Here is a 71427-nt window from a genome sequence, read left to right as displayed (position 1 = left end):
TCTCTGTTTCTCTTTTTCTCTCTCTCTTTCTCTCTCTATCTCTCTCACTCTCATCGCTATCTTAAAACTTGAAAGGGTGGGTAGAGAAGAAATACTGACCTTCTTGCTCACCGTATCCCGGTGCTCTCGCACCTTCTGCCCCAACTTGGATATACCCATCTTCACCCTAAGATGCTTCTCCTGAACCCAACAGCCATGACCCACAAATAAAACAAGAGAAAGAATCAACAGAAAAATCAACAAATGGCGAGATAATACTTAACTAAACAAGAGAGGCCATACCTTGACGAAGCTGACTCCAAGGTCCTTTCGGGAGTACCCCCGAGCCAAATTACGCATTACGTACTGATTATAATCTCTTAAAATCCTCATTATCACGTCAGACGTCGATATCCCATCCGTGCGCTTGGTCTCCAAGAATTTCCCCGCCTTTTTCACCTGAAAAATCCCAAAAAAATGGCAAAAAATCTCAACTCCGAAAGGCGAAAACTTAGAATTCGATTCTGGTGAGCCTGCGGAACAGACGAATTCATAGACGTCCTTCCCGGCTCCAGTCGCATCGGCATATCTGGATTGATTAGATAAACCTTAATTAGCGTTAATTATCGTAAGAGAAAATGATAAACGAGAAGGGTTTTGGATTTTTTATACGGTAGAGCGTCGTGGGCGACGAAATCAATCTTGTGCTTGTCGAGAAACTCCTGCGTGATTACCCACGGCGCGTCTGGTACCACTTCGTCGACCCATCTAGATTTAAGATTAAAAGGAGAAATAGAAATTATATTTCTTGCATTAATTAAAGAGAAGAAATAGTTTTTACTTGCAGTGACGAAGTGACTCGTAGCGTTCTGTCTGATTCATGACGGTCATTCCCTTGTATCTTTGTGTAACTTCGTCGTTGCAGCAGCCAACAAGCAGATACGTGCTTGGGAAGCTGATCATACGGAAAGAGAAAATCAACGTTAGAGATTCTAAATTATAGGAATTACAAGGAAAAGTTCGGGCGGAGAACGCGAATCAGTCAAATAAGATGATTGTTTATTAATGGAGCGTGCCTTAAGAAGGATTTTGTAGTTTAGGATTTAATCAGATTCTGGGGAAACTATAATAATAATTAGCCAATCGTCTGAAAGGACTCCTTCAAGAGCAGAAATTTGCGAAGTGGAGCCGAACTCTCCATTTCAATCTTATCTCAAAAACAGCATGGTTCGTGATAATCGCCTCAAATGCAGTTCAAAGGATAATCCAAACTAAAACCGAAGTATGTCATCACTCCCAATCGCATGCTGTGTTAAATGAATGATTTGGGGAAGGTCCACGCTGGAGAAGATAATAAATAGCTTTAAAGGCGGCGTTAAGGCAAAACACAGAAGAAAAACACGATCAAATATTGCACAGATAGTGTTGACAGGCCGAAAGGTCTTCGAGAAAACTAAGTGAACTAATTCTTCAAGGTACAGAAACCGCAAATGTAGAAGAAATTAATACTGAAATTCTCCAAGAACGGATACGGAATTGAGCAGAATTCTCCATTTTCTTAAGAAGTCAAGATCAAAACACCGAATTTTACAGCATCTTCGCCTGTTCAAGCGACGGCGCGTGACCAAAGTGGAATACGACGTAAATCTCGTCCGCATAGACTCTAAGTTGCTACAGAAACCGCAAATACGTAAGAAATTGAAATCCTCCACAACGGATGCCGAATTGAACAGAATTATCCATTTTCTGAATAAGTCAAAATCAAGAAACCGAATTATACAGATTTTTCGCCTGTTCGAGCGACCGCGCGTGGCCGAAGTGGAATAGATCGTAAATCCCGTCCGCATAGACTCTAACTTGCTTTCCTTCCTCGAACTGCGACGCGCCTGACTGACGATCGGCAGACTGTTCTTGACACTCAAATTCCATATCATTCCTCTGGTGAATCACCATCCGCCGCGATTTACTCCGATCGAACTGAATCCAAGAATTGCAAATCTCGAAGATCAATCGCGGAATTGCAGATCGATCGATCGAATCGTGGCACTGCGAGAGCAGAGGAAAGGGGTGTAAGAGGCCCTTTTATACATGAGGCGCGTCTTAAGAGAAAATTAAATTAGTAATTATTTTCTCTTATTTACTCTTTCTAGAATAAATTTTTAGGATAATTCAACGGACAGGATAAGACCACGTGCCTGATGTAAACCCAATGGCCAATCTACACCGTCCGCAAGAACTTGAGAACACGTCTGGGGACCATGGAATCGACGGTGGAGATTTTTCCCGCAGCGCTTGGATTGCCGTCAGATTGAAACTCTGTTATGAGCTGCCCCCCAGAATCGGTCAGCCGTTGGGGTAGTGCCAACTGGCAACTGGCCTAAGCTGTACGTGTCTTTCACAATAATTTCAAACCAAATAATCAAAGAGAATGTCATATTGTCAAGTTACTTTTCTTTACTGCTGATTTAATTATATTACTAAGTATGGCTAAAATTTTACAATTATAATAATAGAAAGAAATAGGGTTTCATGCTTTTAAAAAGGCTATTTTCAGTGGATATTATGACTTTTGAGGTATTCTACTTCAGCATGGTTCTTAGAAGCTCTAAATGGTCAAAGTTTTACTTACACCAGCAGACTGATTATGTATTATGATAAATGTATTTTTGTATCTCTGGATAACTATTGTCCACAAAGGATAATGATATTCAAATGTGTTCAGATTAGTAAGCATGAAAGCCCAATCAAGAAAGCAAAATAAATTAATCTGGTAAAGATTTGTTTTTTAGAATGTGACAAGAAGTGGCCATTGGTATTCAAAAAGTTCTAACTTAAAAATATTTGTATAATTGATTGTAATGGCCGGTGTAATTATTGTCAGCTTTTAAATGAACTACATCCTCCTAGACAAAATTTTACCTGTTTTATTTCCATCGGAGATTCTCTTTTTTCAAAATTTGGTAGCGTTACATGAACACGAGGAGGTACAAGAGAATTAGGGTTGTGCTGTGAGAAAGTTGTATTGTTCTTCTTATAAGTGGTGTAGCCCTGTAGTCTCGAGATACAAATGCTTATCTTCTCGCGGAGAAGCTACTATGATCTTGTCCTAGGGGCTACCCTCCTACTAATCACATGTATTCTAAATGAAATTTGAAAAACTACAACAATAGTTTGAATGGCCCTCATGTACCATAGTGCATAAATCCTTAGAACCCATTAGGCTCAAGCAAATTTTTCGAACATCATTAGCCTCCAACACCCGGATTCCTTTGAGTGGTTGTGCTTCTAGACTAAAGTGGCTTCAATGTATTTTACCATTAAGAGCCACAACTAACAACTAATGAATGATAAAAGTAACAATATATATTAGGAGCTAAGAAAGGAGAAATACAGATAAATATGATGAATAAATTGCAGTGTCAGGTAATGTTAATTAACATCTCCTTCTGATATTTTTTATGAATGGTGAGTTATGGTCCCATGATGATGGGGCTAACTAGAAGGAATTAAAGCGAGAGAAAGAATAATGAAGATCATCTTATACATGACTGATAAGATGTGATTCAAAAGAGGTTCAGTAGAATGAAATTAAGGGATACCCAATTATTATAGAAAAGAAGAATCTCCCTAAATTTTATGGATTAGGATTTTTAGCATGACCTAATATACTAACATATCTTCTACATAAATCTCAACATCTGTCCCCCGAACACAAAAGTGGTGCATGAAGATGGCAGCCCTTCTTGATGGTGGCACAAGCTGAGACAGGTGACAAGGCCAGGATGTGTTGTCAGTGCCGTGTGGATTATTATATGTTATATATTTTATGTCACATAACCATGAAGCTGAAACAATCTTATATCAGGTAATGTGGCCCCATCAAGCATGGTCCTTGGCTAAATTTTCCCCCAAAAGATGTGGCACAGTGTATCCATGTCCCGCACAACCCCCAATTCATATAGATCCCACCAAACATGTAATCTATTGATAGAAATATATGTTATTGGCAAGCCAATCACACATTCCATGTCCCATTAAATATTCAACAATGCATAAGTCATGCTTACAAGGGAAGACCATGAATACATGCACCGAGTGCATTATGATGAAATCATAAAACTTTATTCACAAGTCTTTAAAACTTGTTCTAAATATTCATATCTAAAAGATACTTGAGAAGGAAACCAAATATCTATAATAAATAGTTGTTTCTAGTCTCGCTCATATGATGAGTATAGCTGATTGCAACTCAGGGTTAATTATGTTGATTAAAATTTTTGATTTATAAAAAAATATTTATGACTTCTCTTATAAGTACAAATCGAGTGAGGGACAAATCCATACAGTTAAAATATTGAAATATGAGTTTTTTTAACTCCTATTTTGATATTTTTATATACTTATCGATTAACTCTCAGTCAAATAAATAAATGGTAAAAAATTCTAGGAATTTGATAAAATATTATTCATATTCAAGCTAATATATCCAAATTTAATAAAAAAAATTTAGTATTTTTTATGAAATTTATATCATAAATAATTAATTCTTATAAAATTAGTCTATTTTCAAAGTCTAACAGAGGATTTCTTAAATATTTTTATGGAAGATTTCTCTATTTTTGTCACAATTTTGATCCATGGTTGGCTATTTTGGAGAAGGTCTTGCAGGTATGCGTGGAGAAAAATCTATTGCTCAGTTGGGAAACATCCCACTTCCTGGTTGAAGAGGGAACAGTCTTGAGATATCTAGTCAGCAGTCGTGGGCTCAAAGTGGACAAGGCCAAAGTGAAATGATCCAGAACCTTCCACTTCCCACCAACACTAGGAACTTAGAGGATTTCTTGGCCACGTGGGCTTTTAGCGACGATTCATTAAGGACTTGCTAAATTGTCTAAGCCATTGACCAATGTATTAGTTAAGGACGTGAATTTTGTGATTAACGATGCAAGGCAGCAAGCTTTCATGCAAATCGAGGAGACTCTAGTAAAAGAAACAATTTCACAAGCACCAAACTAGAGTCTTTGTGCCTATGTGCAATGCTTTTGACTTTGCGGTGGGTGCAGTTATTAGTCAATGAATCAAAATGAACCTGTTGGCCATATATGATGCTAGTAAAACCTTCGTGGATGCTCAAGTACACTACACTACAACTGAAACAGAATTTCTAGCTACTGTTTTTGCTTTAGATAAATTTAGATCATATTTGTTAGGTAGAAAATATATCTTTTCTGATAATGCCACTATTAGATATTTGATGAATGGGAAAGTAGCAAAACCTATATTAATCAGATGGATTTTATTTATGCCAGAATTTGATATTGAAATTAAAGATAGACATGGATCCAAAAACTTTGTCGAAGATCATTTATCTAGATTACATATCAATATAGGAATGCCTATTTCTGAAACCTTTTTTGAGGTGTATATACTTGGGGTTAGCAATAGAAGAATCCAATGGTTCGCACATATAGTCAATTATCTCATTTAGGATGTACTTACGATGAATGGAAGGATCAAGAGAAAAAGGAATCCTTAAGGAAGTTTAATTTTATTTATGGGAAGGATCTTGAATTTTTCACCAATGTGTAAACCAAATATTAAGCAGATGTGTGCCAGAACAAGAGCAAAGAAGTATCTTAGAATTTTGTCATTCATCATTTTGTGGTGGCCATTTCTCATCAAAAAATACAACATCTAAGGTTCTTCATTGTGGTTTCTGTTGGCCAACTTTATTTAGAGATTCTTTTTCAGTTTGTAAGAATTACTTGAAATGACAATCCATTTTGAAACTTAAAAACAATGATGATATGCCACTCAAACCTATTTTTAAAATAGAAATATTCGATTTGTGGGGCATAGATTTTATGGGACCCTTTCCACCATCACACAGGCACGAATATATTCTGATGGCGGTTGATCACGTGTATAAGTGGGTTAAAGCAATTCCCGCAAGGGCAAGTGATCATAAAGTTTTATTAAATTTTTAAATCAGAATATATTCTCCCAATTTGGGTGCCATAGAGCAATCATAAGTGATGATGGGACACATTTTAATAACTCACATTTTATGTCTCTCCATAAGAAGTACAGGGTTCACCATAAGATGAAAACTCCAGGCCAATTGCTAGGTTGAAGTTAGTGTTGGGTTCTGTGGTTTGGTTCATCCAAGGAAAAATGTGTTCCATAGATGCGGAAGCGTGGTTGATCGATTCTCAATCGATCTATCAAACAAAAACATTTCTAGTACCTTTTGAGGAACACGTTCCACCCTTGACGTTGCCATTCCGAGATCGTTCTGAAGCCGTTCACGCGTCCGGCCTCTAGAAGTATCCACGCGATCACTCGACGCTTGGATCTCCACGTCTTCTTCTTCACTTCTTCTTAAGAATCTTGAAGATCTCCTCACCATGAAGACACTCTTCCTTGGATGAGTGTAGAAGAGAGTGGAGAGGGGAGGGGCTCTCAAATGATGGGTGCTTAAAATGAGACCCCTTTCCCTCTTTATATTTCACTTAAGGTTTTTCTCAAAAACCCTCCAAATAAAAATATATCTACCAATGCCCTTATGACCTTGTGCGTGTGACCCTTGATAACACCCTAATTTCGGTCTTTATTTCATGTTATAAGCATGATTTATGCATTTAAAAGGCTTAAAATTGGGTTGTTATCATATATTTACACGAAAATAATGTTTTCAAGTAATTTCTGATTTTTCCCTAATTTTCTGTTAATAATATGAATTTGTAAGGATTTATTGAAGCTCGAAATAATTATTTTTGGATGAAAATGGCACATTAAAAATTTTATTTCGACATTTATCAACATGGGAATGAATCAGGGAATTTTCTAGAATTTTCTAGAATTTTTTACGAATTTTTAGGAATTTTCTGGGATTTATTTCAAGAAGAAATGCATTTATTCTATTAAAAAAAGGCATATTTATAAGAGAAAAAATGTATTTATGCAATTTCTAGACTTTCCGGGGCCTTTTTGCAATGTTTCGTTGCAAAAAGACCTTGAAAACAGCTCTCGGTCGCCAGGCGTAAAGATCCAATTTAAAATCATTCAGGGTTTATTTGCAATTGCATTATTAATATTAGAGAAAATCGAAGGAGAGAGAGTGCCGAAAGGACATATATACAAATACCTCTAGGTGGCGTCAGATATCAATAATCTGTTTTATGAAGGGCTTCGTTGAAAAAGCGCGTCGGTGCCTTCCACCGCTTCGACGTGGCGAAATCATAGCCGTTGGATTAAAATGCAACGGATATGAGATGTGCGCTACACGCAGGAGGTAAGTACACCGCCCGTGCAGCGCATACAACGCGCGTGCACGGGTGGTGACGTGGCGACAGTTTAATGGATAAGGTATAAAGAAACGCACCGGTACGTGCGTAGCGATGCATATGCAAATACCGCTTTTCAATTTTTCTTTTAATTTTTTTTTTTTCGCAGGTGGGGTATGTGGCACGATGAGAGAGAGCCCGCCAAAGATATTTGAAATGCGGCAACCAATAGGCTGCCGACACGTCATTGCGTGAATTAAGAAATAAATCAATTTTAATCCAATGGTTAAAATTGGTTAAAATTGATTTATTAATAACTTTTGATCCTGAAGTCCGATTGAGATGATTTTTTTATGGATTTGCTCGTCTTGATCCCCTCTTTCTATCTGTATGGTTGGATCATTCAGTTTTAGCCTACATTGATAGATAAATATTAATTACTAAACGGGGGTAAAATGGTGATTTTCACCATGTAACCTAGGTATAAAAGCTGAATTTCGAGAGGAGGGGCTCATTCTGGAGGGTGCTTCATCACAGCTGCAAGACAGAGAGGAGTCCCAGCCTGGATCAACAGTTTTGGTATTTTTTTCTTTCATTGTATTCAAACTTTGGTGCATTTTGAATGAAATAGGTTAAGTTGTTTGTTTCTTCATCTCCATTCTAGTCTGAACTTCTAAATCGCTTGGCTTGAGCGGCATGTATAAGCCCTGATTAGGATTGAGAGGAGAAATTGAGGAATTTTACCTGGGCATTCAATTGCATTACAAAAGAAAATTCTAAAAAATTTAGTTTTAATTCTTAGAATTCTCAATTTCCCCATTTTAGTTCTGAATTATCAATCTGCAAAAATCAACCCAACTCATTTTAAGAACCCTCTTTCAACCTCTCTAAATGACTTCTTGGATCCTTTAATTAGGATCAAAGAAGGAAATTTAGAGCCCTTAATTCTTCTAGTCTTCTCATCTCTTCTATCCCCCTCTCTAAATTCTCATCTAATTAGGGTGACTTGATCCTCATTGAAGATCAAATTCACTCTAATTAGGATCTAAAACACCAAAAAGAAAATCAAATTGAAATTCCTACTTGCCTCCCTTGGACGACACTCATACTTATCACTATACATATTAAGTAGAGTTTTATAAATTTTATTGCATAAGCCAAAAATTCACAACGACAAGGGCTAAAAAAATTGCGTAATTTTCACCCCTATTTTCGGCTTATCAACCCTCTAGGCCCATGTATCTTTCTAGTTAATAACTTTAATGGCCCAATAACATTTATTGACCAACCTTATTAATTAACTATATCAACATATAGATTAATTAAATAAGGATCGATTTAACCCAATCGACAGGTTAAGTTTCCAGCCTGTGGGGTGCCAAGCTACACCTCGTGCTCTAGAAGATACCGAGTAGTCTCGAACTCTCTCATGGAACGTTTACCGTCATCGGTTATCGTATATGTATAATCCATCATCCGCGCGAGACTCTCGAACGACTTAGAGCTTGGTTTATCGTCAAACCCAAATCCGTCATTCAATTAGTACTGATGTGTAACGGGGATCATTAGAGAACGCCTTCTCCAATATCCTCACTACCCTGGCCATGGATTTTCCTACATCGCCTTCCTCGAGTCAATTTCCTCTTATACTAAGGGCGGATGATCCCATCTTGACCATTCAATCATCTCTGTAAGCTTCTTACTACATCCAATCTATAACTTATTTGAATCTCATGATTAGAGACTCATATATCACAGTCAAAATGTAGTCGTCCACTTACGAGATGTCCTTGGTGTCTCGGGTCAGTGGATTATTTATACAACCGTGACTTGAATCAACCTGATTGATGTTTAGGTATAATACCATTCAGGGATTCATATGGATCAATTCAGTGAACTCTTTCTCCAAAGATCACCCACTATCTGTCATGTGTGTCGCCACACTAACAGCCATAGGATCAGCTATACTTATCAAATAAGTAGGATCAGCTAGTGCTATTCTATCCAGATAATTTGATGTCCGTCTTGACTATCCTCGAATAGAAATATTTAGAATACATGTTTAAAGACAAGTGATCACTCTATTATGATCTCATCATAATTCACTATGTCATTGCACACATTCGTGGACTTCATTATAAACATCACACGGAAGAATAATGAATGTAAATAATTTATTCAATGAACTTAAATATACATGGTAGTGTGATTGGCTTGACGGACACATAATATCCATCAGTTAGCAACATGGAAATCCATAAGATCCTTTAAAAGATCATATGGGTATATGGTAAGGATTAGAGTTGAATGATTACTCGATGCGTTTTGGGGTTATAGAACCGTCTATATGGGACCTATTGGGATGTCCCCTTATAGAATGATATTCGGTAAACCTTGTTATCTTCCAGTGGAGATCGAGCATCGAGCTTATTGGGCGATTTAGAAATTAAACATTGATTTAAAAGATGCAGGGAAACACCACATTCTACAATTTCAGGAGTTGTAGGACTTGAACAACGAGGCATATGAAAACTCAATGATTTATCAATCCAAAATAAATGATTTTTATGATAGGAAAATAAGTCAGAGAAATTATTACTCCAAAAAGTTTGGCTTTATAACTCACAATTGAAGTTATTTCTTGGGCAGCTTAGGAGTTGTTAGATGTACCATTTATTATAGTTAAACTACGTGATTATGGAATCGTTGATGTTGGCAATTCAAATTAAATGGTTTGAGGTTGAAGCCATACTGGCGCTCAAACTTCGACCAAAAGAAGTTATGGTGGACCTACGTGATGAGCCGACGTCATGATCTTGCAAAAATCAATAATCTTAGTAATTTGATTTGCTTCTGAACATTTAAACTTTGGCATTTACGCTTGACGTTCTTTTGTTTTTTGCTTTTATTTTCATAATCACTAAATGGCTATCATATGCATATCCTGTTTGACATTCTCATATGTCTCTCTAGGAAGTATAATATTGGCAGGGCTCCAACACAGTGAGAACCAACTGAACGTGAGTAAGGATTCACGAGAACAAGTATCAATGTATTCTGAGCCAAATGAACCGCAGTTTGCAATTCATTTTTCCTTTCCCTTCTTATCTGATTGCATTAGGGACAATGTATGTTTCAAGTAGGGGAGGAGGAAGAGGTGGGTCCCAAAAAAAATAATTCCTTGCATCATTTCAAGTTGGGGGGTAGCATTCACTTGTATAAATTTAATATTAACCATCATGGAGAATCAATCAGCCCATATCTTAGCAATATAAGTGTACAAGTTAGGCTTATGTAACTTATCAAGTACATCTCTTCATGGTATGAGCCATGGTCTAGATTCATGCGATGTTCTCCGAAGTGGCTAGGATATTTGGTAGGGTGTGTAAAATTCATAAAAATCAATGGGTTGAAGTACTATCATCTAAGGGGAATGTTGAATGAGCCACTCATCACCCACCCTTCTACTATGTTTTAATTTTAGAAGGGAAAAAAGTTGTGGGGAACCTAAAGGCCAAGTAGCCACCACCATTTCTGATTTATTAACATAGATAGGTAGAAATGAGAGAGCATAACCAGGATTATAGTATCATACCTAGTAAAAAGTACGCTTTACTCCTCATGACCACCATCTCTTTCCAAAACCACAAGGGTGTCTATCATGATCACTCTAGCCATTACATGGGTTCATATCTTAATCACATCATGCTCATGTTGTTAGGTTTACAGAGTGAATGGATGATCCAAGTGATATTAGAGGCAATTGTATGAAACTAGCAATGATTAAAGTTGGGGGGTCTGATAACAGGCATTTTAGTTGTTTAATATGACCATATTTACGTGTTTATTAGCATTAAATTAGTTATATATGTGTGTTATCTAGCCTAAAATATTAAATTTATTTTTTCAAAATTATGTTTCAAATTTTATTGATTTAAAATATTTTTAATAATTTTTATGACGTCAAATTCTGAAAGAACATAATTTGTTGGTCAGAATATAATTTTTCTTGAATTTTTTGGCATTATATTCAAAGAGATATCATTTCTTAAATTCAAAAAAATATATTTATATCATTTTATAAATAAATATCTTTTTTGGAATTAATGGCTCTTTGACTTTTCTGAAATTAGAGGAAAGAGAAAATCAAATGAGAGAAAAAATGGGAGGGCTAAGAATAGTCCAAAACCCAATAACAATATCTAAAAATCTAGAAGAAGTTTATGGCTGAAATTTTTTAGTGGAACTTTGTTTTTCCAGCCTCCTTCCATCCATATGGTTGGATCTACAAATAGAGCCACCGATTTTTGTAAAATTTATCTTTGAACTTACTTCCTCCTAGAGAGGCAGCTTGAAAGAGATTGAGGGTTTTGAAGGTCAACCCAGGTGTTCTTGGTATTTTGAGTGATTGAAGAATACCAATAGAGAAATGGAGAGGCTAATCTACATCAAAAAAGTACCTTGATTCCGGCGGAACAGATGTATCTAAGGTTAGTCACTTGCCTTACATTGATCTCCTTCACAACCCTTTACTTGGATCTACATCCTTATTTTCATCATCATCATCTCATTATCATAACCATCTTCCATCATCTCACCCTACTACATACATCACTGACATCGATCTCGTCACCTTCAATTCATAAAAAACCTAAACCATATAGTCCATCATCTTCTTCTCCATCTCACAACTATTTATCCATTCTTCCATTACATCCACTCGTTAAATCATTATATTTTCTTCTTCCACCATTGTATTTCACCACCATCCATCTACATCCACTTACATATATTCACCAATTTCATCATCCTATCATATTATTCATCTTCTACATCCCTCATCATTTCACATCTTCATCTATCTCACACTCTCATTTCCATTTGATCTATCCAAATCCTCCTACCTATTCATAATCTTATTTTTCATATCATCCTTATAACATAGTTACTATCACCCTCTCAATGCCTTGGATTCATCACATTGCAATACCCTATTTTATACATATCTCCTTTCATCCCACTTGAATAATCATTAGAGAGTATTTAAACCCTAATATATGTTCCCTATAGAGAGGACCCTTGTTCATCACTGACTATTCAAATAATTTTATGAGTAAATTTTTATAAATTATTATTTATTAACTCAAATATCAAAGACAAATTAACACCCTAAAATGAGTTCATCAATGTTAATACCTGAGTTCACTTGTCAAGCTTAGAAGGTGTATGATGGAACGATAAAATTCATTCATTTCTTAAACATAGTAACAATCAAGTTTTTCATAACAACACTTTTCATGAGACTTACACTCTATGTCGTAAAATAAGATGGAAACAATTTTTACAACCTAGAAAGTTGAAAATTTTGATGTATCTACTTAAGCATCATATTCTATCCATGTGAATATCAATGTTCCTCATATTTATTTGTAAATATGTAATTCTCAAACATGACGGCTCATCTTGATTTAAATAATTTGGGAAAAAAAATTTATTTAATAAAAATACATATTTCTAGATTCACGAGAAAAATACCTGAAGATATCCCAATATCTCATCAGAAGGCAAACCTGAATTTTGGACCAAAAAAGTTCATTTCTATTTGTAGTATTTGACTTCAGAGTCCATAGAACAAGCTCATCAGTCATTGAGTTCACAAGGGAGTTTCATGAATCCACAAACACAAGAAAAATCCCAACATCTCGACGGTAACAAAACTGTTAAATTATATCCCAACATGTACAATGAATGTCCTTAAGAATGAATGTCCCAACATGTACAATATATGTCAGCTTGGTTTGATATTCCACATAATCTTAGGCAGTAAACAACAGAAAACATGTGGGAGTAAAGACAAAAGTTGCAGCAATTTGATCTGAAATAGCAAGCACATCTGAAAAAAACTGTGTCAGAATGATATGAATCAATTTACTTATACTCTTATTAAAAATATCAAATTGACAGATGCCAAGGCAAAAATCGGCTAAGAATATCTCATTAAAACCTGCGAGCTAGAGGGGACGAATTATAGTTAGCGCCAATTATCACAATGTTCCATGTGCTAGATATCTTTTTGAGCTACACAACAGTATTTGTTTTTTGCCTACTATCTTTAACCTGACTTGTAAAAACCTTACTTATCCTTGACCCGTGTCATAAAAAATATTGACTATTATATGTAACCACATCAGCCACCGTGAGAAAAATATTAAGATTTTAGCCTATGTTTTATGCCTTAGAGCTCAAATCAACATATCTTAGGCTGTGGAAACATATTACTTATATATGCATTGTTTTGGAATAGGTTTGCCACTTAATTATCTCATTGGGCTGAAAAGGCTTAAGTTGGAGAGACTAAGTGGAACTATAATATGTGCCTTGATCTGGCTACATCAGCCACCATGAGAAAAATGTTAATATTTTAGCATATGTTTTATGCCCATGAGCTCAAATGTATCTGAGCTTGGAAACATATTACTTATATATTTACTGTTTTGGAATATGTTTGTCACTTAATTCTCTTATTTGCTGAGTAGGCTGTAGCTGGAGATATTAAGTGGAACTGTATAATGTGTGCCCTGATCTAACCACATCAGCCACCATGAGAAAAATATTAAGATTTTAGCCTATGTTTTATGCCCCAGAGCTCAAATATAACTATCTTATCTTGTAAACATATTAGTTATATATATATACTGTTTTGGAACAGGTTTGCCACTTAATTCTCATATTGGGTTGAGACATCTTCAGCTTGGAGATCTAGTGGAACAATATAATGTGTCCCCTGATGTGGCCATATCAGCCGACATGATAAAAATTGTTAATCTTTTAGCCTATGTTTTACGTCCATGAGATCAAATCTAACTATCTTAGCTTGGAAACATACTACTTATATATACACTGTTTTGCAATAAATTTAAATTCTCTTATTGGGCCGAGAAGGCTTCAGCTAGGGAGGTTAACTGGAACGATACTGGGCCTTTCCTGGACGGACGTGATGGTTTTATTAAATCCAGATCGTTTATTTCTAGATCCCGTAGTGGGGTCCACATTGGAAAAATATCTTCTAATTATCTCCAGGGTAACCTATATAAAGGAAGACTCTGTCTCTCGTTCTTCTCCGGTTCGACTCCGATCCAGTTAGGGTTTCTCCCACGCTTCTCTCTCTATCTCTTTGATTCTCTCTCTACTTCTCTCTCTATTTCTCTCTATCGCTCTCTCTCTGTATCCATTTTCTCTCTCTAGTTATCTCTCTATTTCCACTTTCTCTCTCTAGTTCTTTCTCTATTTCCAAGTCTAGTTCTCCGTTTATCTCTCTATATCTCTCTCTAGGTCGCCCTCTCTTTCTATTTCTCTCTCTAAATCGCCCTCTCTTTCTATTTCTCTCTCTAGGTCGCCCTCTCTTTCTATTTCTCTCTCTAGGTCGCCCTCTCTTTCTATTTCTCTCTCTAGGTCGCCCTCTCTTTCTATTTCTCTCTCTAGGTCTCCCTCTCTTTCTCTTTCTCTCTCTAGGTCGCCCTCTCTTTCTATTTCTCTTGTTCTCTATATATTGATTTCTATCTCTCTCTAGTTCGCGCTCTTTCTCTCTCTAGTTCTCTCTCTAGTTTGCACTCCGCAGCTTGGGAGCGCGCGCTTAGGTTATCTCTCGAGTTTCAGTTCTTTTCGAGGAAGGATGGGAGTTCCGGCGTTCTATCGATGGCTGGCGGAGAAGTACCCAATGGTGGTGGTGGACGTGATCGAGGAAGAACCCATGGAGGTGGACGGCATCACCATCCCCCTTGACACATCCAAGCCGAACCCTAATGGCCTGGAGTTTGATAATCTCTACCTCGACATGAATGGCATCATTCACCCGTGTTTCCACCCCGAGGATAGGGTATGCGCGGAGAGTAAATCTCGTTTTAATCCACTTGAGTTCCTGTTTTTTGATCTATGAAATGTGTAGAAGCAGAAAAATCAACGTGATTCTCGAATGATTCAAAATCCCCCTTTTGGAAAACTGTCCTTCGGAATACTAACTAATCTTCGGTTTCAAAATTTTATTGTTTTTATTAGTTTTGCATCAATGATGGGAATCACTGGAAAGTTTTGAGTTATTTGCAGATTGCTTAAAATTAGTTAATTAGAGGTTTTCTTTCGGAATTAAGCTGAGCAAATATGGTGATAAAATAGCGCAAGTTTTTGAAGCTTCGATTCGTAATTTGGGGTATTGCTCACTTTTCTATTTACGTTGTCTGAAGCCCGCCCCTACAACATTCGACGAGGTCTTCCAGTGTATGTTCGACTACATTGACAGATTATTTGTTATGGTTCGTCCAAGAAAGCTTCTGTACATGGCAATTGGTGAGTGCAATTTCTAGCATTGACTTTGGTATTTCGAGAGGAATTTCTCTTATTAATAAGTTTATCTTAGTTTTAGTATTATGAATGACCCACATACTGTAAATTCAAGAAGGACCCGGTACAATATTTTTGCACTCTTCCCGCTGGCATGATTCTTTTGCCCTTGCAGCTTAAAATTTCTTGGACTTTCTTCAGCATATGCAGATGATCTAATCTTTTATATGTTAACTCTCCGTGCAGATGGCGTTGCGCCAAGGGCCAAAATGAATCAACAACGGTCGAGGCGTTTCAGAGCGGCCAAGGATGCTGCAGAAGCGGTAAGAAGCTTGATTTTTGTTCGTTTTAATCTCCGTTAAGAATTTGGATATTACAACAACTCTTCTTCTAAAAAAATCTATATAATTTTGTTGTTCATTTCAGGCCGAAGAAGAAGAGAGATTACGTCAAGAGTTTGAGAGCGAGGGGCGGAAACTTCCTCCTAAAAAAGAGTCTCAAGTTTTCGATTCAAATGTTATCACTCCTGGAACTGAATTTATGGCCGTATTGTCAATTGCACTTCAATACTACATACACCTAAGGCTAAATCACGAAGAAGGCTGGAAAAATATCAAGGTATGACATTTTCCTCTGTCACTTACCAGGCAGTAATGGGTCATGGAAATCGCTTGTTATTAGTTATAATATCTATCTTTTCTTGTTGTGCAATTTCTTGAAGGTTATCCTTTCTGATGCAAATGTTCCTGGTGAAGGGGAACACAAGGTTATGTCGTACATACGCTTGCAAAGAAACTTACCGGGCTATGACCCAAACACTCGCCACTGCTTATATGGTCTCGTATGTTCCGCAACTTTGTTCTCTCATTTTGCCAATGTTTCTGGCTGAAAGTAAATCAGATAACTTTTATTTCTAACTTTGGTCGCCGTCTTTTATTTCTATTTTCTCACAGTCCTTAGAATCTAGTTGCCATTCAAGATTCTGCTTTTTACGTAGTTCTCTGGTTGGGATGCTCATAATTATTCCCGTATTTGGTTGTCTTTACAGGATGCTGATTTGATAATGTTAGCCCTGGCAACCCATGAAGTGCATTTTTCTATCTTAAGAGAGGTCAGTATCGGATGGTCTTTTCCAATTATATTTTCTTTATAAGTAACAGATGCGCTCGATTTGAATTGAGTAGACTTGATGCTCTATATTTTTTGTCTGAAATTGCTGATTTTTACGGAATTTCTTTTTTCAGGTGGTGTTCACACCTGGTCAGCAAGATAAATGCTTTTTATGTGGTCAAATGGGCCACTTAGCGGCAAATTGTGAAGGGAAGACAAAAAGAAAATCAGGGGAATTCGATGAGAAGGGTCAAGAAACTTCTGTTGTGAAGAAGCCGTACCAGGTTCTCACTTGAGAATCTTACTCGTTAAATCAGATCTTTGCATGGCCCTATTATCACATGTCATTTCGTTTTTTCTACTCATTTTTCGTGTAATTTACTGCAGTTTCTCAATATATGGACACTTCGGGAATATCTGGACTTCGAATTTAAAATTCCGAATCCTCCTTTTGAGATTGACTTGGAGCGCATTGTGGATGATTTCATCTTCATATGCTTCTTTGTCGGCAATGATTTTCTTCCCCACATGCCAACGCTTGAGATTCGTGAGGTTATTTCCGGGCCTTTGCTTAATTAATTGAATCATAGTATATCTGCTTATTGACCGGTGTTCCCTCCCCTTAGGGTGCGATCAATTTGTTAATGGCAGTGTACAAGAAGGAGTTCAAAGCGATGGGTGGTTATCTAACAGACGCAAGCAAGGTTCTAAATAACTGTCCTTAGACTTCCCAGGTTTTAATTAGTATTTTTGTGAGTTGTGTAGTCGTATTAACTTCTTTGTAATTTGATTCTTGTGATTTTTTTCCTCAAAGCCCGATTTGAAAAGAGTTGAGCATTTTATACAAGCTGTGGGTTCCTATGAAGACAGGATTTTCCAAAAAAGATCCCGAATGCATCAGGTAATTTGTTTTTCTTCACTCTCACCTTTTTTGAAGCCGAAGCTCATTTTCTTTTTTCAAAATCACAGACCTCCGGATATCCATTAGGTTTGTTTTTTTATGATGAAATTGGAATTGGAAGGGGAGAGGGAGAAAGAGGGAGAGCGAGTATTAATGAGAAAATATTAAATCTACTTTTTGCAGAGGATGTGAAACATTGCCGTATAATGTTGATATGTTGAAATCTACTTTTTAGACTCTACTTTTTTGAAGCCGAAGCTCATTTTCCTTTTTCAAAATCACAGACCTCCTGAAATCCATTAGGTTTGGTTTCTTTCAAAAAAAAAGAAATTGGTATTGGAAGGGGAGAGGGAGAAAGAGGGAGAGCGAGTATTAATGAGAAAATGTTAAATCTACTCTTTGCAGAGGATGTGAAACATTGCCGTATAATGTTGATTTGTTGAAATCCACTTTTTAGACTCTACATTCATTTGGATAAAATTGATTTCGGTCATGTAGTCAGATCCTTCTAATTACTAGTCTTAGGAGCGCTACGAGTGTTTAAAGGGAAAAACATTACAGGGGTTGGGGATCCAAACATAGTCATGTAGGATTTAATTATCGAATACTTATTGCGTCCTTGTACTTTTATTTCAATGAAATCTAGCTTCAGTCTGCATGTTATCAGATTATAGCAATTACTATTTTATGCACTCATCTCATTTCTTGATTTATCGCTGCAATGAAACAGCGCCAAGCTGAAAGAATCAAGAGGACGAAAGGGCAGACAAAACGAGGCGATGACAGAGAACCCATGATGAATGTTGACCAATTAGTCGCTGTTGCCCGTTTTGGGGGGTCCCGTCTTGCATCTGCTCCAGCTCCTTCGCCATATGTGCAGATGGGATCTTCGTTACAATCAGAGAGGTCATTTTCTTTAAAAAGGGACAGTCAGGTTGGACAGGCAACTGATGAGATGTCAGTTCTTGATATCCGGTCAAGGAAAGTCTCTCGCATATCCTCGCAAGGAGCAACTGTTGGTGCTGCTCTCGTAGAAGCAGAGAACAGTCTTGAACTAGATGTATGACTTTGTTTCTTCTGTCTTGGTGTATGCTTATGAAAATTCGCCTTATCTGAATGTGTTTTCTTTGTTTGTGTATGTTAACCTTTGAAATCCAATCGCATGATTCTTATTTGTAGATACATGAGAATGGAGAGGACCTGAAGTCGAAGCTCAAGGATGCAATTCGAGAGAAATCTGATCTCTTTAATTCCGAAAACCCAGAAGAAGACAGGGTATGCCTCTCTGAAAAAGATTGATATTCGGAATAGATTGATCTTTTGATGGTGTTCTAGATTTTTCCGAATTTACTTAAAAATTGTTGTCAAAATGTTGAATTGATATAACTTTGTTTTCTTTTCAGATTAAACTTGGAGAGCCAGGATGGAAAGAAAGATACTACGAGGATAAGTTTATGGCAAGAACAGCGGAGGAAATTGACAGAGTCCGGAGGGATGTGGTAAGTGCTTTTAGCCACAATTATTCTGATAAAATCTTCTCGAAAGGGCTTTGGGTTCATCGTTTTGGATTAGGAAATATTTTTTTACGATTTTGGGTTTAGGCTATATTTTTTAGGGTTTTGGTTTGAAGGTTAGTGCCTTAAGTTTAGAGCTGAAGAGTGGACTGATCAGAGTTAGGGTTTGATTTTTAGGGTTGAGTGAAAGTTTGATCGACATGAGTTACAAAATGGGAAGCAGGACAAAGATTTGATATTACCCAATGTTGACTTAAATTGCCGGAATGTATAATCTTTACAATTTGATAAGTGCATGTTCCTATTAGCCTTTTTATTGATTAAGCATCAGAGTTACTGTAGAGTCTCTGTAAATATGGCAATTTGATAAGTGCATGTTCCTATTAGCCTCTTCATTTCTGGCTTGAAGCTATAATTAATCCATTAATGAATACATAAAATTTTAAAGCATTTGAGGCGCCATTAACTTTTTTATTTCCAATCTTTGTTTTGCTCAACATGTATGCTTAATTCGTCAATCAGGTAATGAAATACACCGAAGGCTTGTGCTGGGTAATGCATTACTACTATGAAGGAGTCTGCTCCTGGCAATGGTTTGTCCTTCTATCAACCTCTTTTTATTTCTTTCATTCGGCTCTTTTTTCACAATTTGTAAACATTATTGAACTCAGCAATGATGCTAAAATTTTTCGAGGAAAGTTGGAAGCAATATCTGACGTGTGTTGATTTCACCTTGATCACTTATGATCATTGAATGTCAAGTATTTATCCAACAAGTTATTCGTTTTCAGTTTTCATTTAGATTTTCCTATTGGACTTAAGAAGTTGATATTCATTTCATTTATTGATATTAATCTATATATTTTGCTGTAAACGTACTTGCCAATATTACGATGTTATTTTATTTTTAATTTAGGTTTGATCCATATCATTGTACCCCGTTTTTATTTTCTACTTCTTTTTTGTTCTTTGCTATTTCCTCCCAGTTATGGTTTCCGCTTCTGATCATTTTATATCAAATATTTTATCCTGTTTAATTCTCAGTTTGTCATTGAGAACTTCTTTCATATATTTATTTTACGATATTTATAAATAGTTTTCACTTTAATTTGACTTATATTATCATGATTTATAGTAATAATGAAATAGTTATTATTATGGACCAATCATTGTTCTAATGTTGTATTTTATTTTTGTCCTATTTTAGGTTCTACCCCTATCACTACGCCCCTTTTGCATCTGATATAAAGAATCTGGATGCGTTCGAAGTTAAGTTTGAGCTGGGAGCCCCTTTCAAACCATTCGCTCAGTTGATGGGCGTTTTCCCTGCAGCCAGGTTTGTTGCCTTTTAACCCTGGCAATACAAATTCTTCTCTATCCGGTGATTTATTTATTTGTCAGCCAATCTTTTTCCTCATTATTATTATTTTGTTTCTTCAGCGCCCATGCGCTCCCTGTTCGCTTCAGGGATCTGATGACGGACCCAAATTCCCCTATTAGCGACTTCTATCCCATTGGTATTTCTAAACGCAGCTCACATAATTTTTTTATTTTTTTATCATTTTTTTGTGATTTCTTTTGAGTGGCCTTTTTTGGTTGCCCCATTAATAGATTTCGAAGTGGACATGAACGGGAAGAGATTTGCTTGGCAGGTTGATTTTTCAGTTTTTGTGAATATATAGTTAGTCTTTCAGGCGATTGACTTTTTTATCTATTTCTGATGTAGGGTGTCGCCAAACTCCCGTTCATCGATGAGACTCGCTTGCTTGCCGAGATTAATAAAGTGGAAAATACTCTGACGGTAGGTTTCGGTTAACCACAATTTTTTACGCTGCTAATTTTTCTAAAAATATATCTTTTTTTTTTAAATAGCCTGAAGAAGCACGGAGAAACAGCATCATGTTTGATATGCTTTTTATTAATTTGTGCCACCCACTTTGTCCGTATATGTTCTCTCTGCACGACCGCTATCGCCAATCGTCACCTGAAGAACAGGCTACACTCAAGGAAAAGATTGACCCGGTGGCCAGGTAGTCGTTGACTTTCTCTTTTTCGCGCCTTTATATTTGTGCTCATCTTTGACTTCGACAAGTCAACCCGCTGACTAATGGGTTTCGGTTTGCAGCGGGGGAATGAACGGGTATATCTGCCCATGTAGCGGGGACCCATGCCCCCCTGTTTTCAGGTCTCCAGTAGGAGGAATGGATGATATAATGAATAATAATGTCATGTAAGTCCGTGTCTAGAAGCATATATTTAATAACTTTGCTATGCTGCAACATGAATCTTTCTTCTATTTTTCCAGATGCTCAGTTTACAAACTTCCGGATCCGCATAAGCACATTCCTCGGCCTCCAGCTGGCGTTTCGTTTCCCAAAAAGGTATTATTCCTCTTTAGATCTTGACTTACAGAACTTGAAAAAAAAATGAGAAATGATCTAAACCCATTTTTATGTATCAGATATCATTTTTTTAATCTTTGATGATATTTTTTCCCCAAAAACTATTTAAAAGTGGCTTCCGATTTTTTGTCTTAAAAATTTTTAACGAGCAAACTGATATATTGCCCATAATCTAGATGGTGACCCTGGGAGATCTAAAGCCAGCTCCGGTTCTTTGGCACGAGGACAATGGGAGGAGGCCAATGGAGTACGGGAGGAGGCCGATGGAAAACGGGAGGAGGCCAATGGAGAACGGGAGGTAAAATTCTAGGCTGACTCGTCGTCCTTCGATGTCAACGCTTGACGAGTTAACATTTTCTTCAGGCCAAACCCGCAGGGGACAATATCGGGAAGGCAGCTCGGGGAGGCAGCGCACCGGCTTGTGGCGAACAGCCTTCAAGTCAACCCGAACAGGAGTCAACTTCCGGGCCTGGTCAATGCCGCCAACCCCTACAACCTGCGCACCAGCCTCCAAAGAGGGCCGCCAGGTTACATGGATCAGTACCCTCCTGCCAGGTCAGCGGCCCACGGCCCTCGAGGCGACATTTACCAGTGGCAGCCGATAGGACGAGATGGCGGCAATCAACGTGGAGGGTATCAACACCACGCCCCACCGCTATTGGCTCGTCCCCCGCCGCCGTCAATGGTGAGGCCCACAGTGGAATGGTACGCAGCGCAACAGGGTTTCGTGTTGGCCCAGCCGCAGAACCAGCAGTGGAATGGGCGGGCAGCAGGTTACGGCGGCCGGGGAGGTTACGGTAAGCCGGCAAGGGAGGCCAATAACAGGTTCTCGTCCTTCAACAGGAGGGGATCGGATCCGAGGACGGAGCGCCCGCCCCCTGGGTTTGACCGTCGTTGACTTTGTTTTTCCATGAGTTGACCGCTCATTCTGGTCAACGTATGGGTAGTGATAAGAGAGATTTAGCTCCTCTATTCTGTCTGTAACTGGGTTTCTTGGTGTATTGAATGGATGAACTAGGGAGAGGAAGACTGGTGTCTTTTAAGGCATCTTTTCTCATTTTAACTTTTGCTTTGACCTTTTTTCTGGTCAAGGCACATGTTTTTCTGCTTGTGGATCCCAAGACGACGTATAATTTTTCTTTGGACAATTACATCTGAAATATACTGGATAACCATCTCAATAACTGGGGAATGTGACTCTTGATTATTTAACATTGCGCTGGGTACTGGCTGCACCGTACTGCGAAAGTGTTTAGTATGAAGAATGACTTAGTAATATAGAACTGAACTAGTAAAAGTCCAAGTGTTGATCCAAGTTGCATGGATTACTCACATTGAAGGGAATGCAATTACATGGACATAATGTCTCCCATAGGGCAATTTTGTTTTGACTGTATGTTTTTTTGAAGCGTATTTCAACTAACGAAAAAAATTCTTTATTGATAACCCTTGAGTCAACATCAACCAAAGAGCTGCAGGATGTGCTTAGAAAGCATGAAATCTTCTTCTCAATTGCATGGGCTGAAGCCCCGAACGCAACAAGTCATTCCTCACCCAGGAACTAGTCTTATGGACTAAATTGTATAAATATGCACCAAGCGAGGGGTAAATTGGTGATGATGCCTTATATCAGATACGACCCCGACGTAACAAGGTTCGTATCAACATCCAAGTTTACCATGTTTGTTTTTGATTCATTGAGTTACACTCACCTCACCTTCTCTCTTTTAGTTTTAGATATTGTATACCTTGGTTCAAAATGCAAACTCCGATAAATCTGAACAGTTTTTTGGTTAATTATATCTGATTGTACCACCTAAAGATACATCTGTGAAACACACAAACAGAATTGTTAGATGGGCACTTGTTGATACATTTCGCCAGTGCATGTGATCTACCCTGATTTATTCAGGTTGACTTGGTAAGATTCCCCCTAGTTTCTTCAGGCCAATCTTAGTCAACCTGAGTGAGCCCATCCCTGCAAAAAAAGTAAAATGACACATTTGATTTTTTGAAAGTCAACTGGACACCCAAATCAAGCTTTGACTCTTCATGAGTCAACTCTAGGTTCAAAATGAGTCCTACCCATTCCTTTGAGTCAACAAAAGATGCCTGATTCAAATCACCCAATCTTTATGGGACAAGACTAAATTCAATGGAATTTTATAATACTCTATTCTCTTTGTATCTCAATAAAAATGACAATATTAAAGTCTTCCTAATTGTATTTTTCCTCAAAGATACACCCCATCACTGCATCTCAATTCACCTTCCAAGTTTTGTCCCAAACTAATCTCTTATTTCCATGTGTCTGAATTATAATAATATATTATAAATGATAAAATCACTCAAAATAAATTTCCCCTAGTAGAAAAAATAGCGATATTGATACCTGGACTAATATGCATATCGGTACCAAGATTAATAAAACCTCGCATTTTCAGTTTAAAACCCGAATCCCGAAATCACCTGATATAATTATTTTCCAGAACTAATACATGAATACCAATTACTTCTCCTCAATGATATTTCCTGAAAATTTCTGATAAACATATATTTCAATCAAAGAGGGTGTGTTAATGATAAAACTATTATTTTAATAACCTAGATTTATAACTAAGATATTTCACTATCATTTCGACATAAATGGTGCTAGTGTTTGTTACCCAACCACTTTAATATCACTTCTTAATCTCAAATGATACTTGAAAACCTTTCAAGGTGATAATAAAATCATTTTTAGCTTCCTACATTAATATGTTCCATATCATGGATGAATTGTCAAGAAGGAAATAAAATAAAAATAAAATAAAATAAAAATAATATATTAAAATGATTAAATAGACATCATATAATAATTTAATAATGCTTTCAATATATTGGATGAAACTATATCAACATTTCCACACAATAATAATGAAATTATATCAAAGTATCCTTAAAAAATCCTGATGCAACTTATTCACGGAAAAACCATGACATGACATGAAGAAAATTTGATAGCTTGAGATATTATAAAGTTTTGTTTTTAAAAAATTGGAAACATTCTTTCTAAGAAATTCATATCCACAATAGAGATTGATTTATTTTTTATAAATTTAATATTAGCGTGCAGCAATAATTGATGAACAAGAGAAAATAAAAAAAATCTTCAAAATAGTTTCATAGTAAAAGTTTTGATATGAATATCAATATGGGTATTCATACTGAAAAAACATACTCTAATTTGAAATCAATTTAAAATATTTGGATAATCCTGGAAATTGGTAATACAATAGTTTAAACAGGAAATTGGTAATACATTAGTTTAAACAGGAATCTTCAAATATTTTGTTAAATATTGATGAAGAAACTTGTGAGGGGATTGATGTACAAAAAAGTTTCTTATTCTCTATTTGAAATACCACACAAATATTTTTAAACAGTTGATGTACGAAACCTGAAATTTCAAAGGAAAATGAAGTGATTGAAATTGATTTTACCAACATAAAATAAAGAACCAAACATTTAATTGTATTATTAGTGTACGGAACAGACACTTGTGGAAGCCAGTTTAGACATAGATGAATCCAGGTTGTATTCAGAAATAACTATAACTCAACACATAGAATACCCACGTTGTTGTTGTCAATCTCTTCAAGTCATCATATCCTTTTTAGCAAGAAAAATTCCATGACTCTATGGGGAGAAAGAGAAAGAGAGGGATATATGAAAGAGATGAGGAGACACCTTGATATAAAATCATACCTTATAACAACATAAAACATAGGAAAACCATCCCTAAAAATATGACTGATGAAACCTTCATATAAATATATAACGAATGGGCCTGATTGGGCTCACATTCCTCTAAAAATGAACCACTTTGTAACAGCTTCATCTTTAACCCCCTCTCTCCCATGCTCACACAGGGATAGGATGACAAATTCAAAAAATCTTTACCTTCTCAGACACCTCAGCACCAATATACGATATTGCAGTAATATAACTACAGTGTGGTAAAATATGTCTAAGCATCCATGGAACTTGCCATTGTGACGACATTCATCAAAATGTCTTTCACATTCTCCATTGTGCACCTTTCGAAGAGAAAACTATCTCAAATTCATTCTCTCACATATCATGTGATACTAAGTGTTACTGTGCTCTGGGTGTGCATGGTCTGACTTATTTTTCACTAAACATATGCCATTATACTGTCACAAAAAAAAAACATTGAATTTTTGGATCCCAAGCTTATTCATCAATTTCGTTAAGCACAAGGCCTCTGTCATAGCGTTAGCTCTTACGTATATTGCCTCATTTATTCATATGGAGAAAATACATAACAATGTTGAACTCTAGTTCTGTAGGGAAACCAGTCACTTATAACTTACATCACACCATAAATCTCCTGTACTATAAATCGCCTAAAAAATTAATTATCAAAGATCATCGGTGAAATAAGAGTTTTATTATCAAACATAATCCCCATCTCCATGGAGCCTTTTAGATATTGAAGAATACACTTCATCACATTCCAACAAGTCTTTACTGGGCTTCTAATAAACCTGCTCCCAACTCCAAATACATGATAAATATCTAGCCATTTACAAATCACATCTTAAAGAATTTGCCTCATTTCAACCATCTCATCTTTTAATGAGGTTTTAGAGTACTTATTGCTTTATCACCAAAAATGCAAATAAGATGGTGAATAATATTCTCAAGATAGATCCTATGAGTTAATAACATGCATCCTCTCACTCTGTTCCTATGGTTCTCTATATCAATGATATTTCTCGCATCTCTTAGATCCTTCATGTCAAATTTCTTCCCCAATCATGTTTTGAACCATGGAATGTACTTCAAATAAATGGCCATACTATCCACTTAAGAATTAGAATAATGCATAACCCATCTGTTTATTTTTTCTTGAGTTTGATTGATCATCTAAAATAGTAAAATGCAATGACAACAATTTAATTCATATCATATTGAAATAGGAGTTCAAAGATGATTGATAACATGCTTATTTTGTACTTTCGTATGATAATATTAAAGTATTTATGTGCATTAAATCACTCATATTTGCATGTTATCAAGTTTAAAATCATTAAATCTATTTATTAAATGATTTTCTGCATAAAAATGTATTTTATGAATTTTTAGAGATTTTTCTAACAATAGATTCTAAAGGAATATAATTTTTGAGACAAAATATGATTTTTGGAACTTTTTGACATTAAAATTTGAAAGATATGATTTTTCTAAGTTCATATATATATATATATATATATGTGTGTGTGTGTGTGTGTATTTTAGGCTTTTATTTTATTCAATATGAATTTTAAAAATATTTTTAGGCCTTTATTTTGTGCCGCCATGTGTTGTCGCTCGATTCGTCAAACAACAACAAATTAGAATTACAGAGAATGATTGGCGACAGACAATCATTAACTCCTTTTATGATTGGCATCAGCCAATCATTTGGCGCCATTATGGGATCATAAAAAGCAATGCCATAATGCCATTTAACTAACAAATTTGAATTTTTCTGCGCAGTGATGATGGGGACGAATAAAAAAGGCATCCTCTTTTGCAATAAATGCACGCGTGGACTGATAAAGCAAAAAGACAAAAAAGCACTTTTCCTTAAAAACCAATAAAGGCCGTCGGGCAATGTGGCGCAACAGCATGGCGCCACTTGTACACATGGTGCGAACAATGTGGTACATGTGGCGCCTTTGTAAAGCATGCGCACGGAAGATGAGGAGACACCAAATTTCAAGCAACTTGATAGCTTAAGCAAAAACAGAAAACGAGGAAGTGTTAGAGACGATGATGAGGAGATAGAAAAAATAAGGGCTAGGATTGCTCTAACTTCAAACGGCCATATCTTTTGATGTACAAATCTGATTGAGCTAAAATTTTCAGGACTTTGTCGTAGTCCCCTCCTCTTTCAATCCATAAACTCTGATATATAAATAGAGGCCTGGATCATTGTGAAAATAATCTTGAACTGGCTTCCTACTTGTGTGGGCTGATTGAAAGATAGTGAGTTTGGAGATCCATCAAGTGTGTTCTTGGTGTCTTGGGTGTGCGGGAAGAAGCATTAGAGAAGAGGGTGAGCTTAACGGTACTCGCAAATCGCCGTGGTCCTGGCGGAATGTAAGGATCTAAGGTAAGTGTATGTGCCTTACATTGTTTCTCTCCGGACATCATCTAAGGTAAGTATCATAATTATAGTTTGTTATCATCTTTTTATTTATCATTTAACTTCCTTACGTCCCCATCATGTCATCTCTATCTTTACCATCATACTGTTTGTGCAATCCATCACTATTGTATCCCTCAGGTACTCTACCTTATTCTAGTAACACTTTGTGTAATTCTACTTAAATTTTTTCAATATCACTATCTCATATATTCTATTCTCATATTTATCTCTTCTCATACTGATAGTCACTATAGTAAGAGAACTAAATTCTTAATCATCGTTTCTTGTGGAGACGATCCTTACTCGTCACTAAATAAATATTATTAAGTATGGTTAAATATATTTTTATTAAATAATATCAATTACCAACAACGAATTAAATCCCCTAAATTTGTGATTATCAATGATCTTATCACCTTGTTGATCTCCTTGGAAGAGTTCCTCTAGCCATCATGTACCTGTCCTCTAGATGTATCCACAAAATTAATGCGATGATGGATCTCCTCTTGAACTTCTTCAACTCCCCTTGAAGATCTTCCGAATCTTCGCACCATCAAATCACAATAATGGGATCTTGTTTTGAGAAGGAGAAAAGGCAAGGGAACCCATTGTCGCTATTAATGGGCACCTAAAAGACCAGGGTTTTCCTCCCATTATTTATACTTATTTTTATAATTTTCCATATAACTCCTCCTAATTTAAGTATATTCACCAACGTCTGTACATATTTTTGTTGTGACCCTCTAGGTCTATATATGACTAATTAAATAAATTTAATTATAATAAATTTATTTTCCAACCTTATTAATTAACTTTATCAACATATATATTAATTTGATTTAACCCAATCGATAATTAATGTTTCTAGCTCGAGGGGTCAAAAGATACACTTCATGCTCTAAAAGATAACAGAGAAGTAAATAAACTCTCTCAAGGAACCATGTATGTATGATCATTCATCCATGCAAGACTCCTGAATGGTTATAGTGTATGGTTCACTTTGAAAGCCTAACAGTGACTAGAGAATGTCTTCTTCGATATCTCCACTAACTTGGCTAAGAATTTAATGCATCTTCTCCCCTGAGTCAATCTCCTCCTATACGGAGGGTAGATGCCCTCATCTGATCATTCAATCACCTTTTGTACTTATATCTAAATCCAAGCTAAGACTATTTGAATTCCACAGCGGTCACAATTCAGGGATTTATAAAAATATAGTGTCTGAAGTCTTTACCTAAATAGTACCCACCATTTTCCTTCAAGGTCTCTACACTAATTGCCGCAAAATCAAGCATACTTATCATAAAAGTCTGACCAGATATTACTATTTGTTTTGAATAGTATTATATCCATCTTGAGTATCCGTCACATAGGAATATTTAAAATATATATTTAGAGACTAGTGATAACTGAATTAGGATTTCATCATAATTCACCAATCTATTGCATGTATTGAAGGACCTCATTATAAACATCAAAGGAGAATAATAATCAACACAAGCTTATTTTAACGAAATTAAACATTACATGTAATTGTGATTGGCTCGAACGCCACTTAATATCCATCAAAGATGACCATTACTATCTTCACTATCTTAATTTATCCGAAAGATGGAAGGTCTTTTATAAACTTTATTGATTAATTAAATTATCAACAATAAATTAACACCTGAATTTGAGTTCATTAGTTGTCTTACTTGTTGGAAAAATAAAACAACCAGATTATTGTATTTCCCTTTTCATACAAGTCATCTTCAACCTTCTTCAATTAAAAAAACATGGGAAATGATCAATATGAACGTCTTAGTTGGTGCTTTACGACATATCGAGCCCAAATTGATTTACCTTCAAAAAGGCCCTTATCATCAGCTCTTTCATTGCATATGCTTTAGCTAAAAATTTTCAATTCTAGGGAAGATTATTACAATAAAAAATAATATTTCGCACCATCTGTCAAAGATTAATGAATACTACTAGGGGTCTTGATTTAGATTTGTCTGTAGTTAACATCCTTGATGCCATCAGATATTAAATCATCCAAAGCTTAAGACGTCTTGAACAACATGAATACTTAATACTATTTTTCTAGAATAAAATATTTATGGAAACAAGTCTAGATGTAAACGAATATGAAAGATATGAATTACCAAAACTCAACACATATATTACTCAAGGCATTTTTATCTGTATCATCATGTCATCATGTTGTGACCGTCAAGATAATGCACTGGATCTAATGTAGAGAGAGAGAGAGAGGGAGAGAGAGGGGAGAGAGAGATATTAAAAAGTCTGCAATATTGTAATATGAAACATGAGAAGGAAAGCCTTTTAAATTGACAAAAAATGAATGGCCTAATTGGGCCCACGTCCCTACTAAATGAACCTGCCACGTGGTAACAACTTTGTGGTAGGTTATTGGTCAATCTTCTCCCCCCAAGTTCTCACACTAGAGGCGCTAAAATGTTCTACCAATAAAAGATTAATTTTGAAGGTTTATAGAACTCAAACCAGAGTACTCTTTCTGGAATGCAGAAAGATGTGGCAGAAGATTGTTAAAGTGCATGGTTCTTGACTTGACAAAGGATTCCTTATCACGTCAGGAAGGGTATTCTTAACCTTTATTAGTGCATGCCTACTGGAGTAACTAATGAATAGAACTATTCTCTTAAAGTTCCATAAAATAAAATATTTAAATGATCTCTCAAGAAATCTAATCTGGTAATTTCTAGTTTTAGATAATTCTAAAATATTAATCCACTCAAAGTAACATTCTAATAACTGGGAAAAATATTTAATCATTAAAGACAAAATTAGTGAGATAAAAAATTATGAGCAAAATTATTCTAGTTGGACCAAATGCAAATCAATTACATGTATTAGACTTGAATATCTCATTTTAATATTGTTTAATTTAGTCTATAATCAATTTAAATTAATTGTTAAAATGTCCGAATTGTATGTATTCCAACAAGGTCGAATAGCATACTTAGCACTTGGGCCTCAGTCCTGGGGTTGGCAGAGGATCAGGAATTTGTCATCATCATCAACATCCCCAAACTTTGTCATCATTATCATGATCAAATGGGAACTTGGAGAAATGACAAGGATGAAATCATCATTGACAAGTTTATGGCAAACAAGGATTGGGGGGTGATGATGAATTCACCATGGCCATCATCATCACTGCCATCACTGACATCTATGTTTGGGCTTAGATGAATGATGGCGATGACAATATGCCATCGCGTACCAATTGACTCCAGAAGAGGATGATCACCATTCATCATAAACATTACCATCCACTCATCATCGTAAAGGACATGAAACCAAGTTGGTCTGTCTGTTATTAGTCTTACAAAGTTATCTGCATAGGTTTCCCCCTTATCTGGTCGATGGCCAACAAAAGAATGATGATGATGTCAACGATGGCAAAGATGAGGGGACAATGAACCGCCATCATCCTGGTCATTCATGTCTGGTAGGATGACAATAACAATGTATAATGTCTACAATTGTTCATAAAATTTTCTCAAACTGTGATTCTCTCAGCCCCACAATGGTGAAGACAAGAATGCTGACAGTTCATCATGGTCCTCAACATATACCCAGACTAAGATGATGATGCTGATGCTGATGATGAATTGTGCCCTCAAGGAAGCTTCTATGCTGCTGTAAGCAGAGGCTGCCGTCTTGTGTTGTATGATGTAATATTTTCATGTTCCAAGACATGCTGCTTCAATTCAAGCTTCTGCTCCAGTTCAGCGTCATTGTGAGAAAACTATATCCTGCCTGCGAGGCCTCAGTAATGCTCTTTCTTACCTCTGCTCTTGCCCATGGTGGCATCTTTAGCGGCTACTTTGGCACGGTCATGACAAGTTTCTTCAGTGTCTCTGTGGCAGACTTTTCAGAGTTCTCCAAGGCCACTTTTGTGATTTGTATGCGTCCTCTTGCCCCTCTCCAGTAACCTTGGATTCAGGACGATCAGTGGTGCTGCATCAAGGGAGAGTGAGGATTCAGGATCAGTTGTTTTCAGTCAATATTATGCATAATAATACAATCTATCAAATTCAATTTGTTGTTAATATGACAAAAAGTATGCTTTTGGAAGCAGCAAATCATACGTCCAAATTAAATTTCACAAATTGATTGGACACTTGTTCAGTTAATTTGATTACATCATTAATTTGATTGGACACTTGTTGAGTGCTTATCTGATTACAGCCCATCAGTTTATGCAACATTTTTATATTTTATTTTTTACGTTTTAAGAAACAAATCATTCATGGCGGAGAAATATCAAACTTAGAAGTATGGTTTGGCATCCCAGACTGAGCGCCCTGTCTACACCCTTGGACAGGTGATGGACATACATTGTGATCCAAGGTGCATCCCACGATGCAGGTCATGGAGAGCATAATGGAACAACCAATGGCTGGCAGGAATCCATGAGTTATTATTGGGGAGAGACCTAGTAGAATGGATGCCATCAGGGATGGGACACTGACAAGATGGTCTGTTGTCAGAACCAAAAAGGACCATGGTCTTGGGCTGGCCGGACCACAACCTTTACCTGGCTGGACCATGAAGATAGATTGCAGCTGGAACATCAAGTCGATCATGTCAGGACTGTGGCTAGGTTGCGACCAGACATGGGCTCGACTATGGCTGAACCTTGGCTCGGTTGCAGCTGGGAAGTAGCTTAGGCCCAATCAGGCCATGGCTAGGCATGGGTTGGTTCGTGCATGGGCTGTGATACGCACCTTGACCTAGGTTTGTATTGGAAGGAGGTTGGAGGACGAGGTAAGGAAGAAGTTCCCGGGGTAGAGAGGTGAAACAAGAATGGTAGAGGGCAGGCCGAGCCGATGGGGTAGGGATCGGCCGGGGACGAGCCGACCGGAGATGCGGTGAGGAAGAGACGATCTCGGGGGACGATGATCGTGTAGAGAGAGGGGAGGCCAGACCTGGCCTTGGAGAGGGGAGACAAGGCAGTACATTCTTCTTCTTCTTTCTTGGCTGCCCTCTTAAAGGGAGGGCATCCCAATTCAAAGGGAAATACATCATAGAAAATGACTAGAACGCCCCTGTGGGTTAACATGACTAAACTACCCCTAGGATCCTATCAGGCTGCAGGCTGGACTCATGGCCTTGCAGTGTCGCAGGTGGTCAATTGTTGGGTGCAGACTGTCAAACCACTGTCCCTGGCAGGTCTGGGTGGTTAGCCCCACAGATCTGTGGTCTTTCGGTAAGCCTGTGGGGGATCCTTTGGGCCAATTGTTGGGGCCCAGTCTAGAGCTAGTCTCTTCCCAGTCCAGACCACTGGAGACCAAAGATCTATCCCTGGGGATGTGTAAGCTCCATGGCAGACCCACATGGATCTGCAGCAGATACTGAAGGCCCTTCAAGAGATCAGCCGGAGAAATGGAATACCTGGGATAGACGCAAGAGAGACTAACATATCTGGGAGAAGTTCCATAAGGCTCAGAAGAAACCCAGGATTAGATCCGGCGAAGCAGGAGAGAGTGGGAAAAACCCGGCATACCCAAGCATGCAGGTGGGAGGACCACGTAGGAGACATCTTCAAGGGTCGAGGCATTGACTGTTGCATGGATCTCCCGTTTCACTGAGTTATGACAGCCACAAGGACCACATGTTTAACTATATTGTTGCACCTGGCATGGATCTCAGAGTAGACCATGCACATTGGCAACAAGTTTACGCTGCTGTTGATCATGTTTTTGACAGCAGGTATAACCATGGCTGAGACAGTATGCATGGGCACGGCCAAGAGCATGGTTTGATGAATTTTATGGGTTTGATTGTGGCTACGGCCGTGACATTGACTGTAGCAAAGAAGACAGTGAACGCCGAAGGCGCGACTGAGGTGAACACCGCATTTAATGGCAAGTTTAATCGCAAATAAATTGCTGCATTGAGCGCAGATTGAGTACCGTGCAAATGAAATAGATGTGTGTCATAGCTGTGCAAGGTAGAACCTCATCAGCAGCAACGGCAGTGAGACCTTAGTCACAGCTTCTCACCATCAGAAGCTGAGTCAAAGCATAAACAGCATTCACCTCATTGGAGAAGCCCCATCAACAAAGCATTCACCTCATTGGAGAAACCATTCCAACAGATGTGCCACATGATCAAGGACTGATGCATCAGAGGACACTGAAAAGTCATCAGCGGAGCACGTTATCCTTTGTTTTTCTCTATCATGCACACTGCTTCATTACCAGGTTGGGTTGTCAGACTGCTAAGATAAAAGAGCGGTAGGGTCTTCTAATGTAAAATTTTAACATTCTAAATGTCTCTTTAAGGGAGATAGAACGTTAATGAAATGGATAGATTTTAAGGTTTCATTTTTGAGCTATTAAGATAGCAGGCTCTTCCCATCGACCTGCTGGTACAACCCTGTAGTACTCCCAAAATAATTCCACTGTAGTCTCAATCCAGTTTGGAATTTATGTTCTCAGAATAGACACAGGGATTCGGCAAAGTAGACAAGGCCAGTGGACAAACAGGATGGATGACACTGATTGTCCAAAGAGCGACTGGAATCCAACGCCTGCATGGATGGATGTATGCGAGAGGAAATAGTAAGACTGGGGAGAGACGATGGGTGAAAGGGAGGCACTTATGATGGAACAGAAGTCATCCTTTTCTCTTTGTTGGGTACCTTAAGAGGCATCTGGAGTAGGGTGGTCTGGGCGGGAGCTTCATATCCTTCTAAGGGCCAAGGTTGACGCATATTGATGTGATTGTATATCATATTGGATCAGCGGCCTCTTCTCCTACTCGTATCATCCAAAAGTCGCCGATAGGCTTTGCGGTGCCACAGTTCTTCAATCTTTATTTTCAAATTTCAGACATAAACTATTCTTTCCCCAAAGCTTAACCAGCTCACAGTTTGTCAAAATAAAACTTTTTGTGTAAAATAAAAAAAAAAATTCCTCTGTAATTATCGCCGTTCAAAACATACCTAATGCACCATATGTTAAAAACACATATTTTTGAGCAAAAAAAATTCATTTTGGTTAAGTTCCATGCAGTTATCCACGTTTTCCTCTCAAGTGATGGAAGAAAAATGGAAATCCTGGAGAAACATTACCATATCATCAGGGCTCTGCAGCAGTCTGACTCAAATGCCGGATGTGATCCCCCACACCCTGCAGCATCTTCACAATCTGCTCTGACTGATGATGTGACCTGTCCCCAATGCTGAACTCACTGACCACGCCATCAATCTCAATGCAACTCAACCCTGTCATCTTCTCTGCGCCAGCATCCCTCATCTTTGTCCGAACCTCCGATACAAGATCCCATCTCTTTGCAGCAGCATAGACCCCAGACGCCGCTGCCAAGTTCCCTGCATCCATTTCTGGCAGCCTTTCAAGCTCTCCAAGTACCTCCTCTGCCAGCCCAACCTCGCCCTGACCCCTGCAGGCGACGAGCAAAGTCCCCCAGATCACTGCATTCGGCTTAATTGGCATCGCCTTGATGAACCAGAGTGCCTCCTCCAGAAGCCCATTCCTGCCCAGAAGGTCAACCATGGCTCCAAAATGCTCAATGCTGGGCCTCACCGAGTAATCCCTCTCCATGGCGGCGAAGATCATCCTACCCTCCTCCACCAACCCGCCATGCGCACAGGCTGAGAGCACCCCCAAGAAGGTCACTCCATCTGGTACCACCCCTTCATCATCATTATAATTGCCATCATCATCAGCAACATCATTATGATCATTATTTTTTTTCTTCTGGAGTGACATTTTTCTGAATAGGGAGAGAGCTTCCTCGGCACGGCCATGGAGAGCAAGAGCATGCAGCATGGAGTTCCAGGAGACAAGGTCCTTCCTCGGCATAGTCTGGAACAGCTCCTGAGCTCTGCCCAGATCCCCACACTTGGCATACATGTCCAGAAGGGCATTGTAAACCTGTGTGGTGAGCCCAGTCTTCATCCTCCTCACTTGGGCTTCCACCATCATCCCTAAACCTTTCAACCCAGACTCTGCGCAAGCAGCGAGGATGCTGACGGCAGCAGCCCCATCAACTTCCATCCCTTCCTCCTCCATCCGTTCAAAAAGTGCCATCGCCTCTCGCCCTCGCCCTCGCCCTGCATAGGCTGATACAATTATGGTCCAGACAACCAAATTCCTTTCTTTCATCTCCTCAAAGAGCTTCCTCGCCATGTCCAAGTCATCCTTCTTGCAGTACCCAGAGACAACAGTCGACCAAGACACCACATTCCTCTCCGGCATCATCTCAAAGACCTCGAAAGCTCGGTCCCCGTCTCCGGCACGGGCATACCCAGCAAGCATAGCATTCCAGGAAATCAAGTCCCTGTCAGGCATTTCCTCAAACAGTTTTTCAGCAGCCGCCATCTCCCCCCCTTTAGCCAACCCTGCAATCATGGTGTTCCACGAGACTAAGTCCCTCCAGGGCATTTCATCAAACAGCTTTCCTGCAGAAGACCTGACAGCGCAACGATGATAAGCGTCCAAGAGAGAATTGGGAACGAAGATATCAGAGAAAAATCCTGATTTTGCGACTTGGGCATGGATCATCTCCACGTTCAAGATCATGGTTTCTGCGCAGGACTTGAGAAGGAAAGGAAAGGTGAAGTTATCGGGCTTGATAGCGGCCCGTTGCATGGAGATGAAAGAGGAGAAGGCTCGAATTGGGAAGCTGAAGGCGGCGTAAGCGCGGAGGAGGGTGTTGTAGAGATGGGTATTGGGTTGGGGGACGAGGTGGAAGACGGCAACGGCAGCGAAGAGGCGGTGCCGGCCAGCGTAGGCTGTAATGAGCTTAGGCGCGGCGAAGAGGTCGCCATGGAGGTGGAGCTTGAAGACTTGGGCATGGGCTTGTTTGATGGCGTGCAAATCGGTGGAGTTGTGAGCAAGCTCTGCGAGGGTCTGCTCCAGCAGGCGCCGCTGGGAGGTCCATCGTGGAGCTCGCGGCAGTGCGGTCATCTCTCCATGGCTGAAATGGGTCTCAGACGATTTCTAAGAAATGGGTCTCTTTGTCTATTTATTTTGGCCCAAGAATCAGTCAAAAAACCCCTCCTAGAACTCCTGTTTCGATCAATTTTTTTGGGTCTGATCAATGGATTGGTATTGATTTCCAGATATGATTTTCTTCGGCAGAGGCTATGGCAATACGCGAGAGCTTGCTACCATTGCGGTATCCTCGTAGAATCAACTCATAGTTGTTAGTTGACATGCTCCGTATAGGCTCTTGCTACCATTGGGGCCAACCGGGTGTTTAGGACGGATATAGTCTGCTGTAAGACGAGACTTACTAGCTTCTGCCACCAGCTGCACGAGGGGAATCAGATGGCGTACGCACTCACACACACACACACACTCTCTCTCTCTCTTCTTCACGAGATAGGAGTTGCCTCAAGAAGCACAAAGCAGTCATAGCATTGAGAGCCTCGGCATACGAGCCATTTGCACCCGATGCATTATCGTCCCCAAAAGATCTCAAGAGTAACACATATCGTGGTGGGTTGGCAGCAGCTGTGCATGGTGACCTACAAAAGCATTGTCTACGTCACGGTGCCCCTGTCCCGACATTCGACGAGGGCAATGATGGTGCCTCCTTTCCTAAAAGCACCAATGCCTCCTAAGGACTTAGTGACATGCCAAGTTATGATTATTGTATGAGAGTAGTGGGCGTGGATGAGTGGGGTCTATGTGTATATTTGGATATTTATGTTTATGCCACACCTAGAAACTCTTCCAAACACGAAATCCTAATATATATAAAACCTCCTAAGTGGCATTCATGTCATGGCTCGATCAGTCTACGAGCACGACCCTAGGCTAGGTCGTGATCGGCATGGTATTTTTGCCAATTAAAAATCTTTGATTTTTCAATCTTGTATTGTTCTTATGTGAATCAGGTGCAATGGGCTGAGTCATCTTGGAATGTCACTCCCTACTTGCTGATGGATGCATCAAAATCGTAGAATCTAACATCCTAGATGAGTCAAACAGACATAACAACATGAAAATTTTGGTATTGGAAGCATCCTTATGTCCTATGATGAATGTTTAGAATTCAGAAGAAATAAGACATGAAATGAATTTTTTTTCTTTTAAATAAAAATAAATCAGTGACTACCTTTGAAATTAGACAAAATGTTGAACCAATCACATCCACTTAAGCGATCATGCCATCTACCTCCAACATACATTTCACTATGCAACAATCTCATTATCAATCTCATGTTTTCCTTGTCAGCATGTCAGCCCAATACCATTCGACGTGTTACCCATCTCAAACCATTGGCCATACTCAACATAGACTTGGTCAAACCATTGATTGTGGTGAAGGCTAAAAGGTGGACCTCTCAACCATGTTCAACACTAACATAGCTGACTCATCGACTATTTCCTATCTCAACCCAACGGCTGAAATCATACCAAATTGGTAAACTTGTGGACCAGGGCCGACATTGACCAGGGCCAACATAGACTCTGGTCTACAAAAATATGTTGATAAATGCCACACCATTCAAGATCAAAAATTTCAGAATAGTTTCCCCCTGTCAGGTCAAACCCTTTACCACTGTGACCAGGTTAACCCATCAATCATCCCAGCTGATTAATGGGGATCTTAAAAGGATTCCCAGACAGACTTCACACACTATGACCAAAATCAACCACTTTATCCAAATCATTGCCAAGCTTCAATGCCACCTTTGACAAAGGATTCAAGTTTGTCTATCATAGGGATTCAAATCACATCCTAGGGTCAATAAGTCTTCGGGACGTAGACATGCATTAGCCCAAAAAATTTGAAGGGGTACCCTCCTTCCATCATATATCAATAACATATTGAATTTTGGCTATAAAGAACCAAACAGAATGAAAGCCATCTTGTTCTTGAAGGCGGAGACCTTGAAGAGGAGCCCAAAAAATTTGAAGGTGTACCCTCCTTTCACCATATATCAATACCATATAGAATTTTGGATATCCATAGCCAAAAAGAATGAAATCCATCTCATTCATGAATGAGAAGACCTCACATTTTTTGACCTCCAAATGCCTTACCATTGGTGAAAACATACCTTGCTCTAGGGAACTTAAGGATCAAATGGCCATTGGAGCTCTCAACTATTAACACGGCCATATTTAATTTGAGCAAGAGGACTTCCAAAAATTTTGGAGGCAAACTACAAGGACCGTTCATGTTTCAGTTATGCACATTACTGTGGGATAACTTGGACGTGTAGAATGGGTTTTTGTGTGTAGATAAGGGGGGAAGGTGCCAAAAAATAATTTCTTCTTCTCCATTTTTCACAAGTTGATGTCTACACTCACCTAGAATATTTTGGGTGGTTGAAAATCGTACATCTTTATCAAGGCATTGAATGTACCAAATGAGGTAGACATGTTTCACAAGCATTACTGTGGGATAATTTGTGATAAAAAATCTTCAATGGAGATTGCTCAAAATCCAATTCAATATGATTGAACCGAGCATGTGAAGCGGACCGACACTTCATTACAGCGAAATTGGAGAGTCGCTTGATCAGTACACCAAATGTCAAGTCAGAGGATCAATGTGCTGATGTGTTCACAAAAAGGCTCCACGACCCTGCATTGCAAGTCATTATTTGTTAGTTAGGAATAAAGAATATACAACCTCCAGCTTGAGGGGGAGTGCTGGCATAGTTACCTCTTGGTATTTCACAATGTAAGTTTTTATATTGCATTCTGATCCATGGTGTTGGTGGGGATGAAAGTGATGAAAATATATGTGGCCGGTAAGCCAATCACACATTCCACATCCCGTTCCATATTCATTAATAAAACATATTCATTATAGTGCACGTGTGATGCTCATAATGAAGTCCATGAATACATGATCGAACTTAGTGAATTATGATGAGATCGTAATGCGGAGATCACTAGTCTTTAAGCATGTGTTCTAAACATTCCTATTCGAAGGATACACGAGAAGGACATCGAAGTATCCGGATAGAATAGCACTATCTAGCCTCACTCATATGATGAGTATGGGCGGTCCCGTAGCCATTAGTGTGCCGACACTAAGGATAGATAGTGGGTGCTCTTTAGTGGAAAGAGTTCACTGAATTGATCCGTACGAATCCCTGAATGGTATTATACCGAACTGTCAATCAGGTTGATTCACTTCACGGTTGTGTAAGTGGTCCTTAGACTTGAGACACCAAAGACGTCTTGTGGACGGACGGTTGTACTTTGGCTATGGCCAACGAGTCTCTAATCATGGGATTCTAAACGGTCTTAGTTCGGGTGCATTAAGAAGTACATGAAGGTGATTGAGTGGTCAAGATGGGATCGTCCACCCTCGATATAAGAGGTGACAGCTCAAGGAAGACAATGCAACTAAGTCCTTGGCCAAGGGAGTGAAATATCAGAGAAGATTTCTCCGATGATTTCCAAATGCATCAGTACTAACTCGGATGACCGATTAGGGTTTGACAGTTGATCATACCCTAAGTCGTCCAAGGAGCGTCAAGTGGGTGAGGGATTATACATACACGGTAACTGATGATGAACAGTTTCCATGAGTGAGTCGATACACACTCCTTTGTATCTTCTAGGACACGAGGTGTAGCTTGGCACCCCATGTGTCGGAGTCTCGACCTATCGATTGGGTTAAATCGATCCGACATTAATTAATCTATATGATGATATAGTTAATTAATTTGGAAGGCCAATAAAGGTTATTGGGCCGCTGGAGTCGTTAACTAGACTGATACATGGGCCTAGAGGTCACACACAAATGGTCTTTTGGACGTTGGAAGATATACTTAAGTTTTGGGGGGTTTTATCAAAATACCCACTTAGTATAAATAGGGGAAGGCCCTGAACGAAATTCACCCAGGCCAGAATTGTTCAGGGGCCTTTCCCTTTCTTCTCCACTCTCCCCACACCCCCTCTCCATTCCTGATGTGATCGGGACAACGTAACGATGCCGATGGAGATAGAACAGGGCTCGTCTACGAGAAGGAGGAGATCCAACGCGCCGAGGACCGCGTGGATACATCTAGAGGCTACACACTTGAGCAGCTTGACTCATCTCGCTCCGGGATCGAAGAAATCACGAATGAGATTCGTGCAAAGGTATTTCGTTTTAATGTTTTCGTTGATGCCGTTCGATTCGGAAAAGACTTCCGCTGCGCATCGTTTTGATTTGTTCATCCAAGTCAAGGCCTCTAGAACCCAACAGAAAGTACATGGTGTTGGTGGGGATGGAAGTATGTTTGTGGAGTGAAACTTCTAATGGTTAAGGGAGTTATCAAACTGGGATTGATTAGTGGGGTAAAAAGGGTATCCATGGCCTCTATTTGCACCACCCATCATTCAAGGAAATATGAGGGAGAGAAGAATACCACATGATTTGGCATGTTAAGAAATACACAAATATCATCGATAGGGACTAGCAATGATGTAAGTGTGGGAGTATATGATAACATGTGATTTATAGTATTAACTTCATATATATCACATTTTTATTTGCACTTAAATGATTATAATTCAATGTTATCATACTAAAAAATGAAACAAATTTGTCTTTAGTACATTATCCTGAATTTTACTATTTTACTGATTTTTTGCATCTTTCTAGAAATTATTTACTGAAGACATGAATAAAAGGGCTCTCAAACTGCTCTCAATAATTTCTGCAGGTGTAAATCTCTTGCTTTATTGAATTTTTTGGTATTTTAACTTGTTTTGGAAGAGCAGAGGCGTTTTCGCAATTTTCCAGGTGAAATAGGATCAGAGGGGCATACATCCAAATATTTCTAGGGGGCATCCAAATAAAATTTTGCAAAGGCGGAGGGGTTTTTATGCAAATTTTGTGGAGAGAGAGAAAGCCAAAAAGATCAAACGCCTTAAATTTCTCCAGATTCAAACATTAATATCTGAAGATCCAACCGTCAGACTGAGCTCAAATTGGCTAGTTCCATCCGTACGGATGGATCGACGAGAGGAGCCTCAAAACTAAAGAAAATTAAGTAATACTTAGGGGAAAAAGTGGAATTGTCTCACCCCTTTACCCTAGGTATAATACCCTATTTTTCTCTCTTTTTCCATTCTTGGATGCTCGACCATAGTCTGCACTCAGAGAGAAACTCTCCTTATATCAGCGATTGTCCTGGTATTTTATTTTATTTTTAGTTTCCATCTTCATTGACCTTGATTTGTGCTCTCCTAAATCGCCTTGGCTAGGGCAAAATATACTAGCCCTTGGCCTTATTCAAGAAGGAAGTAAGCTAATGATCAAATTCTATTATCAGATAGAAGAATACTATATAAATTATTTGAATTATCTATTCCTCACTTACCTCTAAATCCCCACATTCTTAACCAACTATTAGTGTTTAAGAACCGATATTAAGTACTATCTTTATCTCATTACACTTCCAATTCTTGATCTTCTCTTAAGAATCAGGGTGAATGAAGTGAGGACCTATTTCTCTTAATATTCTCTCATCTCTTATACCTCCCTCTTCTCAACTTTCTTCCCTTATGATCTCTAAGGATCCATCCTTTATTTAAAATTGAAATTAAAAACAAAATCATCCCCATTTAGCCTTGGTAATATGATCTCCACTAAAGGTCATATCTAATCAAGATTAAATCTACTTAAACTGCATTCAAAATAGCTTGAATTAAATCCTTGGACTCTGCCTCCCTGTGAACAACCCCTCTACTCATCATGTACATCTTAAGATAGAGGGTTTATTATAAATATTATTGTACAAGTTTATTACAGACATGATAGTAATTAACCTAGTTAATTACTGTAAAATTTAACTTATCAATGAAAAAAAAAGTCAAATTAGTAAACTATAAAAACATCTTTACATTAATCACAATATAATATTTCTAAGGAAAATCATTTTTTAGAGAGTTAGAGGGCGAAATGCAACAGATTAACATCCTATGAGGAACTTAAACAGCCAATTTTAATATCATAAAATTTTATTATTTTTCTTATTTATTATAAAAATATCATCAAGAGGATAGCCAAATATTGTTAATACTCCAAAACACATTTCTACTTGTTTCAAAAACGAATTTATTTTAATTAGTAGGCGTGATTTATTGTTTATATATCTGGCCGTAAACCCTATTTGGGGTAAAAATATCATTTCAGGCTTGGATTTTTAAGCAAAAAATTATAAATTTCCTATGGGTCAAATCCATAGTGAGCAAGAAATGATAGAGAAAATTTTCAGTTAGTACATAATTAATATTGATAAAAATATTGAATAATATTCTAAATAGGGATTTTTCTAGGAATTATATAATTTTTGGGGAATTTCCTAGAGTTAAAAAGGATTATAATAAGCAAATCTATCTTATTCAGGATTCTGGTAGAATCACGCCATTAGCGGCATGGAGAGCAATGACTTTTGAACAACTACACCTTGCTAGGACTGGAATCTTTAGACGTGGTTGGCATGTGTGGAAAGCTTTTTGTCCAGGCTATCCATCAGAACACTAACTTAGAAGAAAGTATGAGACAACCAAGATGGAAAAAAGCTGAATATCATACTACCTTATTATTGCATGTCTAATGGGTTAAGTGTAGTTTTTACGTCAATACTCTTAATCAGCTCCCTGATTCATTCTCCCTCGCTCTTTTTACACAATAAAGGAACTAAGGAAATTGATAATAAATCATCCAACTGATCAGGGAAATTGATTGATAACATTGAGAGAGAATTCCAAGGATAGGTTTTTTCATAGATACCAGGGTTTCTTTATAAATTCTAGTTTATGGATGGATCAACGAGAGAAAGATGGAACTAACCTCCAAAGTTCAGCCAAAAATCTTGAATTTTCAGATATCACATTTTAAAATTCAAAAATTTTAGGTTGTCGGATTATTTATATTTTCCCTCGATCCATGTTATAAATTGCCAACTTGACAGTGTCTGACTTGTTCCTCAAATTCACCAAAGAAATTACATACAAGTTTTTTGAATTGAGAAACATATTTGATCCCACATTAATTGGGTTTTGATGCATGTTCATATGAAGACAAGAGCGTCCTCGGAGTCCTCAAAACTAGCACATTGATGTAGATGGAAAAGGCCCAGTTCAATCACTATCCAAACCCATGTTATATTGGTGAACAATTCTCCTTGATCTGATGCCTCATTGTTGACCACAGGTCTGCATCAACCATTGCACTGATTGTAATTTTAATCTTAAAATTTGTCTTGTCTGGACGTGTCCAAGTGCAAAAAAAGAGAAAAAAGTATTTCCATGAATGATGCATGATGCCATCGTCAATCAAGATAACGTAATGATGCCTTTCACAATGATAGGCATAACTGATCATTGGTCACGAACTAAACAAATATGATTCTGACATGTGTCCAGTTATTGTTCAAGTATGGTACATGTCATTAAAATACATTAAACCCTTTTAAATGATTCATAAATATATTCTGAAGTATACAATATAATGTTAGATAATCCACAAAAAATACCATAAAATCATAAAAGTAAGAATACTGTTCTAATATTTTCATTATCATTTTAATCCCTAATAACATGCATATATGATCATATTAGCATTAAATGATCATTTGTAAGTAAACATTCAAAACTGGTACTCTAACTATAAATATTTAGCATGTGATTTATGAATATCACTCAGGCAATGGGATCCATGATGCTTTCCTCGAAGAGATCCAGGTGGAGACATCCAATCCAGAAAAGTTGAGATAGATCCAAATGCCAATATAGGATTGCAATCCAGATATCGTGGACATCATGTATTAACCTGGAAATTGTTATCATGAGGATGATAGCAAATGTTGATATTTGATATCAGATAATGGATACTAGATGGTGGTATCAGATACCCAGATATCTTAAAATACTAATAAAAGTAATGACTCATTGGTATATTTTCATATTACCATAAGGATCTTTCACAAGGGTATTCAACATCACATAAATTATGTTCCATAAATTTCATTAAATAAGTTATTTATTATTATTTTGACAATTATGGGTAAACAACAAATATAATGAGGCAATTACAAAAATGAGGATTAAAATAGTAGATAAGCAACTTTAAAATACATCAGTTATAATATATGGTGGCTCTTGTAGTGTCAGTAGGTGCTAACCATAAGGGGGCATTAGGGGATTTTACATTAGATTTTTAGAGTTAGGTTTATCCCATATCAAAATTATAAAAATATTGCCAAGAAAAAGGCGCATAATAATAAAATATTTATTAGAAATTTTCTCCCCGAAGTTGTTTGAATATCTACTCACTTCATAACCATGAAAATCTACCCAATAAATTATCAAATTTACAAATATATTTATATTACATTTGAAAAGCGAATTTTTCTAGTTACACTAAATCTTACTTGTTGAGGAAAATAAATAGTGGGATTCAGTAGGTTCCACTTAGATAGATCACATGATAAAATTTTTTGAAATTTTGACAAAAGATTTTTACAGATTCTCAAAATACAAACTAGCAAAATAAAACCAACTGAATAACACACTGGGAAACTTGTCGATTCTAGTTTGAAATGGGTGATGCGATCAAGAAGAATCTCATCCAAGGGGGAAAATTGACAAATAGTAATGAACATATGAAAATTTTCTCCAAATGGATTTCATTTATATATTTTAACTCAATGTACAATAGAAATAAAACCATTTTTTCAATTATATTGACACAATTATTCTTTGACAAGAGACTCTGCGAAGTAATATATTATAGTAATGTATCAATATAATTTGTATCTAGTAACTTAAGTGGGGGGGCGGGGGGGGGGGGGGGGGGGTGTACATTTCCATTAGGGTACAGGAGAAAAAACAAAGAATAAAAAATATTAATTAAAAAAATTACAAAAATTAAGAATTTATGGAATATTCTCCGAATGTATTTACTATACCTTCTAACTCAATGGAAGTAAAAAAACCAATTTATTCAAATATATTCTGGAAATTCTTATCTAATAATAGACTCCAACAATAAAATATTTATGTTAACTGATAAGCATAAAATATTTTCTATGAACTTAAGGGTGGGATAAAAGTCCAGTAGGGTACATGAGAAAAGTGATTTTTTGGAAATATTCCCGAAATTATTTTGAGTATTTTGACAAAAAATGAGATATCAATAAAAATAACTTACACATACATTTATATTATTTTAACATGATAGATTATGATAATTATTTAAAGTTCAATATTTTTAATGAATCAGGTGATGAATCCAATAGATTCTCCTCCAAAGGGCACATGACAAAAGATTTGAGTATTTCATAAATTTTATCCCTATATTTTTGGACATTTGCTCTCTATAAAAAATGTAGCAAAAAAATATTTCTATCTATAAATTTATAATAATTTACAACTAAACATGCATAAGAGCTAATTACAAAATTAATTATATAGGGAGCCAGGTTGATGGAAACAACCGATTTCTATCTGAGAGGACAAAAACAATTACGTTTGAATTTCTGTTCCAAAGGTTATCGGATATCTAATAAAATATGAACAAGAAGGATAACAGAATTAGTAAGATTCATTTACACACATATTCGTATTATTTGATATGAGAACATTTATATTTATTAATATATATATATATATATATATATATTTACAATTGTTTAAAAATATATTATTTATCATATTTAATATTTTTTTCTTGAGTGAATCAGGAGATTGGATCTAGCAGATTCTTAACCAAGAAAACACATGACTATAAAGTTGAATATTTCATTATATTTACGCACCATATGAGGATTAGTACGATAGCCCAATTTGAAACATTTTAATTAGTTTCATAAGAGAACGCCCACGTGCATTAATAAATATCAAGCAGTTTAGGGATCAGGTAATAGGATCCATAGAATTTCCTTCATGATAAATAATTTGAATTTTAGAAAACTTCTTACAAAAGCTTTTTATCTCTGCTCTGTATTTGAACAATCTAAATGACTGCCACTTTTCTAAATTAAATTTACAAAGCTTTTATGTAGTATCTAACATACTTTTATTGATACTTACAAATTATTGTGTACTCTAGGGGATGAGGTTAAGGGGTCCAAATAGCTTCCAAGAGGGCTCATGAAGAAGAATTGAAAATTTATCCATAATATGTTCACGCTGTATGATAGGATTTTTATACTTGAGAGATTCTAACCATGGTTTTTCATACTGAAATTTGAGGCACTCGTCTTCCAACTCTATGAACAAATAAAATATAATCAAATTAGTAAAATCATATTTACACATTTTCTCCGAGAGAGAATATGACAAATAATGTTTAATTTTTAACATTTGGAAATTATATTAAATATGAACAATAAAAGATGCCCAAATCAGTGAAAATACGGAAACATACTTATATCAGGGAATATTTACATTAATTTACATAAACAGTACGACAAATGTCAAACGATTCCGAATTCTAGGAATTTTTTTGCTATGTGAACAACCAGAATATTGCGAAATAATAAAAATATCTATCAGTCTGACGAGAAATTTTATTATTATAAATTTGTGTCTAGGAAATCCAGTGATGAGATATAATAGATTCTCTTCCAAGTGGGCAAATTACAAAATATATAATTTTTTGAATTTATTTTTGAACATCTCAAAATACGCACAAGCAAAAAGACAGCTTAATCAATGTTTCTAGTAGTTTAACAAGTGAATATTTATACAAACTAACAAATATAATTTTTTCTCGAGGGAATCAGGAGGTGGGATCCAACAGGTTCTCCCTCAAGATGACAATTGAAAAACAAATCTGAAGTTTTTGGAGAACATTTCCTAAAACTTTTCTTACTACATGAACAAGCAAGACATCAAAACTCATAACATAGATTTACAAATATATTTCTATCTTGTTTGACAAGAGAAACGTTTCAGGATTGATGACCTACAGTGCTCATTGGTGCTGCACAAGCATGAAACATCAAGATGGCAAAAATAGACAGACAGCAATCATGATGTGTGATCTTCCTGTAGGAAGGATACAAGTCTGGTCTTAAATAATCTAGCAAGATGAGCAATCTCTGGCTCCAAGACTGCATTTTTTGAGCCCATCATGTCACATATTCTGGTGACAGAGTCAAAGGTCATAGCCGCCATGGCTGTGCTATGAGTCAGAGCGCACAATGTAGCCTTTGAATGCTCCGTGTTCGACGACAACCGGTTCAACAGGATAAGCACTTCCCTTATCAGTGCAGCTCTTAGGAAAGAAAGAGATGGGAAAGAGAAAAGATTATAAATCAAAGTTTCATTCATCTCGATCATGCAAGAGAGCTCATATAAACATCTAAAATATCGTCTTTTATGTTTCTAATATAGCCGGGTGATCAGGAAGAAACGATAGGAAATTTTTATAATGGGCTGTCAATTTGTAAAACATTTCAGCGGAACAACCTCCAACAAGTTGATATTATTTGTGCTTAGGTCATTTTGTATTTTCGTGGGTTTCAGAAAAACATGTTCGAACTTATTTCAAAATTTCCTGGGTTTTCAGAAAAACATGCAAAATTTTGTTTCTCAATGCTAGACTGTGAAGTTTCCGGAAATTTCAGCAGAATAACCTCGAACAAGAACTTAATCTTAATGCGTTTAAGAAAAATAACTTCGAATTCTATTTTACTATTTTTTATTTCGCAAAACTGATGTGACAGGAGCTTTAAAAAACGAACAGATATGAAACACAAGATTTATATTATGACCCGATTCTAGAAGCAAAAACCAAATGTGACGAAAATTCAGAAATCATCTCGAGTTACCTTTCCTTGAGGAAATCTTCTCGCGATTCACATGAAATAGCAGCTTCCGTTTGATATCCCAAAACCTCGATTATCAATGTTAGAAAGTTGCCCTTTTTAGATAATGGATTCAAAAGAATTTCGAGCCCGGATTTTCCGGAGGACGCGAGAAATGCTAATAGCATTACAACTTCCCGGCAGAGTATCGGGTCCTGAAATAAAAGCCAAAAAAATACCATTTAAAAATTGCTCAAGTGTAGTAGCTTATTAAATGAAGTAAAGGATGAAATCCACAAGCATTATTAACGATGATTCCAAATAATTCGTTTAATTCATCAATCCCCAAGGCGCATCTGAATGGCAAAGTCGCAGATCTATAATGAAATAAAGTAGTGAATTAACATTAGAATATAAACCAAAATTATTTAATTCGTCAAATATCACACATGGCTTGGGAAATATTGAGCTCTTTAAAAACCGTTGTCATATTGCATGGCATTGCAAAAAAAAAATGATACATTGGAATTTCAGATAAATATCAAGGCCCTCCTATACAGGTCGGACCTGATTATTGTTCCTCCGGTGATCTATACAGTCTGCCAAGCCTCCTATGACACTCCGTATTGATTGATGTAATTTTGAAGCGTCATCATCAGAGTGGCTCGATTCTATGGGCTTGAGAACACCATTGCCCCAACTACAGAATATCTTCAAGTGACTCGGGCCTGCAAATATTTAAATATTCGGTAGTGTTTGATCAAAAGAAATTACCAACGTTGGATATTACAAAGAACAAACAAGTACTGAAATTTATGACCTAAGGACCAAGGGTTTGGTGATCAAAATTTTAGATAAATCTTATGGCCCAGATTGAAATTTTCAACCAATTTGATGGCCCAGATAATGATCCAGTTTGTTGGATCAGATCTATAAAATATCTGGATCACGATTACTCCATCAATCAGATCTGATCAAGAGGGCAGATCTATGGTTAATAGTTTGATCAGTGCTGTAAGTGGAGTGGGCTGATTGGTCCAATCGACTGCCGCAACATGGCCGGCCCAATTAATGTCTTTCTAACCCATAGCGGTGTCACTGTTTTTTTTTATTTGAGGGAGAGAGAGAGATATACATATATTGTTTTTACCTTTTTACGTTATTATTTTTTACTGTTTCCATGATCGATCATGAAACCATTACAACCAATCGATCCTCGCTAGGATCATTAATTCCTCAAAAGTTTGATCGATCATGAAAATTTGGTATTGATCTGATCGAAATTTTAGATCGAGCTTTTACCAATAGATTGCTTTCGAATTGGCGTCTCAACACGATCAGGTATTGCCAATCACTATCCAAGAACTACATTGGTTTATTGGAGCTTGAGATAACTCTTTCTAAAAAATGAACAATACAGTGTAAGCAAGAAGGAACCTACAGTTTAAGAGCAGGAAAAGATGCTTGACAGCTTGCCTTTTTGCACAAGGATCAACCTCCCTTGTGAACAGATGAGAGACGCAAGCTAGCGATGGTATCAACCCAAGCCTACACAGGATAATGTAGCTTAAGGTGATCAAACGACATGGGCAATAAAGAAGAGAAAACAAGGAAGTTGTTAGAAGGCGTACTTGTCTCTCTCCAAGAACGGGTGGCTATTCTCCAGAATCAAGTTCATGATGGAAATAGCTTCAACCATCACACTTGTTTTCTTATTGCTCAAAATAATTCCACACATGTTTTCCATAAGCAAAAACTGCCGATTCAAGGAGAGATATGAACGGGATAGATTACCCGAAGGCCTGGTTAGATCCTCTAACTCCGGCAAAGTGCCACAAAAAGAGGGTTCAATCAAGCAGTTGTCCCTGAGCAGAGTACACTGGAAAATCAATCGAAGTACATAAGCGCAGGCATCCCAAATATATGATACATGAAAGCAAAAACCCATAAAAGAAACTAGTAATAAGAACAGATAGTTAAAGACAAGAATAATCAGAGATGATGAAAGAAGAGCAGACAGCAACAGATGGAGCACTAACGTTCATTCTTTATGTTGATGATAAGATCCTATACCCCCGAGGGTATCTTAATTGCTTCAGCCCATTCTGGGCATCTTTCTCATTTGGCATTTGCTCTTTTCACTGTAACTACCTGAAGCCCTCCCTTTAGGAGGTCAGTCAAAATAGAAGGTAACAAAGAAGCTGGGACTAAGCCCACCATCCCTCTCCATATCTCTGTCTCACCCCCTTGACCATCAATCAATCCCCTGTTTCTGCGATCACCACACTGGATCTTGCTGGCTCCCCTCCAATCCAATCCCTATGCCACACATTTGATTCTCTCCTAGCTTTCAAGATCCCCATCCCCAGCATTGTCAAACCTTCATCGTGTCTCCAGGTGGTTCATCCCTGGTCAATCCCTGCTTAAGTAGAGTGACGCCTTCACCCCTGCCATCTGACACACCTTTAAGCTGGTAAATGGAGTACAGCTCAATTTTCTCTTCACTCTATTAGGCTCCAGTAGGCAGCCAGAGAGATAGAATTTTAACACAACACACCCTGAGTGACCGTTGTGCCCTTGCTGTCTGACACCTCCCTCGAGATCATAATGAACAGCTCAATTTTCACTTTACTCTATATGCCTTAAATAGGCAAGTTGAGACAATATAATATTACACAAAACATCATACTTAGAGAGAGACAACTTTGCCCCTGCTCTCCAACACTTACAGAGAGCGCCTCACAAAAGAAAGTATTTTAAACTTTCAACAATTGTTTTTCAAAATAAAGCGTCATTTTCAATAGTGGTTTGAAAAAAGAGAATTGTGGAAAGAGGAGAAAATCACTTGCTTTGTGAATAAAAATAAACGAATAAAGACTTTGTTTGGCATTGGAAGCAGAAGAGCTTTGAGCAAGAATCAAGGAAGGGTAGCCGTTAGCACTTTGTTACAATCCTTCTAAAAATCTCCAGCATGCGGGCATGATGTGTAGGTGGAAAACCGTTCCACACAAATTAGGGCATTCAAAAGAAGTTTCTAGTAAAATTCATGGATTAACAGGAAGGGATATATAAAAACCCCAGAAAGCTAAACGCTCTAGGTGAAAAGTTTTATGTAGCAGTTAAATGATGCTCCTAAAACCCAGATTTGGTCGAGTAAGTTTGAATTCTTTAACTGAGAAAGTGGGGCGTAAAAACATAGTGACTCAATATGGTATCAGCGTCAACATTTATATCAAATTATTTTCAGATCCTGATAGTTTTATTCCAAGGCATGACAAAATCTCTATCCAGATTATTCAAATATGGTCTCAGCAAGAAATACCAATATCGGGATCAATTAACCTAAATTTTCAAATAATTCAAAAAAAAACATTAATGTTAAACTCCATGATCGTCCCTTTTACGTTTCAAAAAAAACTTAACTCCATGAATGTTAATCGAAAATAACAACTAACAAATATTTTATGGAAGAAGAACCTCCCGATACAGAAAATTTGTGATTTCTCCCGTGGTACAAAAACAAAGTTTACAAAAACCCACCTCCGAACAGATTGGTTAAGACAAATTATCCTGCACGCAGCATGGAGTATACGCAGGGATCTATACGTAATAACCATCTGAAAAAAAGATCAAGATGAAGGATATTACAATTTGTCATAAACTTTGTCTATGAAACATGACAGTGAAAAGACAATTATTTATAATTCCAGAAACTTTGGGATACATGATAAGATCAGTCAGCGGACATATCACAACAAAAGCAAAGGAGCTCGCTGGGGCCCACCAGATTGGACCCACTTAACTGTCGGGCCGGGTACAGCCTAAAGGCCCATCAACTCTGTCTCTATCCGTCCATTTTGGTTATGAGCGATTTGTAAGAACCAGTAGGGTTTGGCAGCATCTGGCAGGGTAAAGGCCCATTATCTTCCCCTTGAGATCTCTCTCTGGATGTGTTCTCTAGAGGGACCTTATCAATACATCCAGTTGCCGTCAAACAGACCACAAAAGTATCATTACATGGATACAGAATCCATAAGAATTTGATATCGAAGTCATTTAGATAATAGAATTATCTAACTAAATATCGTCTTCCCTAAAACTGGGCTACATTCTGAAATTGGCATCAAGTGACCTGCCATTGAAAATATCTCAGAAAATAAGGCGTCCGATAAAACAATCATGGATGAGAGTCTAAAAGTTTTTTGGATAGTAAGAGTTTAGAACAATCATAGAATCAACTGCTCAAACCCTATTATGCGAGAGAAAGTGGTCCTAAGTGACACTCAACTTAATGATTCCTGTAAACATACAGCCCAACGATATTTAAATGTACTAGATCATGAGAATTCCAAAAATACCTTCCGTGATCTGAAGATAAAAATCAAGTATTCATGCCAGTACTTACATTTCCAAGAGCACAGAGCTCCATCAACGCTTCAACCAGATCATCTAGACGTAGGATCTCCTTCCGTATCTATTAAGAAAGAAGAATTTTCCTATTATGACCAGAAAACAGATTTGCAGGAGATAGAACAGACAGATATGGTTCCTCGATTGCCTGTCAGAGTTTATCCATATCAAATCTTTCTAAAGTCAAAACGTCAGTAACATCTCTTTCCAGTAATACAAAGAAAAAGCTATGATCAACACAACTTAAATCATTGAATGAAAGGCATCCCCATCAAACTTCAGAACAAAGTACGACATTCAGAATCTAGCGTTTGGAAGAAAGATATACGATTTACCATTAAGGGATCGAATAAATTTTTAGTCATATTAACATTGTCTGTCCACAATGGTCGACCTTTGAAGTCAACACTGAAAATTTGAAAAGCTTTTACAGAGAGAAAAATTACAGAAAAATGGATTTTGTTATTTCTTTGTGGATCCCTAGTTGCGACAATGGGACCACAGGAGCGGGGTGTAGGAGACAGCTCTACTTACGTGAGGATTTCTGATGCGATACTCACCCACATGCACAAAACGCTGACTCAGCCCACTCAACGAGACGAGGGACTGGTCCAGACTGGCCCAACAACCACACAATCTGCACCCGACAGAGAGGGCCAGCTTCTGACACATCGTGAGTGAGTTCTTGCATATAACGTCTTTGGCTCCCTGCGCTCACAGTTCCTCTGGGAAACAGCCATCCCTGCAAGCAAGGACCGACTCTCTTCGACAGACAACTGGCGTGCTCCATTCCACTTGTCCGTCAGCATAATTCACTCCGCTGTTTAAATTTCCCTCCTCTTCTCCGTTCCATGTTCTCTACCTCTTAGTCTCTCTCTTCTCAGAAGTGTTTTCAGATTGTACTAAGGATTCATTCAGAAGTGTTTGAAGATAGGTCATATCATTTTCAACTTTCTCTAAATATAGATCCTTCATATGCTCATATATCTTATGAGGGTATGTATTCAAAAACAAATAACGAGAGATATAATACAAGTGGAAGTGAAAGTGAAAGAAAAGAAGAAAATTAAAGTAATGGAGAAGAAAAGAAAAAAACAGCCGTAGATGTGTTCGTCTGACAGTTTTCTCTGCTGCCAAAAGTTTTCTGCTTTTCACTCTAAGTTGAAGGTTAAAAGGGAGGATAAGAAGCAAGGAATTGAAGTGGATTTTGTCAAATTTTTTAATTAATCCTTCTCTATTTCCTTACGTGTACCACCAGTGAAATCGCATGACCCCCTTATGGCGTATTTATGGGATTGCGGGCTAACCCACTTTGTCATTTAAGCAGGCAATCGTGATTAGGATATAATTTTTTTTATTAAACCCTAAGACAAGGCGGCAGGAGCGAAGGCAAGGAAATCTTGAGTGAACTCTGACAGATTTCAAGAAAATCAATTCATAACATAAAATCAAAATAAAACATGCAAAACATCGATGTTCTTTTAGCTCTTTCTCCCCAAATTTTTACACTTCCATTCAAACCTAGTTTGCAAGATTTCAAACAACTTGGATAAATTCTGATCTTCCGTCCATCACGCGTCTGGCAAATTCAGATATAATCTACGGATTATAGATTTCGCCATTATACTAACTAACCTTGTTCAAGGACAAACAAAACAATAATCAACAAATAAAGAAGTGGCCGCTCATACCATTCCGTATAAAATGCACAAATAATTCTCGCACCAGAAAAGAAATCATCGCCAAAAATAACATTAGAAATTACCTTCATCAGAATAGAGTATAAATTTGTGACTTTTTGAACCTCAACTGACCGACCAGGGCATTTGAGATCATCCCAATCAGCATCTATAAACTTTTTTTCACATAGGAAGTCTGAATTAACATTGGATGGAGCTCCTATAAACCTGAATAGAGTGAAAAGATCCAAAGAACAACATCCAAGCAGTCTGGAGTAAAAATATCTTCCCCACTTTCTTTCAGCATCAGAACCCCATAACGAAGACATTTTATGAGAAAATTTATGAATCTGATCCCATTCTCGGGTGGCAGGATCAGAGTCGTTCAGTTCAGTTTGAACTCCAATGGCTTTGGTATGCTGCATTTTAACGTTTTCCTCCTGATGATATCCACTCTGTGAATCAAACAATGACGCTGTCACTGAAAAGTACACTAAGAAGAAAATATCATGAAGATAAATGCACATATAGAACGCATCAACACAATCAAAAAGTTCCAAGATTTGTTGTTGATAAAAAGAATATAGATTATAAACGAGCATATTACCTGAATAATTCGTTCCTTAGGACTGATGACCTCAACCTGGCCTGGACATGTAAGTCCTAAGTCAAGTAGAATTATGAACGGGAAAGATGAATGATGAGAAAGAGGGGAAAAAATGTCCATACCAGTACTGACAACGCAAGCTTGGGGTTCGGAAACAAAAGAAGTTTTTCCAGGATTATTGGTTTTCTCCATTCTAATACAGCCTTCCGCAAATTCTGGTGAAGGGATGCGCAAGGGAAAGTTTGATTCATCGGATGCAGGGCATAATCTTTCAGGAGCAGGAAGCCCATCGCTGAATTTGTTACAGAAGTTGTCATCAGTTGGAACGTCATATTAGACCAAAACTGATAAAATCATAGGTTTCGTGCTGTCATTATTTTTTGTTCTAATCTGACGAAATTGGAAAAGTGGATACGCTGTTTAACTGAAAAATGGATTATTCATAACAAAACGGCATATCTTAAGAAATAGTTTGCTCGAATATATAAGTTATCTAAGATCTTACATCCTCTTAATGGACAACTATATAAACTAAGCCAAGCATTTCGCTCGAATTATGGGGTTTGTACATATGCTTGGCTCAGTTTATTTTAATTTTTTTCAAAAAAAATAAATAAATTGAGCCAAGCATATGTACAAAAAACCCCATTTTTCGAAAGAAATTCGAGTGAACATTACAATAAAAAGGTAAAACCGAAAGAGACATTTCGAGTTCTGAGAAAACACAACAGATAATTTTCAAAGGGTTAACTTGAAAACATATATTTCTGCATGAAAAGGAACTAAATTATGATGAAAAAACTTGCTGTAAGTCTGTATATTCGTCGGGAGTTCAAGTTGGGAAAGATCCAGTCTGCAAAAGATATAATGGCAGAACCAAACACAGCATTAAGACTCTTAAATTCCAAAAAGATTCGGATATGGTCTAAAATGAATGATATACATGAAATTGTGGATTTTCAGGCAGAATTGGTTTTTTTTTTTTGCAGAAGTACATTTGAAAGATGCTAATGGAAAGAGAATTCGTTTAAATTTAGTCTTCGTCTTTGACCTCAAAACGTCCTACACCACGAAGTGTTGTGAACTGCAATGCTAACATCGATATCATGAAGAAATTACTTCTACCCACAATATTTCTTTCTTCAGGCCTTCAATCTCAGCGTTTCTTGCTAGAATCTCCGAAATTGCACGTTGAAGTTCCTTTTCCTTCTTTCCTCTATCTTCCTGAAGCTCTCCGTGCTCGCGTTCCTGAAGAAAAAAAACCAACCATATTCCCTAAAAAGAAGCTCAGAAGAAAAATAAAAACTATAAATACTAAAGTGCATCATCAACTTCTGGGTATCGACAGGAAATATACGATGGGATGCAGATTAAAAAAAAATATCAATTTTTTAAAAGGTCATCGCATCAAATAAATGAAATATCAAGTTAAGAGAGAGCACCATCCGATTGAGCTTCTTCGAGATCTTTTCCATCTCTTTCTGCCACAAGAGAAAAAAAAAAACAAACGCCGAACGTCATTCTCATCAACACATCACGATTCCGATAAAACCCAAAAGATGGGCATCAAAAAAACCATAATTCTAACAAAACGGACGTTCAAATCAGCAGAAAAAACACAGAAAAATTCAAAAACCTTCAACCGCTCAATCTCCTTATCCTTGTCCTTGTCAGCCAAAACCCTCTTGACACCGGAACTCGGGTCGCTCTTCTTCTCCCTCTGGGAGAGCTCTCGAGGGGGGGAGAAGTCGCAAACACGGGCATCCACGGCGACATCAAACAAGTCCAAGTTCCCATTTGCGAAGAAATCGTCCCACTCCTGCCACGAAACTTGGCTACGATCGTTGGAAAGGGAGACGGGGGGCGGAGGTTTGGGGGCGACGCGGACGGGGCGAGGAGGAGGGGGAAGAGGAAGAGGAGGGAGAGAGGAGGGTCGGAAGGAGGAGGAGGAAGAAGAGGAGACGGCAGCGGAGGCGGTCTCCGTGGCGACGATGAGAGCGTTGAGGAAGTCCTCGTCGCCCCAGACGTCCTCCCCTGCCTCGGCCGCCATCTCTCTCTTTCTCTCACTAAGTCTCTGTATATATAGTCTCTCTCTCTCCCTCTAAGTCTCTGCATATGTAGTCTCTCTCTCTCTAAGTCTCTGTAGTCTGTATACATACTTCCGGATCGTCCAGGACGAGGACGATGGACGAGACGGGACGAAATTCGTCCCGGCTGACGTCCATCAGTTCCCACGGGACGAAGGACGGGACGGAATGTCGTCCGGGACCGTCCCGTACTAACTCTCCTGGACGAAGTTTCGGACCGTCCAAAGTCTCTAGGACGAATTTTCGTCCCCTACGGACGAAATTAGAGAGAAACACGCCGCAAGCCCTAGTCCTTTGAAAGAAATTCGGCGGGAACACGATTCTTCCTTTGGAGTCTTCTTTCTTTTGGAAGTCGGCGACATCGTCTTCAACCTCGAGCGAGCTCGTGACAGAGAAGCGAGGGCGCGCCGCCGGCAAGGTACCTATCTATCGATCTTTCTGGCGGATTTTCTATCGATCTTTCTATCTAATATTCTATCTATCTATGCATCTATCTGAAGATCTTTCTATCTATCTATCTAGCTATCTATCTATATATCTGTCGATCTAGCCATCTATCGATCTTTCTATGTAGCTTTCTATCTATCTATGTATCTACGTATATATCGATCTTTCTATCGGATTTTCTATCGATCTTTCTATCTGATATCCGATCTATCTATGTATCTATCTCTCGATCTTTCTATCTATCTATGTAGCTATCTATCTATCTAACAGTCGATCTAGCTATCTATCTATCTATCTATCTATCTATCTAGGTATTTATCTAATTTTCTATCTATCTATGTATGTACGTATCTATCGATCTTTCTATCAGATTTTTTATCGATCTTTCTATCTGATATCCTATCTATCTATGTACCTATCTACCGATCTTTCTATCGATCTATCTAGCTATCGAACTGATGAAATAGTTATCTATCGATCATTCTGTGTAGCTATCTATCTACCTACCTATGTAACTACTTATGTACCGATCTATCTATCTAGCTATCTATCTATCTTACTGATGAAATAGTTATCTGTTGATCACTCTATGTAGCTATATATCTACCTACCTACCTATTGGTATTTCTATCGATCTCTCTATTGTTCTGTGTAGCTATCGATCTTTCTATTAATCTTTATATTTATCTTCCTATCTATCTTTCTTTGTATCCATCTATATATCTATCTATAAATCTATCTACATGGCTATCTATCTATCTATGTAACAGTCGATCTAGATAGCTATCGACTGTTAGATAGATGTATATATATACATATTTCTCTTTTTCATTCAAAATATGTGTCGTCGAAATAGCTGAATTATTTATTAGTAAAAATTATTTTCACGGTTGAATAAAATTTTGGCTTCTGCAGGTTGGTGCAGGCGCAGGGCTTGGCTGCGTCGTCTCCTTTCTTCTAAGAAGCGCTGCTTGAATACTAAGTGTCCGGTACTGTTTCTAATTTTTACATGTGTGCCCATTGCTTCCTCTCTCCTTTTCATATTTCTGTGTATGGATACATTTTTGTTAATATAGGGGAGATATATATGTAGATTAGTTATCTATGATCTGCACATTTTTGATTTAATGAATCTCATAAATGATATAATCTTTCTATGTAGCTATTCTAGCTATCCATCAATCTCTCTATGTTGATTTATTAGTGATGCGTCGGCCCGAATGTTGCTCAATCATCTCCGAGTATTTTTTTCCGTAGTTGTAATCTTTACAAATGTTGCTTGTTGTACGGTACTGTTACAGTCTCCATTTGTTTAAGCATACTTCAGAGTTACTTTAGTACCGTGTACAAATACCTATGTTTGTGGTTATTATGAACCAAAATGTATTGTGATTAATTCTGCTACAGATATCGAGTCCAGATCCGCTACCACTCCCAAGTCAACAGCTAGAGCCACGACGTCGGAGTCTGCGGAGTGCTACGCGGTAGAGATCGATGACAATGTGTCATCTCGAAGTCCCGGCTCTTATGCATTGAGGACCTATCATGGAGCATAGCGGACAGCGAGGGTTTAGTGCAATGGTACCAGTTCTGCACACAATTTGACTTGCATATTCCAAGTTCAGGAGTAGCCAAGGAATCATTCCTCTAAGCATATCGTAAAATGAAAAATCAATTTTCCCAGGAACTCAAAATATCAACCATATCTCCCGCGTGTGGACAACGGAGAATGATATTGAACTACATGGTATCAATGTGTGTTGGATTGATGTTGGGTGGAAGATGAGTAATCGGGTATTGACTATTCGGGAACTACCCCACGGCCATTCTAGGGAGAAAATAAGCGAAGCCATCATGTCAGTGCTCGAAGCATTCAAGCTCACGGCGAAGGTATATCACGTACCATCACTTCAAAGATTGATTTAAGTATTGTAATATTTTTTTCTTGTGTCACAGGTCACCGCAATTACGACTCATAATGCTTCGTGCAATGGCAGAATGATCAGATTATTGACAAAGCAGAAGATATGAACCCGTGCTTCACACATGTATGTCATGTTTTATGTTTCGCACACATCATTAACCTAGTCATCCAAGTGTGGCTAGCAAAGCTTTGCATTCGAGAGCAGGCGTTGTTAGGGGAGGGCGATACAAACATGACTCAAGAGCACGATCCAATGAGCGAGACATCTGGTACAAGTGCTACTTCGATTTCTCTTTGGCAAGCTGTGTCACGAGTTAGAGAATCGATAAATATGGTAAGGGGGTCTACGAGTAGAGATAAAAAATATCGGGAGATATGTGCAACCCTTGGGCTTCCAAATTGCAACAAATTGCTCATCTACATGCCGACAAGGTGGAATTCCACCTATGACATGTTTTAAGCAGTGGTGGAGAAGAGGCAGGCCTAGTTCACAATGGCCCTCATCCTAGATCCTCAACACCAGAACTTACACATTGTTGATGACAAGTGGGACGTGTTCACTGAGTTTGCAATGATTTTGAAGCCATTTGTAGAAGCCTCAAAGTCATCCACAAGGACGACCTGGTTGACAATACATCCGGTTGTAGGTGTCGTCACATTGTTGAATGCCCACCTAGAAAGATCACTCATGCACTTTCAAAAAACTATATTGGGAGCTTGACACAACGGGCACATGTTTTGCTCTTGGCAGTTATCAACCAAATGGTGACAAAGTTGTCAAAATATACATTTATGCTTAAACGCAACATAGTCGTAAATGTTGCCGCTATACTGCAGCCAACAATGAAATTAGCGTCTACGGATCCTTTATGACACTCAGTCGTCTAAAACTATGGGTGCCATGTGCTTCAATTAATGGCAGAACGAGGAACTAATAGTACATACCAAATTGGCACGTCATCTCTGTCTTGACCAGGGAGGTCACCCGTCCGCATGCCTGACGACGTCTCCGTCATGTGATGTCCTAATATTAGAGATAATTAACAGAATAATGGCTAACTTATAATTCCTATTTCCAAGCTTATGCCCCTGTGTTTCAGAATAATTAATCATATTTTATGTAAATTATTATTTATATTTTTTTGAAAATTAAGAATTCCCTCGAACAGTCAACTTCAAGATAATAAACCCAAATTCTGGATGTCTATTTTATTGGCCAATTGTTCAAATTTGTTCAAACTGTTTGAACAAATGTTCGATCGAACACCAACAAACAAACAAAATTGATCAAATTATTTGTTCGAACACGATCAAACATTCAGTTCGATTGAAAGATTTGAACTGTTCGGATCATATCTCCAACTGATCGTTCAAAAAATTCAATCTGGATTCGAACGATCAGATCCAATCCGAACCCTGATCCCTATCTTAGACATCAGGCGGAATCGGCACACTAGGGAAGCGCCAGTTTCCCAACAGGACAGCTCATGCACTGGACAGTTTCAAACGGGATGGTTGCCAGATGAGACGATTGTGTGATGGAACAGCTCCAGAGCGGGATGGTTTCAAAATTTGGGGACCAACAAATAGGATGCAGGACCATCTCGAACCACCTTACTGCCCCGTCACAAATGATCATAAACCTTAACTATGGATAATGAGGAAGAGAAGGTATGAAAATTAAATTTATATATATATATAATTTAAAATGACATATATTCTCTCTCTATCTTTCATTATCTCCAAACATTTAAATGGAAAGCCAACATTTCCTCTGACAATTTTCTCCCTCTTGGACCTGCTTTCCTTGAGCTAGAGAAAACCGACTATTACTCTGAAAATTTTCTCCCCCTTGACCCAAAATTCAGTTTGAGTGAGAACCAATTTTCCTCCAAGCAGATAGAACGGCAGCCATTACTCTGATAATTTTCTCCCTCTTAATCCAATTTCAGTTGCAGAGAGAACAAATCTTCCCCGAAGTAGATAATTTTCTCCCTCTTGATCCAATTTTCAGTAGCTGTGAGAAAAAAATTTCCTCAAGGTAGACAGAACGCCAACCATTACTCTGATAATTTTTCTCCCTCTTGATCTAATTTTCAGTAGAGAGAATTGAGCGAGAAACAATTGTCCTTGAAGTAGAAAGTCAACTATTACTCCGAGTAGTACATAGAAAGCCAATTTTCCTCGAAGTAGATAGAAAACCAACCATTACTCTGACAACTTTCTCCCTCTTGATCCAAATTTCATTTGAGAAAGAATAGAGTGAGAACCAAATTTTCTCCCAATAGGTGGAAAACCAACTTTTTCTCTTACAGTTTTCTCCCTCCTAACCTAATTTTCAGTACTGAGAGAATTGAGTAAGAACCAAATTTGCTCCGAGAAGATAGAAAACCAACAATTGCTCTGACAGTTTTCTCCCTCCTAACCCAGTTTTCAGTAGATATAGAATTGAGTAAGAACCAAATTTGCTCCAAGTAGAACGAAAGTCCACTATTACTCAGACAATTCCCTCACTCCTGACCCACTTTTCAGTAGAATGAGAATTTTCAGTACAGTATTAACCAAATTTCCTTGCAGTAGATAGAAAGTCCCCTATTGCTCGCACAACTTTCTCCATCTTGACTCAATTTTCAGTGAAGTGAGAACAGAGTGCCAGTTTTCCTCCAAGTAGAAAGAAAACCAACCATCACTCGGACAATTTTCTCTCTCTTGAGCCAATTTTCAGTTGAGATAGAAATGGCAAATTCTCTTGGTTCATCAAGAACACAAGTTCCTCTGCCTTGGAATACTCCCCAATACGCGCATAAAAATGGACTGCAGCAGTCAAGATCAAAGCATCCGGTTTAACAGATTCCTTAATCTGTTCAAAGAAAAAGATGCCCTCTTCAACGAGCCCGAAGTCCACATAAGCCCTGGTCATGGCCCTACAGCATGCCACGTCAGGAGCTAGGCCAGCCTGCTTCATATTAAAAAATACCCTCTCTGCATCCCCAATGCGTCCGTTCTTGATAAAAGCAGAGATGAGGGAGTTGAAATGGGAGCAGGAGAGAGAGATCCCTGCGATTTGCATATTTTCAATTTTTTGTTCTGCCTCTGCGAATTTTTGACCTTTGACATAAGCTTGAATGAGCGCAAGATATGATAAAGAATCCGGAATAAGCCCATCCTTCTTCAAGGATTGAAAGAGATTCTCCGCCTCTTGGTATTCTCCGTTGGTGGCATATGCATTGATCATCATGTTGTAGCTGATCTGTAGTCACAGATGTGAATTTATCGTAAAAGATTTCCAGAAATAACTAAATGAGAAAAAATTAGGAATTTTTCAAAAAATTCAAAATATTTTGCCCCGTTTTTTAGTTCAAATTTATGATTACTGTGTTGATTAGTTCAAAATTTAACTTTAAAAGGTATCTGCACACAGTGAAAAATCAAATTATTATACAAATTTGCCTTTCATCATGAGATGGACATGGAAGTGAAGTTAAGTATGACGAGGAAAATTGATTTTCCTAAACGCACCTTTCCTGGTATAATTCCTTCTTTTTGCATTTCCATAAATAGAAGAGAAGCTTCTTGACTTTTACCTGTGACATCCAACACAGCAAGAGGCAAGTAAACGACTGGTTGCCCATCAGAAACCCACAGTAAAATCATAAAATCTTCACAATTCGAGAAGCAAAGAGCCTCATGGAGAACTGACGAACATTTTTTTCACAGATGCGCAGTAGAGAGGTATTTCGCTAAATATCTGTTGCTCCTCACATTTCATTTTTTCAGCAATTTCTGTCTTTGCGTTCCAGATTTTAAGAAGAAAATTGCATCCCAGATTTTCAAACAGCATACCATAACAAATTGATTTTTTTTTGGCATGTAAAAGCAAAACATCTCTAAAGTCAAATGAATGAATGAAATTCAACTTAATCCCAAATCTCTTCAACTCTTTCTAATCGATATTTTTAACTCATATCAACAATCGTTTGTAGTTATTCAACATGGCACTCTTCATAAGAACCAAAAGGACAACACCGATACTACCATTGTTGACCCATGACAATAAACTAATCCGAAATGAATCATGACTTGGATACTTCTCAAAAAGGAATTAGCAACCTGTATTACATTTTTGCAAGGAACCGAATACTAGGGCTGGATAAATACTGCAAGAAAATTTTGTACTCCAAAAATTTTCAGTCAACCATAATATACCAAAATTATGTACTCCAAAAATTGTGGTCAAACATAATGCTTGGGTGTGTCTAAATTCCAAGGGATTAATATTTGGGGGAAAGCCAAATAGATATATCCCTGCAAAACTTCACTAAATACTACCATAAACCTGGTTTGAACATAAAATGTAGTTGACCTAATATTCTGAGACATCAACAGCGTATCTATGTCCAACTAAAATCTTGAATAATTTTTAAATTACAATTCCTTCAGGGTGTGATCAATACTCGATTCCCAAAACGAAAGTGAATGATGTCACTCGAACAAAAGAAAATTAGAGAGAAACGATAAGAAGATAGATGGAGAAGGATCTCCCTTGAGGTCGATCTTCTCCCCCTCCGGCCACAGACGCCCACTGCTCCAGCCTCCGATCTCTACAACTGTCTCAATCTTGAGAAATAACAACCTCTCAGTTACCCACTCAACTTGCTCCTTTAAAGGATCTCTCACGCGCAGGCCCTGCAGACAGATGTCTGCAACTGACTTTCTCTGTCTTTTGCATCGTTTCTGATACTTACGTGTGAAGAAGGTATCATTCTCCCCCATACCTAACTCATCTATTGTCTCTAATGTGTTAAGGCAAGTAAAAGACTAGGGAAAACACGGAGGTTCATCTATTCTTTGACATGTTGAATCATTAAGATGCTTAACTAATACTTAATTTCACGTATCAAAAAAATTTATTGCACAATTTTTTTTTGAAGAAAAAATTTATTGCACAATAAGTTGGGATCTTGAAGTTTGATTGCACAATAAGGGTTGTCTGCAAAAGCTGACACAATCCTATATCCATCCCCAGGGTATCTTTGGCACTATAGCCCGCTAAGGGCATTATGGTCATTTGGCTTGTTGGCATTTCCTTATAAATAGTTGTTAGCTTGCTCCCTTTACCTTTACTTTTGGTTAGTCATTGTAAGTGAGCCACGTTTTATAAGTGGCTCACCTCTATTCTGTTCTGCACCATCACGTTACTAGAGGACCCCGTCCCGTTAAGTGTTAATTTGTTATTTTGTATGTCATTTATTCTCACACATGAGAATAAATGACTTTTACGTAACTCACATGAGTGGTCACTTATTCTCTCACGCGGAAAATGAATGACTCACTTCTGATTGGTTACTGGCCCACCAATATAAGAAGACCCAGTACTTAAATTGGACAAGCCTAACTCAAGAATGAGTTGTTATTTTGAAACCCTAGTTGATTCTTAGGGGCTGGCGGCTGCAGGAGAGGTTTTTCTCATCATCTGTGTTGGTGATTTTGACAATAACTGTTATCATTCCTTAAGAGGGTACTCATGAATGATTTGGAATAGTGTTTTGGTCCCTATGTCTCTCTCTTTCCCATGCAATGTCCATCCGCCAATATCGTCTCGCCAGATCTTCAGCCGGCTCACTTCGGTATTGATCCCAACCGCACTCCAGATCGATTGCTCTATCCCTATCTTGAAATATCTCTATATTTGACAGTATTTGGCAACAATTCCAAGACAGAACACTGGGATTCTATCAGAAATTATCATTTATTATGAAAGTATAAGCCAGTACTTGATATTTTTTAAAAAGATCAATTATCTAGATCTGAACCCAATCGCACTGTCAAGTCTAGTGAACCATACTTTAACTTATATCCCGTAATTCTTATTCCGCAATACCAAACCAACAGAACTGACGCTGCTTTCCAAATTGATAATTAGCTGGATATCTTGTAGGGAATAAAGAAAATCATTAAATAAATATTATTCTTATGGTTCATCCACATATCTCAAGAGATGTTTTGTGAATCTCATTTCGGATAGATTTTTAGCATCCATTTAACTTCAGCAAAGTTCTAAGGTCGTAACCAAGAAAGCACTTAGAGAAGTATAAAGATAAGGTATGCATCCCATAACCAGTATATTCTCCCGTTGCCTAACAGAGTCCCAAAGGCTCCGTTTTTTCCTTATTCCTCTACAGTTCTAACCTCCAGCGTGAAAAATTGATAAGGATATATAATAGTAGAACATGGAAACTGTAAGACTATGAAAGGGGTTCGACATACCAGATTTTCCGTAATAACAGATCATATTTGTATAAGTCTTCTCATCTACTTGAAATCCCATGCGCTTTGCCGTATTGAACATCTCGATGGCCTTCTCCAATTTTCCTCCGCGACCATACACGCTGCAATCAAGAAAGATGCAACAAACATGATTTAAATAATATTTGTTCATGAGTATGAAATGAAAATTTGTTTCAAGAATCTTACCTAATCATCGTGTTATAGGTCCGGATGGTCGGACAAACTCCTTTAGAAATCATGCGACCAAAGATTTCAGAAGCAAAATGCAATTTACCTGCATCACATGTCTTTTACAGTTACAAAACGATTGCAAAAAAGAAAATCATTAGCATTTTTCCGCCTAACCTGATTCCAGCATGGCATTGATGTAGGTATTATAAGCAATATCATCGAGCGTACAGCCGCATTGAAAACTCTTCTTAATAATCATCTTCGCATCACGATGGTTGCCTACGTATCAGCAAAAAAATATTAATAAAAGAGGACCATTGCACATCAGCTGGTAAGAGAAAATAAGACACAATGTTCCAAATCATCAATATGTCAGCTCTGATAACTATTTACGGAAGGGAGGAAGCCGACATTAATTGAAAAAATCATTGTTAAATCATTTATTAATAATGCCACACCAACAAGAAGCTAAATTAGCAACGATATAGTTCAAGGCCTAGATATAGCAATAGACGGTGCCTTGAATCAATCAACCACAATCAATAGAAATTGGGTATAAAGCTCGTAGGTAGAGCAAGAAGAACAGAACCAGAAGAGAATCTTACTTCTCTGGGGCCAAGAAATACTCTCTCTATTTACACCATCTCAGTATTGGATACTCCGTCAACTATCATCAGATCCGGATCCACCAGGATGGAATGATTAAAAAGAATTTTATCAGTTATCAAAGGAAAGTAGGCGGAATGGCTACAAATATAGAAAATGCTAAGGACATTTTAAAAACAAAAGATACAATCATCTCGAGCATCATTTCTGAACACAGTTCAAAACAATTTATAATGCCAATGTGGGGAATTTTTTAAAGACTAGATTTTCCACTTACCACTCTTTGATAAGGCATTCACAAGAACACTCAGAGTCACCGCGTCCACAGAAAGCCCTTCGCTTAAGACCTCTTCACAAATCACCATCGCCTCAGCAAGCTTTCCGCAGTTAATCATCGCAACAATAATTGCGCAATAAACAAGTTTCACTTTTTGGGTTGACCCTGAAATTGAAGATACTAGATCTTCTAGCTCCCGAATTTTCAGTTTTTTTCCAGAAATCTCGATCAAAGATGATAATGCCCTTTCAGTAGGACTGGAACCTAAGTCAACAAAAAGACCATAGAACAGAAATGCCTTCTCCACATTGCCTGCACCAAATTACAGAAAAATATTTGGTTTAATATCCAAATTTAAAAGAAGTGATTAAAACATTCACTGGAATTCTAGAACCACAGAACCTTCCCGGGAGAATTTGCTAAGCAGTTGACTAGCCAGAGATAAACCTTCACTTGTTTCCACCAGGGACTTCAGCACTTGTTTAGAACTCTTTATATCACCATTCTCTAAGTAAAGCGAAAGCATAACACCACGGGCAACAATATCTTGCTGTCCCAAGGAACTGAACAAAGTTTCAGCTTTCTTAACTGCGCCAGATTCGCCATACATGGACATTAAAGAGGTTTTTGCGTACTTATCCAGGCTGTACCCCTTTCCCTCCATCTCCTCTAAGACCCCTTCAGCTTTCTCTAAGTTCTTATCTTTGCAATGAACCTGCAACACTGTCCTGTAGAGGTCTTCATCGAACTGCACATTCAATTTTTCAATGTAGGCAACGAAATCTCTCGCGTTATCCAAAAGGCCCAACCTGATGTACAAAATAAGCAGCTCATTGCACGAGACGGCATCTGGTTGGCCGCAGTCTGTCAATTTTTTGAAGGTGGACTCCGCGGACTCAACGTCCTCCTTTGCAATGAAGCATCGAAGTAAAGAACTGTATGAAAACGCAGATTTCTGTACGTTTTTAGAATCCATCAGTTCAAAAACACTTAGTGCTTTTCGATGATTTCCAGAAGCCAGATAAACCTGAGCGATTGCAGCATATGTCTTCTCATCCTTTAAGAGCCCAACTTTTTCTGCTTCTTGGAAAGCTTGCTCTGCCTCATCATACAGACCCAATTTTCCGTAAATCCTGATAATTATTCCATAAATCACTTCATCTATCACGATTTTACTCTTTTCAATCTCCAAAAAGAGAGAAAGCGCCTTTGAATAATCTGAATTCCTGTAGTGTAATGTCAAAAGAGCAGCGCATGTGTAATTGCTCGGGACGATGCCCCAAGCCTTCATGTCCCAGTACAGCCTTAATGCCTCCGCCTGGTCACCAATTCTAACGCAAGAATTGATAAGAAGGCAATAAGTTGCTTCATCAGGGATAAACTTGGATTTCCTCATCTTTTCAAGGGTTTCCAGGGCATTTTTCAGAAGGTTTTGCTTCGCATAGGAGGAGATGATCACTGTATAAGTGAACTCATTAGGAACTGCACCAGCTTCCATCATATGCTCCCATAATTGAATTACTTTCTCGTGTTGTTTCTTCTTCTGTAAAGAAGAGATCATGAAATTGTAGACCGAAATCGAAGGCACAACGTTTCGTCTCCTCACTGCAGTATAAAATACAAGCATATCTTTGTGCCGCCCCCATCTGGCATAGGCGCAGAGCATCGTGCCGCATGCCACATCATCGGGCTCGCAACCGGCGTCGAGCATCTCTAAAAAGGTTTGTTCTGCAAGCCTGATCTTGCCAACTTGACCGTATAATCTGAGCATTATTGTGTAGATGACGACAGTCGGCCTGTAGCACAGCTGGACCCAAAGTAGAAATCAGAACCAAGATAGAACTTTTTTTCCCACATTCTTTGATTGAAGATCATTGAAATTCCACAGGAAAAATTGAATCTTTAGTCAAATAAACCCAAAGAAAAAAGTCATTGAGAAGGACACAAGAACCCACCAAACTGGCAGAAGCCAGTGACATAATCAGACGCCAGAGAGTATTTGATTTTAGCCCACAAAATGTGATAGCAATATAATAGAAATTTCATAACAATAATCAACAGAGTTTCTTTCTATTAGAAACAGAAATTTGATGCATGCTCATTGATTCTTCTTCATTTTATTACTCTTGTTCTTTCAAATTATATAACTGTCAATTTCAACGAGCTGTCAATGAACTACATGTCTGATTTCTTCTGCTCCAGGAAAAACCAATTGCCAATTTTTATTTCTAATTTTAGTCCATATAAAGTGATTAAAAGAAGAAAGAAACCGCATAACCTAATTCGCATTTTTTAATACAATCAACAAAGCTCAAACACATAATAAACAGCAATCTCATAACGATCCGCTGATTCTCCCTCATTTTCTTCATATTCTTCATCTTCTTCATCTTCCAACTCATCAACCAATTTCTTCACTCCAAAAAAAAAGAAAAATTAACAATTTCCATTTCAAATTTAACCCGACGATCATCAGACTCAGGAACCCACCAACCTGAAGCTTCATCCAAGCGAAGAAATCCCTCGCCTGGCGCCAACCCCTCTGTTCCTTTAAAACCGTACACATCTCCCGGAAGGTCAGCTTAGCAACGAACGAACCCATCACTTCTCTCATATCATAAGATCCTTCAGGCAGGCCAGCAAGGCCTCTAACCTGCTGAATAGCAGCAACGACATGCTTACCATACAAATGCCCATCTCGATCATCCTCAATATACTTGATCATCTGCTCAGGAGTTCTTCGAATCCAGCGTGGGGTTTGCGCCTGGCAGCCTTGATTTCGCCGGAGTTCGCTCAGGTAGCGCGCCTTGGCCTTGATAATTCTTCTTGCGTCGTCGTCTGAGAGGGGTTTTTTTCTGGGTCTGCTGGGTTTGAACTTGCGACGGTCGTTGCCGTCTGAGAGGGTCCATGGGTCTGAAAATTCTTGGGATTTGATAATTCGAATGAAGCGTGAGTTCTTCCGGGTGTTCTTGGGAGTGGGTTTTGATCGGAATGGTGGGAAAGATGTCTGATTTGCTTGCGGGAGAGGCGAGAAGAAATGGGTTTTCAAGGATTCCATGGCCGCGAGAAAATCAAGGAAGAACGGAAGAAACTGTGGAGATTTTATAGTATGCAGCTACAGACTGAGACAAAGACATCTGAGATATTAATCTTCCATTTGAATCTCCACAAATAATATTTTGAGAATTGTTTCTCTGTCATGGATTTGTGGCTGTAGGCAATAATGGAGATGAATTGAACAAGTAGACGTGGTTTTTGTGTGAATTCTGTTCTTTTTGTACGAATTTGTGTGAATTGTTCGTTCTGTTCGGTTTTTCGAAGAGAACAAAAACGAATTCAAACAGAACATCGCACAGACCCGTGTGGGGTTCTTTTGTTCGCTTTGTGCCAATTTTGTTCTACTTTTGTGTGAATGTGAGAATTTGCGCGAATGTGCGAATGTGCGAATGTGAGAATTTTGTTCGTTTTTTAAAAAAAGGAACAGAACAAAGAACAACGCCTTGTGCGGTTCTTTTGTGCAAATTTTTTGTTCATTTCAAACGAACAGAACAGAATAACCATGTCTACAAGTAAGAGGAACTCTAAATTCTATTGTTTGAACATCTGTTTTACATTCCATGTAACTAGCTATTTACCTTATTATTTTGAAATGCAAATGGATAGTCAGATGTGACGTGGGAGTTCATGACATGTTAAGATTTATGGTTATTTTCTGTAGGTTGTAAGGACACCTATAGTCAAAATTTATGAGTTGTTTTTTCAGAGTTTCCAAATAACAGTTAATTGTGAATCGGGTCTCGTTTCACCTGCATTTAAATTATTAACGTAACCCTAAAAAAGATATGCATTGCCAATGTTTTCTTTCTTAAGCTCTATGTTTGCATGATCAATTCAGTCAATTTACTTTTTGGCATTTCACATAATTTTCAAATTTACTGGTATTTAAGATCTTTTTCTTAATCATCTGTACTTTAAATTTTTTATGATTTTATCTCCCAAAAAAGATATGTTGTGTGTTTGCTTATGATGTTCCAAATGAATAAGTTGTTTTGAAACCTTTATAATATAATACTCTAAAAAAAGGTTGATTACAAGTTTTATAACACCTATGAAAACAGGCTGAATTAGGTAAAATATATCTTTGCACATTTTTGTGTTAGCTTAGCTAGGATGAAAGATGAGTCTATGATAAGTATGATTCTTAAGTAATAAACAATAAGACGAGAGAAAGATGATGTAGTTTTTTAAAAGTGGTTAAGGTGATCCCTATCTTTGTCTCTCCTTCAATAATATCCATGTGATTAAATTTAAAATCCTCTTTGATAAACTTCTTCAAATATTCAGATACCTCTTTGATTTCTTCATAAAAGCCGAGTATTTGTGTGCTTTGTTTTGTTCCCAAAAGAACAATTTATGCAGCT

At 37.7% G+C, this 71427-nt stretch overlaps 5 protein-coding genes and 1 long non-coding RNA gene across 10 annotated transcripts in view; 2 read left to right on the top strand and 4 right to left on the bottom strand.

Moving 5' to 3' along the window:
• LOC144708519 (choline-phosphate cytidylyltransferase 2-like) overlaps positions 1-2031 on the bottom strand; it is a 6655-nt gene extending 4624 nt beyond the window's left edge. The window contains exons 1-6 of the mRNA XM_078581890.1: positions 1760-2031; positions 821-934; positions 652-747; positions 526-568; positions 283-438; positions 100-180 (exon numbers count right to left, since the gene is read on the bottom strand). Coding sequence (XP_078438016.1) covers positions 100-180; positions 283-438; positions 526-568; positions 652-747; positions 821-934; positions 1760-1932 — 663 coding nt within the window. The 5' untranslated portion in view covers positions 1933-2031. The remainder of the gene's footprint in view (positions 1-99; positions 181-282; positions 439-525; positions 569-651; positions 748-820; positions 935-1759) is intronic.
• Positions 2032-14374: 12343 nt separating this feature from the next.
• On the top strand, positions 14375-22606 carry XRN3 (5'-3' exoribonuclease 3). 3 transcript variants are annotated; one of them, XM_078582385.1, is made up of 23 exons: positions 14375-15141; positions 15506-15608; positions 15849-15925; positions 16029-16220; positions 16324-16443; positions 16651-16713; positions 16847-16996; positions 17100-17264; positions 17339-17416; positions 17527-17613; positions 18344-18673; positions 18793-18888; positions 19017-19112; positions 19650-19720; positions 20335-20463; positions 20568-20644; positions 20739-20779; positions 20854-20928; positions 21000-21157; positions 21253-21357; positions 21433-21508; positions 21706-21827; positions 21893-22606. In XM_078582385.1, the coding sequence occupies exons 1-23, from the start codon at positions 14938-14940 to the stop codon at positions 22425-22427; spliced, it is 3150 nt and encodes a 1049-aa protein (XP_078438511.1). In that variant the 5' UTR covers positions 14375-14937; the 3' UTR covers positions 22428-22606. The 3 variants fall into 3 exon arrangements, with proteins under 3 accessions (XP_078438511.1, XP_078438510.1, XP_078438512.1); XM_078582384.1 differs by having other exon boundaries at positions 21000-21160; XM_078582386.1 differs by lacking the exons at positions 14375-15141; positions 15506-15608; positions 15849-15925 and having other exon boundaries at positions 16080-16220; positions 16358-16443; positions 21000-21160.
• An 8541-nt stretch (positions 22607-31147) lies between these two features.
• On the bottom strand, positions 31148-36741 carry LOC144708632 (pentatricopeptide repeat-containing protein At3g29230-like). Its single transcript, XM_078582044.1, has 2 exons — positions 34840-36741; positions 31148-31718 (listed from the first exon to the last, which is right to left on the bottom strand). The coding sequence occupies exon 1, from the start codon at positions 36695-36697 to the stop codon at positions 34847-34849; it is 1851 nt and encodes a 616-aa protein (XP_078438170.1). The 5' UTR covers positions 36698-36741; the 3' UTR covers positions 31148-31718; positions 34840-34846.
• Positions 36742-47588: 10847 nt separating this feature from the next.
• SUV2 (protein dimerization) lies at positions 47589-57360 on the bottom strand. Of its 2 annotated transcripts, XM_078581988.1 has the most exons (13): positions 56843-57345; positions 56649-56687; positions 56336-56454; positions 55329-55498; positions 55207-55247; positions 54686-55054; positions 52916-52984; positions 52051-52127; positions 50142-50375; positions 49952-50058; positions 49078-49238; positions 48535-48725; positions 47589-47978 (listed from the first exon to the last, which is right to left on the bottom strand). In XM_078581988.1, exons 1-13 carry the CDS (start codon positions 57254-57256, stop codon positions 47732-47734), a joined length of 2238 nt encoding a protein of 745 aa, XP_078438114.1. In that variant the 5' UTR covers positions 57257-57345; the 3' UTR covers positions 47589-47731. The 2 variants fall into 2 exon arrangements, with proteins under 2 accessions (XP_078438114.1, XP_078438115.1); XM_078581989.1 differs by lacking the exons at positions 47589-47978; positions 48535-48725 and having other exon boundaries at positions 49987-50058; positions 56843-57360.
• A 217-nt stretch (positions 57361-57577) lies between these two features.
• On the top strand, positions 57578-59863 carry LOC144708592 (uncharacterized). Its single transcript, XR_013582817.1, has 5 exons — positions 57578-57711; positions 58656-58729; positions 59148-59321; positions 59425-59630; positions 59697-59863. It is a non-coding gene; the product is annotated as an uncharacterized LOC144708592 (long non-coding RNA).
• A 1475-nt stretch (positions 59864-61338) lies between these two features.
• On the bottom strand, positions 61339-70099 carry EMB976 (Tetratricopeptide repeat (TPR)-like superfamily protein). Of its 2 annotated transcripts, none has more exons than XM_078581986.1 (8): positions 69501-70099; positions 67409-68813; positions 67007-67318; positions 66298-66402; positions 66139-66226; positions 65932-66053; positions 63184-63248; positions 61339-62914 (listed from the first exon to the last, which is right to left on the bottom strand). In XM_078581986.1, the coding sequence occupies exons 1-8, from the start codon at positions 70062-70064 to the stop codon at positions 62351-62353; spliced, it is 3225 nt and encodes a 1074-aa protein (XP_078438112.1). In that variant the 5' UTR covers positions 70065-70099; the 3' UTR covers positions 61339-62350. The 2 variants fall into 2 exon arrangements, with proteins under 2 accessions (XP_078438112.1, XP_078438113.1); XM_078581987.1 differs by having other exon boundaries at positions 69497-69636.
• Positions 70100-71427: the final 1328 nt, after the last annotated feature.

This window comes from Wolffia australiana, chromosome 10 (assembly GCF_029677425.1).
Source record: "Wolffia australiana isolate 7733 chromosome 10, ASM2967742v1".
NCBI lineage: Eukaryota > Viridiplantae > Streptophyta > Magnoliopsida > Alismatales > Araceae > Wolffia > Wolffia australiana.
Note: the sequence above shows the minus strand (reverse complement) of the source record. Positions and strands in the feature narration are given on the sequence as shown.

Excerpts from the sequence above, each read along its gene's own strand:
- EMB976 (XM_078581986.1), bottom strand. The coding sequence starts at position 70,064 with ATGGAATCCTTGAAAACCCATTTCTTCTCGCCTCTCCCGCAAGCAAAT. Across the intron at positions 66,403-67,006 it reads GAATGCCTTATCAAAGAGTG|GCAACCATCGTGATGCGAAG; the intron begins GTAAGTGGAAAA and ends GCTGATACGTAG. Across the intron at positions 66,227-66,297 it reads CAATGCCATGCTGGAATCAG|GTAAATTGCATTTTGCTTCT; the intron begins GTTAGGCGGAAA and ends CATGTGATGCAG.
- XRN3 (XM_078582384.1), top strand. The coding sequence starts at position 14,938 with ATGGGAGTTCCGGCGTTCTATCGATGGCTGGCGGAGAAGTACCCAATG. Across the intron at positions 18,674-18,792 it reads AGAACAGTCTTGAACTAGAT|ATACATGAGAATGGAGAGGA; the intron begins GTATGACTTTGT and ends TCTTATTTGTAG. Across the intron at positions 21,161-21,252 it reads ATTGACCCGGTGGCCAGGTA|CGGGGGAATGAACGGGTATA; the intron begins GTCGTTGACTTT and ends TTCGGTTTGCAG.
- SUV2 (XM_078581988.1), bottom strand. The coding sequence starts at position 57,256 with ATGGCGGCCGAGGCAGGGGAGGACGTCTGGGGCGACGAGGACTTCCTC. Across the intron at positions 55,055-55,206 it reads CTAAGGAACGAATTATTCAG|AGTGGATATCATCAGGAGGA; the intron begins GTAATATGCTCG and ends TTTGATTCACAG. Across the intron at positions 49,239-49,951 it reads TCTTTTCCTGCTCTTAAACT|GCCCGAGTCACTTGAAGATA; the intron begins GTAGGTTCCTTC and ends AAATATTTGCAG.
- LOC144708632 (XM_078582044.1), bottom strand. The coding sequence starts at position 36,697 with ATGACCGCACTGCCGCGAGCTCCACGATGGACCTCCCAGCGGCGCCTG.